This window comes from Coenobita brevimanus, chromosome 4 (assembly GCF_032717465.1).
Source record: "Coenobita brevimanus isolate Jiangsu-jjx chromosome 4, ASM3271746v2, whole genome shotgun sequence".
Taxonomy (NCBI): Eukaryota; Metazoa; Arthropoda; class Malacostraca; order Decapoda; family Coenobitidae; genus Coenobita; species Coenobita brevimanus.
This window is the reverse complement of record NC_136957.1, coordinates 31,960,415-32,032,503: the sequence shown is the minus strand read 5'-3', so window position 1 is coordinate 32,032,503 and position 72,089 is coordinate 31,960,415. Positions and strand designations below refer to the sequence as shown.

The following is a 72,089-nucleotide window of genomic DNA, read 5'->3' as shown; positions in this document are numbered from 1 at the left end:
TTCTTTTAAGATTTTAAATACCTTACAGGTCTTTTTTTTAAATCTTTTTAGATCCACTGAAGATGACATAGATGAATATGTCGAAACGTCTGGACATAATAAATATGCTGTTCGTTGCAACGCTGGTATTGCTTCTCCAGTATAAGTTGCGGTGCCCTCAGAACAAGCCTGTCTCAAGAGAGAGAGAGAGAGAGAGAGAGAGAGAGAATAAACATAATTTACAGTATTTAACATTCACAGGGAAGAAGGAAGGGTGAGTAGTGAAAGGTGAGGGAGAGGGGGAGATTGTGAATGGAGAGAAAGGGGAAAGTGGAGAGGCAGAGGGAGAAAGGACGAGAGAGAGTGGAAGTAAGGGATGGAGAGGTGGACAAATGGGGGTATGGAGAGAGGGAGGGGAACTGGCCGATGGAGAGAGGAGGGTGTGTGGGGAATTGAGGGAGGGAGATGATGAAGAGAGGAAGGGTGTGTGTGTGAGCAAGGGATGGAAGAAAAATTAGGAAAGATTTAAGACAAGGGCGGTAGAATGGAGATAAATCATGGGGTTCTATACTCGCGGCACGCGAGTATGAAGGTGTCATTATCGTACCCTTGCAACCTACCATTCACGAGTGCATCCGATTTCGTATCATATTATACACGAATCATATTATACACGATTATTATTATACACGAACATATTATACACGAATCACATGCGTATCATATTACACACGAAATCGGACGTACTGTTGACTGGTAAGTTACCAGGACACGATAATGACACCTTCAGACGTGCGCCGCTACTATAGTAACTGAAGGATAATGAATTAGGTAGGAAAACCAGTGATTTGAAAAACATCACACTTAAGTGTGGTTCATTTAATTTCAATAACAATTTATTCTCTATAATATATGCCTTACAGTCTGTGGCGGGAGGGACACAATCTGGCTGCACTATTGGGTGATACTAGCACTCTGTGGCCAGGTTGTGTTGGGAAGAATTCTGCCACCACATTCCCCGTGTGTCGTAAAAGGCAACTAAAAGGGATCGGGTGAGGGGGCTAGGGACCCATTCCTCCTCGTCATCATCATCATCATCCGGACATCCTTTCCTACCCTACAGCAGGGTGAGGAGTAGCAATGTCCAGACGGCCCAAATTTGCCCAATCCATTGGGCCACGCTTCCATTCACTCATCATTCAAGCCCCCGGAATCCTGGCTCTATTGGATGCGCCAAAACATTTACCACGTTCTGTAGCTACACATAAACATATCCGATTGAGTCAATCCTGACGATGCGACGTTAAAAAGGGGTGCCAAATCCCTGATCATGCACTTCTCCTCACAACATTCATCCAGCCAGCTCGATCTCTTATCAGTTCCTTACCCTCCCCGAATTCCAACCCTCTCTTCTTCACACACTTATCCAACATTTCTCTCCACCTTCTCCTTGGCCTACCTCGCGTCCTTCCTCCTTCAAATTCGCTCAGATATACCTTTTTTCACCAATCTATTGTTATCCATTCTCTCCACATGAACACACCATCTCATTACACTCTCTTCGATTCTGGTGTCCACCGACTTCCTCACTCCACATCTTTCACAAATCACATTATTTCGTACCCTACCCACCCTCTGTACTTCACGTACATTCCTCAGCAGTCCCACTTCCACTGCTCTTACTCTTGACTTTTCATTTTCATGCCACGCCATAGTCTCACATCCATATGTTAAAGTTGGTACTGACACTCCATGTAAGCCTCGTGCAGCTGCAACACTCAAGCCTCTGTTTCTTATCAAGGCCTTCATTGCACCAGCATCTTTTCTTCCTTGCGTCACTCTACGTTCAACTTCTTTTGCATATTTTCCTCTCTTTTCTATCACTGTACCCAGGTATTTGAACTCTCACACCAATTCCAGTCTCTCTCCATTCACTGTAACATCACACTGGGAGTGACCTTCTCTCTCAATAACCATCACTTTACACTTCTACATTATTTTACTCTTAAGGCACGACGCTCACAGACCTCAACAAAACTCTGCACTAGCCTACTACCAAGTTCTTGTCCAGTACTTGCAGGCAGTACTACATCATCAGCATACAACAAATTTGAGATATTCCATCCATCACCATTCATTACCAACGCCATCCCTCTCTCCACTACTCGAGCATTTACTTCTCTCATCACTCCATCCATATATATATATATATATATATATATATATTGATCAACCATGGGAACATCACACATCCTTGTCGCACGCCCACACCGATCATGAATCATTCACTTAAATGCCCATTAACCCTTACACATTCTTCACTACCATCATAAAAACTCTTGACTGCACCTAGCAGCTTACCATCTACACTGTACATGCGCAAAACTTTCCACAATCCTTCTCTGTCCACTTTGTCATATGATTTTTCCAGATCATGAATGCCATAAACACATTATGGTCCTCCTCACATGCCTTCTCTGCTATCTGTCTTACTGCAAATACTTGATCCACACATCCTTTCCCACTCCTAAAACCACCCTGTTCATCACCCACTATGACTTCTGATATCTCTCCTACTTTCTCTATTATAATTCTTTCATATACCTTCCCTACCACACTCAGTAAAGCTTATGCCGCGATAATTCTTGCACTCACATAGCTCACCTTTATTTTTGTACAGGGGTACAATCACAGCCTTTTTCCACTCTGCAGGAACAGTTTCATTCCTCCATGCCTTCTTACCTATCTCCAGCAAGCACTTCATCCCACTATCTCCACTCCGTTTAAGCATCTCTGCATACACCTCATCAACCCCAGCTGCTTTCCCATTTTTCAGCCGCTTCACAGCACTCTTCACCTGTGCGAGTGTCACGTCTCCTGGTACTGCATTCCTTCTCTGCACACCCCCAAAACCAATCATGTTTACAGCCGCTCTGCACTCTCTATTCCCATTCATCAGACATTCAAAATATTCTTTACATCTGGTCCTTACTTCATGCCCATGGGTTAATAATCTACCACCTACATCCTTCACACCATCACATTTCTTTCTGCTTTCACTTCTACATTTCTGCACCTGTTTCCAGAATAACTTCCTTTTTTCAGAGTAGTTCGCATTCATTTCTATTCCTAGATCATCATTTACCTCCTTCTTTTTCCTCTTCACCAGTCTCTTTACGTGCTTCATGCTTTCAGTATATTCAGTTCTTATTTCAACTGAACCCCTGTCCTGTAACCATTTTAGCCACTTCCTCCTCTTTTCCTCCACCACTTTCTTAACCTCTTCATCCCACTATGCCGTACCTTTCTTCTTTGTTGTTACTCTTGCCACACCACACAACGCTTTAGCATTCCTAACTAAGCAATCCCTACATGCATTCCACAGGATGTCCAGGACCATTCCATTCCAAATCAGTGCTTTTAACTTCTCCTCTACTTTGGTCCTGTAATCATCTGCCATTTCTTTGATCCTCAGCTTTTCAACTTTCAGTCTTTCTCCCTGACTGCTCCTTTCTCTCCTAATCCACTTCACTCTTCTCAGTTTGATCTTGCATACCACAATCATATGATCTGACAGACCTCCACATCGTCCTCTCATGGCACTCGTATCAGCATCCATTCCCATCACTGACCTCTCTATGAGCACCTAATCAATCAGGCTTCTTTCAACATGAACCCTGTTCTATCTATACCATGTATATTTATGTGCACATTTGTGTTTGAAATACGAGTTACACATATCCTTTAGCCACTTCCCATTATCATTTTCTCCTGGGACTCCATAACAACCCATTAAGTCATCCTCATGACCAGTGCCTACTCTTCCATTCATATCATCCATTACGCTCACTTTATAGCTTCTGGGGATTTCTCCCACTATTTCATCCAGCTCAACCCAAAACCTGTCTTTCTCTCTCTCACTCCTGTCCTCACCCGGTGCGGATGCTACAATCACCACCACTTTCACCTGCTCAGACTTGAACTTGACATTCATACACCTTGAGCTGACACATTTGTAGTCTCTCATTCCGCACTGGCACACCTCATTCACTCCTTCCTTGCATCATCCTTGCTCATTCATTCCTGATCTTACACATTTCACACCAATTCACACCCTCTCTGTATTTTTATTTCCTATTGTGAGACAGGGCACAGAATGGGAAGGAGGATTGAGGTATCCCCGTATCCTGAAGATTGGGTCTGTGAATGTGCATGGATGTAGTACGATTGAGATTAAAAGGAATCAGACTGGGAGAATGTTTCTGAGAAGAAATTGGATGTTTTAGTTTTGAGTGGAACAATGATGGAACGAAAATGTGAATCTCAGTTTGTACGTGACTAGAAGGATGTCAGGTATTGATAGAGAAAGAGCGAGAGAAGGAGAGGCCTTCTTAGTGAGCCCAGAAGTGCAGCAGTGTGTGACTGAATGGAAGGAGGTGTCATCGTGACTGATTTTGGTGAAAGCAAAATTTGGACGTGAGTTGTTGGTATCTGTGAGTGCATGTGGGGCTGGTAGTGAAAGGGATGAAGAAAACAAGGAGTCTCTCTGGAATGATGTTAACGAGTGTCTGGAGAGTTTTAGAGCACATGTGAATATAGCAATGATGGGAGATCTGACTGCTACAGTAAAGTGGAAAATGTAGCAGTTGAAGGGGTCACTGCTATGCATGTTGTGCCTGGAAGAAATGATAGTGGGGAAAGAATGATGAGGATGTGTGTTGAGCGAGATATGGTGATTGGATGGACACCTTGTTTGAGAAGAGAGATATCTATAAGTATACATAGGTGAGTCAGAAAGGTGGAAGGGTTGTTGATAGAGCATTGATGGACTAGGTGGTTGTGTCCACGAATGTAAGAGGAAGATTGTTGGATGTGAGAGTTTTGAGAGGGGAGAGTAAGGTATGTCTGACTGCTACCTGGTGGAGGGAAATTTGAGAGTAGGTATGAGGTGGGTGAGAGCCAGGAGAGTTCGGTGTGGCAGGGAGGTTTTGAAAGTGAGCGAGTTGGATAAAAGAAAATCATAGAGTATCAGGAGAAGTTGAAAGATAAGTGGAACACAGTAAAAGATCAGGAAAATGGCAATGTGGAGGAGGAATGGCACTTGTTTAAGAGTGCTGTGGTGGGGTATGCAGAAGAGGTGTATTGTGTGAGATGAGTGGATGGTGTTGTAAGAAAGGGGAGTGAATGGTGGTGCGAGGAAGTTAAGTTTGGCTGTAGATGAGAAGAGACGTGCATATGAAATGTGGCTGCAGAAGAAGGATGAGGTGTCATATGAGAGAAATAAGGAAAAGAGGAATAGGGTGCAAAGGGCTGTGCATGATGCTAAAGTGGCAACAGATGAGAGGTGGGGTAGGTAGTTGACTGAGAATTTTAAAAAGAATAAGAAAATGTTTTCGAAGGAAGTGAGGACGGTGCAAAGGGGGTAATCTGGGAAGGAAGAACGAGTAAAAACCAGAGGATGGAATTATGTTAACTGGGATGGATGCAGTAAAGAAGAGAAGGGCAGAGTATATTGAAAGATTGTTAAATGTAGAGGAGGAAAAGGAGGCTGAAACTGTGGCAGATGGAAGAGTGCAAGGAATAAATGTGTTGGGAGAGCTGAATGATTCTTTGATCATGGTGGAGGAAGTGCATTAGGCAGTAAAGGAGATGAAAGCAGGGAAAGCTGCAGGTATGGATGGGTGTGCTGTGGAATGTTTGAAAGGTAGTGAAGCAGCTATTGTGGAGTGGTTAGTAAGATTGCTGAATGTGAGTATTGTGAGCGATATGGTGCTGACTGACTGGACAAGTGCATGTATGGTTCCATTCTAAGTATGTATGTACTAGTTTTAGGGGTATAAGTCTTTTGAGTGCTGTATGTAAAGTTTATGATAAAGTGTTGATTAAGGGAGTTAGAGAGGGTACAGAGGGAGTGATTGGCGATGAGCAGTATGGTTTTAGGAGAGGGAGGGGATGCATGGATCAGGTGTTCGCTGAGAGACAGGTGTGTTAAAAGTATTTGGCAAAAGGTAAGGATGTGTTTTGGGCGTTCAAGGATTTACAGAAAGTGTATGACAGAACTGATAGGGAGGCTTTGTGGATTGTTTTGAGATTGTATGGATTCAGTGGTAGATTGCCAATAGGAGTGAAGTGTTTTTATGTAAATAGTAAAGCATGTGTAAGAGTGCGAAATATTGTGAGTGACAGTTTTCCCATGAAAGTGGGGCTGCAGCAGGGATTTGTGATGTTGCCTTGGTTGTTTAATATCTGTATGGATGGTATTGTAAAGGGGGTGAATGCGAGTGCTAGGTGGAGGTTTGAGTCTGGTGAATGCTGATGTTACAGAGTGGAATCTGAATCAGCTGCTGTTTGAGGATGCTACTACACTGGTGCCTGATTCAGAGGAGAGATTGAGACAGTTGATAGAGGAGCTCTGAAGGGTGTATGAAAGAAGGAAATAGAGAGTAAATGAGAATAAAAGTAAAGTGATGAAGTGTTCGAGGTTGGTAGATGGTAGGAAGATGAATGTAGTTTTGAATGGTGAGTTGCTCGAGAAGGTAGTGTTTTAAATACTCAGGGTCACATGTTGCTGTGGATGGAAGAATAGATGTAGAGATAAAGTTTAGAATAAATGACGTAGAAAAGCTGCTGGGAGGAATGAAAGAAGTGCTTAGATATCGTTCGCTTAGAATGGATGTAAAGAGAAGGCTGTATGAAGGTTTAATGGTACTGACTGCATTATATGGGGCTGAAATGTGGAATGTGAGTTTAGCACAGAGGAAGAGTTTGAATATAATGGAGAGGAGGTGTCTGAAAAGTGTGTGTGGAGTGACGAGTATGGATCGAGTGAGAAATGATGAAGTGCAAAGGAGAACTGGAGTTATGCGAGAGATGGCTGATCGAGTTGAGCAGAAAGTATTGCGATGATTTGTGAACATATGGAGAGAATAGATGAAGAGCAACTGGTGAAAAAGACAGCTGGATCTGATGCAAGAGGTGTAAGGTTGAGAGGAAGACCACGGATAGGACGGATGGACAGTGCGAAGAGAGCATTAAATGCAAGAGGAGTGTCTGTGGAGCAGGAAAAGTGGGTGCACATGATAGGGATGACTGGAGAGAAAGTGTGAATGAATAAACGGTGACGCAGCCGAGAGGAGATATTCTCCTGTATTCTGTCTGGTCAGCTGATCAGGTCAGGTGCGGGGAAAGGGATGGGTCCATTATGACCTGGCTGGGGGGTAACAAGCTGTGCTGTCGGGCCCAGCTGCAGATGTCGCTGATTGCACTGCGCAGTTCACCCTCGTGCGGTGTAGTGCAGTGAGGATCTGTCCCTTCTCCCCTTCGGGCTAAGATACGAGTATATATATGTGTGAATGAGTAAATTGGGAGTGTGTCGTTCTATCTTGTCTATCACCCTTCTTTGTGGGGGAAACAGCCTAGGTATATAGAGAAAGATAGATATATGCATTGTTAGAAGGACACAAGTCAAGAGTGTGAGCAGTGGAAATGAGTTATTTGAGAAGAGTATGTGGTGTTACATGGAGAGACAGACTGACGATCAAGGAAGTGAAAGAGCACTGTGCTGTGGATGTGAATGTTATAGAAAGCGTTAGGAGCAGTACATTGAGATGTTTTGCCCATATGGAGAGGACGGAGAGCGAGGGACTAACGAGGAAGGTGTATTTGAGTGAAGTGGAGGGGAGGGAGAGGGAGGGAGAGGCCGAGGATGAGATGGAGGGATGGAGTGGAAAGGTATATGTGACAGGGGTGTGTGAACTGGAAGCGGGGCAATGAAGTGACATTAGACAGGGTTACATGAAGGTGATTTGTTTGTGGCCACTCCTTACAGGATTGAGGCGTCTGGCAACAGATAAATAAACAGATCCACTAAAAATTTAACTTTGTACTTTTTGCGTGTTCTTGCAAGTCACGTGAATTTAATCAACCTGGGAGAATCCTCCTAGAAATAACAGGGTTAATGAAGGCTGCTCTTATCCCCTGCAGTTCTAAATGTCTTCAATAATCTTGATCAGGTACCGTAATCTAGAGATAGCAAGTATAAAATGTAACTGTCGTAATTCGATTGGAGAAGCTAATATATCAGAGAGAAATAATCTTTCCTTACCTTGCTACCACAATGCCAACAAGTACCAAAATCACAAATAACTTCATGGTTCGAAAAGTCGAGACTACAGGTGCAGAGCAGAGCTAGGGAGGCAGCTGCAACACTCTACAAGTCTTGGGTTGCATTGAGTTCCAACTCGTTTGGGTCTGTGCTTAAATACATTACCACCGGAAAAGTTGTCCTACCGGATTTTAGAAATGGCAGTCTCACGGCACAGTATATATATATATATATATATATATATATATATATATATATATATCTCTATATATATATAAATATATATATATCTCTATCTATCTATCTATCTATCTATCTATATATATATATATATATATATATATATATATATATATATATATATATATATATACTGTATATCGTTTCGGTTCGTTTAGTTTTTGAAGGCTCCAACATGCATGTATGCGTCGGCCTTGGTCACCTAATGGCGGCTCTCCATGCCGGAAAATCCATGGCAGCCTCCCTGCTCAGTCCCTTAACCCTGAGGTCACACTTAAATAACTCATTTCCACTGCTGTCACTCTTGACTTGTGTCTTTCCAACAACGTCCAAGCTTCACTTCCATACATTAAAGTTGGTATCACAATACTGTCAAATATTGTATTAGTAAAAATTTAAGGATTCGTTGAACATACTTCGGTTAGACAAATAACATGAGGCTCATTTTCTGTGGTATAGTTTTTTATCTCAAATAGTTTGTATACCATTCCATCTACATTCGAGTACACCAGCCTTGTCATAGTGTTCACATATTTAACACTACTTTTTTTATGTGAGGAAGAAGGAATCAAAGGCTGAGCCTGCTCAACACACTCAGGTTTCTGTAACTCAAACTCAGCTGCATAACATCGTGCAGTGTTACCTGGAACACTGGAGTTGTCCCGACCATGAAAAGTTACGCAGATCCAACAGACACATCTCGCACAGATTTATTTCATATACATATACAAACATAGGATATGGATGTAAAATTGAGGAGATTTATTAATCTTATTTTACCTAAATAATCATGAAACTGTTACTTAAATTCTGAAACGTCTGCAGGCTTCTTGGCCACACTCTTGTTATTAATCACTAAGATATTGATCGATATTAATGTCTGCAGCTCCATGACCAAGTGATAAACTGACAGGTCCACGTCACATGATATGGTTGGCTCGTTGTTACCTGGGAGTACTGGGTCACTCCAGCTACAAGAATACTGAATATCTATTGCTTGGTAGTCTATAAACCCTGCCTATGAGAAAGAATGAGTCTCATTGCTTACTGTACTTGTGTTACTCTAACTTGACCTAAAATTGTCATCTCATCTTGAACGTTGAGTTTTACCAAGAGATTTACACTAGACTATTGTGATAATCATGAAAAAGTGCTGTGGAAAGGATATGGAGCTGCATTATTATCTTTTCCTGTCACAGAGTTTCGTTAAATATGTCGCAAAAAACGAGAACTTGGACCATGTTAAGGGGAAAAAGTTATAGTTAAAGCGATCCACTTGTCTGATTACTGTTTGCCATCAGCTGAGCTGAACGGACATGGGAAGATCTTCGTCAGGTTAGAATAAACATCCAGTAGTAATACATGTTGGCGACAGTGTTATAAACAAAGTTGAAACTCAAATTCACACCAACGGGAAAGTGATATAGATTTTTATGTACACATTCCCGACAAATGTTAACAAGACTGTTTCCTACACATCGTTTGACGTCATTCTATGTCCTCTCCTGTTCATTATTTAATCAATCTTCATTTCTCTACAGCCCACTCGTTGTCAATCTCCCTCTGCTCCTTCCCAAATCATATTGAATTCTTTACACTTTCACATCTTTCCCCTCATTCTCTCCTCGGTTTCCCATCAATTTCATTCCTATACATGCATTTATTAATCTACCGCATCCAACTCCATTTTCCGAGATTCATTATAACATTAACTCCACACACACACACACACACACACACACACATATATATATATATATATATATATATATATATATATATATATATATATATATATATATATATATATATACAGGTACAGTGGTAAAGTGTGTGTACTCGTACACTGAAGGACGAGGGTGCGCGCCTCGCCAGGGTAATAAACTTTGGGAGCGTTTTCCTAGCCTGGAACTGTATTGACGGACACCAGGGGTGCTGTGGATGAACCAGTGTCGCATACAATAAAGTATGCTTGCACCCAGTCGGCTTGCGCGGGCCGATTGCACTTGGTTCACAGACTACACAAAAATCCAAAGCCACTCCAACACTACAGTACACTTACAAGCACTTCTAACCCTACATAGAACCTCTACCAGACAGCCTAAGCCACTTGGTAGCAATACATTGGCTGTATTGTCCCCACTTCGGTCGGGATAGGCCGGTCCTGCAGTGGACACTCAAACGGCTGATGAGATAAGAGATGATATATATAAATATATAATCATCTCATCAGCCGTTTGAGTGATATATATATAGATATATATATATATATATATATATATATATATATATATATATATATATATATATATATATATATATCATCAGCCGTTTGAGTGTCCACTGCAGTACCGGCCTATCCCGACCGAAGTGGGGACGATACAGCCAATGTATCTCTACTAAGTGGCTTAGGCTGTCTAGTAGAGATTGCATGTAGGGTGAGAAGTGCTTATAAGTGTTATTGTGGTGTTGGAGTGGCTTTGAATGTGTGTGTAGTCTGTGAACCAAGTGTAATCGGCCCGCGCAAGCCGACTGGGTGCAAGTATACTTTATAGTATGCGTCACTGGTTCAACCACAGCACCTCTTATGTCCGCCAAGCAGTACGTGGCCAGCAAACGATCCCAAAGTTTATTACTCTGGCGGGGAGCGAACCCCCGTTCTTCAGTGTACAGAAACGCACACTTTATCACAGGGGCTCCCTATATATATATATATATATATATATATATATATATATATATATATATATATATATATATATATATATATATATATATAAAATCATTTCATCCCGTTCTCAGTCTTACCCACCTCAGTCTCCGACCAGGTTCTTGTAGTCTTAAAATCTCTGTTCCAGGCCCTTGTTAACAGAAACTCCTGAAAAGTTTTCGTAGAGTTCTGCCCTTCGAGTAACCCATGCCTGGTAGCTAATAGATGCCTGCACATGTGTGTAGGTGTGTGTGTGTGTGTGTGTGTGTGTGTGTGTGTGTGTGTGTGTGTTTAACTCCTTCTAGACCATTTCATCGATTTCAATGAATCCTCCAAGGTGAGTTTGTCTGGTTACTGGGAAAGTTTTTCACTAGGTACAGTTTATTAGGGGGAAAACCCGTTAGCATAATTCAAGTTTTCCAGAAATAGTGAAGGGAGGGCAGATAAGTCAAGTTGGCAAACCATATGTAGACAGACATAACCTAATCTTTGTTGCACTCAGTGAGAAAGAATTGTAATGGGAAGGCACATTTTCCACATTTTCGCACAACACTGAGGTGGATTGAATATACGATCACGAGAGTCCGTTCATTTATCGTTTGGATATGATTAGTATAGTTTATAACTGTTTTGACGCCAGCGAAAACACAATTTTATTTCATGAAGTGCCTCACACCATATCTGTTGTGGCACCAAGTTATTAATGAGGTGTCAGACATGTAGTTCTATCATACAAAGCAGTTCTTGAAACTGGTATTGTTTGACATGTTTAGCTATAACTAAGTTTAAAATCACTCCAGTCCTGCATTTCGAGTTTTCTCCAACCTGCATTGGTAAAAATAGTTCTGCTTAGGAAATGCTAGTGATAAATTACAAGAAATGTGACTTCTGATTAGGCCGACACATGCAAGCGTGTTGGAGCCTTTAAAAACGAAACGAAACGTGACTTCTGATTCTGGCTAGTTTATACCAGTTCTTACTAAATTTGGGGTTTTATCTGTAATAAATACTAAGAATAACTTTTCTTACTGATAAATATAGATAGGTAGATAGATGAATATACTGTACAGGTAGGCAAATATATATATGAAGATAGGTAGAAAGAAGATTGGCTCAGAGAAATGTATGCACACTGTAGTGGTAAAATATGCATACCGTAATAAGCGCTGCTTCAGTCTGATAAACATGAAAGACGTGCACATATGTGTAAAATGCGACAGGTGGAAACTGGTACTGATGTGTTACCGGATTCTGAGAACGTGTGCAAATGAAAGTGGCAGTGGCAGTGCAGAAGTTACGTTTGAACAACCCTTCGTACGTGACGTGACATTTCACTCATCCATAAGTTTTAGGCAGACTGCACCACCAATTATCGTTGTTGGTGGTAGAGGTAAATCTCCAATGTGACAAAAGGAAATTTAAGGGCTATTTAAAACTTATGAAAGCATATATTGTTCATTAAAGTGTCCTTGCATTTTCCTGAGACAGCCTCTTGTATTCATATATACAGTATATATTAGGGTTAACACTTTTTTACAGCCTCATCTTCCTTTACCTCAAGTCGATAAACTTTTGCTTGAAACCAAAGAAAAACCTCTTATTCCTCTCAGTTTTAAGAAATTGTCACCCCAAAAATTAAAAAAAAACAATCAATTTTTGCAAGTGTATACTTACATGTACAATAAGAAAAAAAAACAAGAGCTTATACAAATGCAGTAATACTTAAAATCACTGCTTATTACCTAGAATAAATCTAAGTTGCAGTGTGTCTTTGTTTCTGCAGGGCAGCATAAAGTTCCTACATCACTTTGATTACACGTTCTGCACACTGATTACTTCTTGGTATCTTGAGTGAGGATGGCTCCTGCTTCCAGTGATTCTGCAATGATTTTAGTGGTTTTTTGTAAGGTTTCAATATTTTTGACAAATTCTTGAAGTCATTTTCATTGTACATCTAATTAGCAAACCAGTACTCTGCCCATTCGTACGAAATGAATCTGCATATCTTCTCCAAAGTCATCTTTGTTGTAGGTATAAGAATGAATGCAAGGATAGCAAGAACTACTCTTGAATTCCAGCTCGGATTACTGATACTTGGAATTTTGTGAAAGTTAATAAAAGGAAAATGCCCTTTTTCTTCAAAGAATCTAAATACTCGTGTTAAATGGTACAGAAACTTAATGTCATCTCTCCATCCTGACATATCGAGGATCTCTTCCATTAACAAACTGTGATATTAGTTTTTCATAATTCTTTTCCGTTAACAAACTGTGATTTTAGTTTTTCATAATTCTTTATTAGTTGAGACACAAATGGCTATTCAATGTCTGGAAAATTGGTGTTAGCGCCAAGTTCTTCGTCCATCACCAAACGGAGAGCCCTGTCCAGAATGTGATGCTGACAGCCGACAAATTGTGGTTTGTTGAAACTCTTATCCGAGAACATTTGTTGTAAACAGACAACAACTTCATTCTTTTTCCAAGTGTTAATGCTAGTTGTATCAGCAATGATCATTTTTGTTGCATGCCATATGTTATATTCATCAACAACTTTTGCAATTCCTTCGGCAGTAGTTTCGGCCTTGCCATTACTCAAACGCAATGCATCGAAATATATTTCGGTTCTTTCATTTTTAAGTAGTTCTACCTGGTACTCATTTTCATCAATCCGCATTCCATCGAAATGTAAAGACCATGTTTCCAGATGGAACTTATCAATCATTTCCTCCTACAGTGTAGCAGCCTCTTTGTTTATTGACTGGTAAATTGCTGCTTGACTTGGAACTGGAATATCAATACCATCATGTGACAATTGTTTGCATATCTTAGCAGCTCTATTTGTCGATATTACAGCAGATGTCACCAAGTTAGTTGAAACTTTACTTCTGTTGTGTTGTCTGGTTGGTTCATCCTTATGTTCGCTGTCATCAGATTCAGTGCAACTACCACTAGATGAAAGATCGTAAGATGTTGATGGTAATATAGGTTCATTCGGCACTTTTCGTCTATTTGAAGGGTGAATGGTTTCCTTCCTTGCAACTTGAACTGTTGAGTTGCCCCACTTCTCCTTTGCTTTGCACTTCTAGGTGGTAGAGTTGTTTATCTTCAGTGGATGACCATTGACCATTTACTTTGTGATATCAGAAGTTTATTTAGGGCATCATAGTATCCCCACTTGACACATTCATTGTAAGATTTTAGCACCTTGTCAAGCTTTGCTTGTATTGCTTGATCTGACACCTTTTTTTTTTTTTTTTTTTTTTAAATAACAGAACAGAGGAAGGAAAAACAAATGAATAAAAAAAAAAAATCCATACACCAGATTACTGGTGTCCTCTGTTCATATTATATCTGTAACAGTTAGACTTGAACAGCTGTAGGTTGAAGTTTGGAGGGAAAAAACTCTGGGGAAGAGAGTTCCAGAGAGATGCAGTTCGGAGAATGAAAGAATTCTGATAAGCAGAAGTTCTGCATTATGGCTGAGCGACATTCCAGTCATGAGTGCTGCCAGATGCCAGTGTAGCATGATGGAAGGCATGGAGAGGTGGTACAATGGACGCAACTTCGTCTGAGCATTTGCTCTATAAATATCTGTAAATAATGCAAGGGAGGCAACTTTCCTTCATACTTGTAGGGGAGGTAGTTTATTAGTAATAGCAGGGATATTAATAATTCTAACAGCTTTGTTCTGAATTTTGTCTAGTTGTTTTAATGCAACCTCTCCACATCCATTCTATAAAGGTGAGCAGTATTCAATCTGAGAGCACACATGACTCTTATAACTGCCCGTCAGTGAAGAAGTTATGGACTTTGTACAATAATCCAAGTTTCACTGAGGCGCTTTTAGCAAGTGATCTGACATAAGAGGTGCAGCTGAGGGCATTGTTAAGTGAGACGCCGGGAATTTCAATACTTATGGAAATGGGAATATTTGTAGCACTGAAGGTAATAGACGATTCTGGCAATACCTGTCTATTAGTAAATTGTATATATTTAGTTTTACTAGCATAAATGAGACAAGGTTATTTTGTCCCAATTCACTGATCGTGGATAAGTCTTGATTTAAAGAGATGGCTGTACTGAGTTGGGAGTTAGAGATATCAAACTTTGTAAATGGATGTCTGAGTGTGAATGAACTATGAAGTATTGAGTCATCTGCATATGAATGGATGGGATTGTGGTTGACAGATAAGAGATCATTAAAATGAACGAGGAACAGGGTTGGTGCCAGAACTGATCCCTGCGGCACCCCAGCGACAACTGAGTGGAAATTGGAATATAGATCATCCATTTTTACTCTTATTTTTCTGTTGCTGGGATATGAGGAAATCAATGGAACAAAAGAGTTTAATCCATAGCAAGGGAGTTTGGACAACAGGGAACGGTGCCACACTCTGTCGATATATTTAGAAATATCCAGGGCTACTGCATGAATTTCTCCGTGTAGGTCAACTGATTGGTGGATGGTATGAGTCAAGAGACTGAATATGTCAATGGTAGATCTTTCTTGGCAAAAACCATATTGTCTATCACTAATTAAGTTGTTGGATTCAAGATGTTTAACTATGTGCTCATTAATTACAGTCTCAAACACCTTACCAAGGGAAGATGTGACAGTTATTGGTGTGTAATCAGAGGGGTCAGAGGAACTTCCTTTCTTTGGAATTGGGTAGATATTGGCTTCTTTCCATGAGTTAGGGAGTGAAGAAGTACGTATGCATAGTCTGAATAATTTAGCAGGAACAGAGGCGAGTTCTGGGGAACACTTTTTCAAAACAATTGGCGGAATTCCATCTGGCCCTAGAGCTTTGTTGGTACGTAACTTGTCTAGGATGGATTTCACGTACCTTGTCTGTATATTAAGTGGAACAATTTCGGGAGAGTCAAGTTCTAGTGCTGGGACGTTCTGGCTGGCTTCCTCTAAGGTAGAATTTCTGGCAAATTTACTGGCAAAGATATGTGCTTTCCCACGCGGGCCATTTGTAATGTTGCCATCTGGAGATTTTAGTGGGGGAATGGATGATGACTTGTTAAAGTTATTAATGAAAGAACTGAGAGTTGACCAGAATATTCTATTGTCATTAGGGTTTTTAAGTACTTTTGAAGCTTGGTTTTGAAGGAAGTTTGATTTAGCAAGATTTATTACAGCTTTTGCATGATTTCTAGCAATTTAAAATTGAGAGAGTGATTCAGATGTTTTTGATTTTAAGTAAGAGTTATATCCTAATGACTTTTGGGCTGTTGCTCTGGCACAGCTGCTATCAAACCATTTAGGAGAGTTCGATCTTTTAGTGAACTGTTGACTTGGTATGAATAAATCCATACCAGCTAGTGGGGACTGGGTAGAATTGACATCACTAGAGAAGAAAGACTGCCATGGAATGTCAGCAAGATAATTTCTAAATTCATCCCAGTTTGCCCAGTCAAAGTGCCATCGAGTCACCCTGACAGGTTCAGGGCGGGGAGGTTTGGGGGGGCTAACTAATGAGGCTTTGATGAGATTGTGGTCAGATGATCCAAGTGGAGACAATATCTGTATCCTGTACTGATCTGGATTATTTGTCAGGAACATATCCAAAAGATGGGCATTATCGTCAGGATTATCTGGTATTCTGGTTGGTTGCTTAACCAGTTGCGTGAGATTGAACGATTCTGCAAACAGCTTTCACTCTAGACCAGCATCGTCAGTCCTGGCAGAATGCAATAACCACTAAACATTATGTATGTTAAAATCACCCAAAACGGTAATTTCGATGCTAAGGGCAAGATTAAGGCTACTCAACTGTGTGGAAATGGAATCAAATACACTGGGTTCCGAAGAAGCACTGGGGGAGCGATAGACTACACAGATATATTTGGTAATATTTTGACAGTTTAGTTTATACAATGAGTAATCAAAACTGGGTGAAGTGAAGTTTAAAATGGTGTCAACTGCATATTGGGTTTTGATATAATAACAGGTGCCACCCTTGTTACGGAAGTTTGTAACGAGACAGTAACCGGGAAAACAATATGGGGAAAGTTCACTTTATTCTCCCATAATTTTGTAACTTCTTTGGATATTTCGATTATTCGTTCTTGTCTTAATTTGATTTTTGTTCCAAGAAACTGGTAACTTCTAAAAAAATGCATTCAGTTTGGTATTCTGCATTTTTCTTCTCATGAATATTCTTCTAAAGGCACAATTCCTCTTCTTCTATGTGACTGCTGGAACTGCACCAAATTATTGGTCCAGACATCCTTGTTCTTCTGTACGACAGTATGACTTCTTTTGTGTGACATCATGCTTATCTGAAAAAAAAAAATAATAATAATAATCACAGTAAAACACCAAGCAATTATTTTGCTGACTGTTCACCTGCAAACTGCGAAGATAACTGTTAGATGCTGAAAAACTGCGTCCCGTTTTATAATATTAAGATTATTCTAAAATGTTCTAAACAATGTTAAACCATACTAGAACTTTACAAACTGTTCTAGAAAGTGCTAAACAGTTTAATATCTTTTGTGCAAGTCTGTAAAGTTATAAAATATCTATATAAAGATTCAGATAATGATAAAACTTCAGTGTTGTAAAGTTAAATATATGGTATCAATTTTTTTATTTGGAGATGGCTTTTTTTTTTTTTTTTAAGTGAGCGGAATTAGGACTTTTTTCTTTGTTTTTAAATAAAAGTTCATCAGTTTACGATATAGGCTACTTTTTATTTGAAAAACAAGTCTAAAAGTTATAATCCTAATATACTCGTGTGTATATATATATATATATATATATATATATATATATATATATATAGGTAGATAGATAGATAGATAGATAGATAGATAGATACATTCATACATACATACATAGATATATAAATACATACATACATACATACATAGACTTATATAGATAGATAAATAGATATAGATAAAAATAGATAAAAATTGATAGATATAGACAGATAAGGAGATAGATAGGTAGGTAGGCAGGTAGGTAGACAGATAGGTAGATAGATATAAAATTTTTCACAAATCCTAGCTATATGACTTGACAGACAGCAAGAGGGTGGTGTTTACACTGGTCTGATACGTGGCCATTGGGTGGCCAGTGAGCAATTCCGTACGCGTGATGTCATCATTAGATGGCAAATCAACGACAACAGATGAAAGAGACGGGGTTGAAAGACGCCGAATATGCTTCCAGTTGTTGGTTACAGTTTTTCAATCACACGAACTGCCAAAATGAAAATAAGATATTCGTACAATTCATTGAAATCATGTATCTATGTATACTGGAAGAAACCTTCTGTGTTAACTAAGATATTTAATAGTTGACTGCTACAGAGTTAATGGTAGCGGTGCTACTAGTCATCATATGCCTCGCGACTGCCATTACTGAAAGTAGGGAAAAGCTAAAACATCCAAACTCCAGAGTGTATATTAACAGGGGCCCGAGCCCGAAACACCTGGAGCTCAGTACCACTACAGACAGGTTAGGGTGAAGGTGTTGTTTCTCCCGCTGTGATTTGTACCTGTGATATCTTCCTATCGTCCTCAGCCATGAAGCTGTTTATTACGTTAGCGCTTGTGGGCGTTATGGTAGCATAGTAAGCAAAACTGTATTATTTTATTAGTATTAAAGCAGTGTGTTTCCTGTATAATACAGATTGTTACTGTTATCCTGTGCATCCATTCACTGCCTTTACCTTGTGTGTATATATAATATATATATATATATATATATATATATATATATATATATATATATATATATATATATATATATATATATATATATATAGATAGATAGATAGATAGATAGATAATCAATTCTGTTTTTTCAGTTCTACCTCACTGCATCAACTCGTTCCTCAGTTCCCCTCCGTCCCTCCCTCCCATTCTCGTCCACCCTCTCTCTCTCTCTCTCTCTCTCTCTCTCTCTCTCTCTCTCTCTTCCTGCCTTCCCATCTTCAAACCACTCTTACCTCTTTCATACCCTTCTTCTTCCCCCTGTTCCTCTGTTCCTTTCCCAACTTTACCGCCCCATTTTCATCCTCTTTTCTTCCCCACTCTCCTTCTCTCATGTCTCCCTCTTTCTTCCCTACCTCCTCTCCCTCTCTCTACTCGTATCCCAGCTTCCTCCTCCCCCTCTCCTCCACTTCTCTCTACTTCTCCTCATCTTATTCTCTCTGCTCTCTCCACTCCTTTTCTCACATTGTAACCTCCTGTTTCTCGCCAGCGTCACTGCCCTCAGCTGCCTCCCGTGTAATTACCAAGAGATATGCACATGCTTTCCACTAGGCTGTCAGTATGGCGTGGTGACGGATATATGTGACTGCTGCTTTGTATGTGCGAAGGTAAGTACAGTAGGTCGGTGGATAGATGGGTTAGTAGACAAGTAGCTGGGTATGTAGACTGGAAAATGGGCGAATAGGTACGTAGGTAAGCATTTAAATACGTAGGTAGGCAGGTTGGTGAAGTAAATTCCAAATTATAATTACATTTGATTACGTCAGCTTTTTCCACTCGGACTCTGATCAGTAAAAGTAAGCTGAACCTGAAAGTCAATCAGCACGCTCCAATCAGCCTCTCTTCAGATATCGTTTGTTCTGACAGCATCTCTCACCTGCTAGCAGCACTTACCTGAATTGTCTACGAAGGAAAACCATTCATTTCATCTGAATGTTATAATAAAATATCATTTTCTTGTAACCAGCCAATCCACATTACAATGAGTTTTCTGCAGCTCACATCGATGCACCATAAGTTTTCTTTTTTCCAAAATATATTTGTATGCTAATATGGCCTAGCCTATAAATCTTGCACTCCACCTAGACTCATCCTTTTCCTCTCCTCTCTCATAGTCTATATTGTTTCTACTGTAGCTTTTTCTAACCCCTTCTCTCTGATCACGTATTTTCATTCTGCCTTCAACCAATTCTGTTCAGCTTAGAATAGATTTTTCGAACCGGATGGTTAGGAACAAGCTACAAAAACCTATTCAGTACGATACATTAGTTTTATCTTCGGTAAAATCATCTGGTACTAGTGAAGTAAAGGTTAAAGGCAAGTCATTATATTATTATTGCAAACACTTCAATGATATGCTCAGTAAAATGGTCTTGCTATAAATATTTTTACACTCTTCTCCACAACCTTTCTTATCTCATCCCAACACACCTCGGCTCAACCCAGCCCAATTCATTCTACCTCATCAAAAAAAAAAAAATAAATAAATAAATAAATAAAATAAAATAAAATAAAAACAGCCAAACCATATCTACCTCTAACCTAACCTAACCTAATTAACCAAAGCAGGGCTAACAAAACCAAATCTTTTCTCATATAACTTGCAATCTAAGATTCTAACAAACTGAATACGGTGTACGTAACCTAACCTAACCAAACCTAACCTCATCTGCAATCTTGGTTACCAGCAAACTTAAGATACCTAAGCTAACCCAGCCCAATCTACAGCCATCATTACTGGCTAACTTAAACTAACCGAACATAAACGGACTCAACCTAATCTTTCTCAGCCTAACCCACACCAACTCAACTTAACCAAACTTGGGGCCGTATTTTCGTTGGTTATGTGAGCTCCCTAACACCATTTCATAAGCAATTTATTTTGCATATTACTCTTTACTGTCCTCGTCTGCTTTATATAAATCCTTCTAATATGACCATATGTACATAAATAATGAGCAGGATATTAATCTACCATGCCCCCAAAATAAATTGCTATGAAACAGGCGTTACGGAGTTTCGTTAAACTTCGAAAATAATGGCCTTAATCCCATTCTCCGTCACAGGGCCCGGGTGAGGAGTGTGGGGGAATCTGGAATTTGTACGGCAAGTGTGCCACGGGTCTGTGGTGCCAGCAGGAGGAAGGCGACGAGAAGGGCTACTGCAGCGGCTAGTTGGTGCAGTAATTGCCCGTGATGTTACCTGATCTGCTGACCATTTACCTGCTGATGTCACCTGTCCATTTATTACCTGCCGATGTTTCCTGCCAACGTGATTACCTAATGATTTAGTCACCTGTTGAAAAATGGTTACCTGTTGGCTGAGTCACCAGGCTAGGTCAGTATTGTCCAGATTACTAAACCCATCAGATGGGTGACTTTTTTTTCTTACTAAATCCAGATAATTATATTAACCTTTACATGGCCTTTTCGAACCTGAGGTGTTTTACATATATAATTACAAGAGATCTGTTCTTGACTATGTAAATTCAGTTGATAGCTGCAAAAAGAAAAAAAAAAAAGTTACAGATCTAAAGGGTTAAGAGTAAGTGGCCATTCCAAGGTCTTAATGACACTGCATGACCAAAAAAAAAAAAAAAAAATAGCTGTCTGTTTGGGATTCAGATCAAAACGCCGTCGGAATATTATTATCCCTCCATTGGCGCCTTGAACCACTACACCACCAAGGCTCATATTCTCGTCGGTAATGGAAGCTCTTTAACACTTGTTCCTTAACGATTTATGTCCCAAACTACCCATTAATATCTTTTTTTTTTCTTCTTCTTTTATCCTTTTAATGTCGACATAGATTACTTGAATAATTCAGATGATTCAGTAACGGCGTATAATTAGAAATCAACAGGTAAGGAAGAGGCTTAGTAAGCTTCCTAACTTCACGAGAACACCACCCCAAGAGTTAGAATAAACCACATCAGTTATCATATCACGCATTACAACTCATGTATTTCCACACCATATTCGATCTTACATTTTATTCTGTGACAAATGAGGCTCATGTAGTGTCAACAATAAATTTGTTTCAGTTGGTGCTGTTGTTTCTCATACCATTCTTAGATGTTAAAAAGGTCATGATGATGACTATGTTATTGTTACCAAACTATGTGTGTCACTAGATATGTGAATGTAACGTTTATATGTATGACCCTATGGACAATGTACTCTGTTTTTGCTCGGAAGCACAGTGAGTTTTAAAATGTTTGATTGTTTAACTTCCTTCTGCATTCATATAGTGTAACATATCCAGTCAATTACTAACATACTCGACTCCTGCAACTCACACTTCACTGAAGAAACTCATTTGGCATGAAATGGACTAGAATACTAAAGTTGCTACGACAGTACTCAAAATAAAAATGAGATCCGCATAGATATTAGGTTACTCATCCATACCATATACAGTACTCTCATGTTCACTTTGTAATGTAAGGACAGGATACAGATCTGACGCTGGAGAGTGGCGCCCTCCCGAGATGGCTCCAACACACCCTGGCGGACAACCTGCCCGGATGCACAAACACCTGTCACCTCCCCCAAGCACACTCCACCTCATGGTGGAAGGATGGTGGACTGCAGAGTTAGCTTCCTGTAGTCTACTGGGATCCACTTTTTAATTAAACAGTTATGAAGATCTTCGATACCATTCTGAAAAGCTTGACTGGTTCCACAGATCGCATCACCGGGTTTCAAAGTATCGAAATTGTTAACTGTGTCGTTTTTCGTCGTAAAGAAGTGAGTCAATATTTATGTTCACAACTTTATGCACTGGACAGTGTGATGTAAGTTCCATTCACAAACGTAAGCATTAATATATGAGGTGGTTTTTACCTGACAGAACTGGGTCTCTCGCCCACCTTGTGTGCAGTTTAATAGTTACGTGAATAAGCCTTCGTTATAAGCAAGAAGTAAGTGTTCTTGGTTACTAATAGAATCGTCTCTTTGGTCTGACTACACTTGGCCATCACATAAGCCGAAACAGGTTAAGAATCTTTTTCAGGTTAGAATAAATACATTCTACTAATATTTCTTGACGACAGAGATACTGTATAATGAATACTGAGAGTCAAGTCCACACTTACGAGGCAGTGACGGACGTTGTTGTAAACACTGCACACAAAGATTACCAGCAGTTTTTCATAAGCATCCGACCTCATTACTCTCGGTTCCTTTTTCTCACTCTACCAGCCTCCTCACTTAATATAATACTCGTTCTCGTCCTCCCTCTCCTTACTACTGTATTAACATCACATCTATACACTGTCTTTTCTGTCTTCCACCTTGATGTTGGTCTTTGTCTCCGCATTTTCACATAATTCTTACTTATATACATTTTTTTTTTTCATTACACCTCCCACTCGGTCATCTCCCCCTCACTTACATCATTCTCAGCCCATCTTGATGTGTCTGCCTCCTCATTCACTCTGTATACTAGAAAAATTCCCAAAAAGTTATTCTAGAATTCTACCGTGTTCCTTACTTGGTAATTATTAGACGGGAGCGCAAGTGTGTGTGTGTGTGTGTGTGTGTGTGTGTGTGTGTGTGTGTGTGTGTGTGTGTGTGTGTGTGTGTGTGTGTGTGGGTGTGGGTGATGGTCAGACGTGTGTGCATAATAATAACAACAATAATAATAATAATAATAAGAATTTTCGGTTTATTTATTCATGGTAGAAATTCTCTGAATATACATATATCCGTAATATATCTGCTTCAGGCTGTTGAAAGTCCTGAAAAGTTTTCGTAGAGTTCTGTCATACGAGTAATCCATGCTTGGTAGCAAATAGATGCCTGCATAGGTGTGTGTGTGTGTGTGTGTGTGTGTGTGTGTGTGTGTGTGTGTGTGTGTGTGTGTGTGTGTGTGAGTGTGTGTGTGTGGACGGATAATTGAGGTGGGTGCACTGGGTGGCGTGGGCATGGTAATCGGGGTAGGTAGGGTGGGTGGATTAGTTGGCAGGGTGGGTAAGTGGTTGGACAGGGTGCAGGTGTGAAGGGGTGCGCGTGAATCTGACTGGGGGTAGGAGGAGGTAGGGTGGAGTGGGCAGAATGAGAGGAGTGGATGGATCTGGCTGGTTGGATGACTGAGCAGTATGGCGTGAGTGGGTTGGTGGGAGGGGTGCCTTGAGTGGATGGAAAATGAGGTGTTGTGGGTGGGAATGCAGGCAGGTGGGTGGGTGAGTGAGTATGAAGGTCAAGTGGATGTATGGGAGTGAAGGTGAGTAGTTGGAAAATAGTTCCATGGGGATTAGGTCCATTTGTAAAAGGCTCATGGTTGGAATAGGTTCTTGGGGAATATATCTCTATGGAAATGGATTTACGTAGGAACATGGGGTCAAATGGGGTATATAGGTACTTATGACAAAATTGGTCCATTAGTAATAATGTCTATGCAAAAATAGATTCAAGGGGGAAAATACAATAGATCCAGAGGGAACTTAGTTTCATGGGGGAGGGCACGCCCATCGGCAATTTATGTTCATGAGAAGTTATAGGTCTTTGAGATGAAGCCTATGGAGAAAATATTGTCCATATGCATAATATCTCCATGAGCGAAAAAATGCCAACGAAGAAATAGATCAGTGAGGTGAAATTTGTCCAAAGCTGTAAATAGGTCCATGGAGGAAAATTGTTAGTCCAAGAACAGACCCCTGTGGTGGAAAAATAACTGAGGGTTAACACCTGAAAGGTGTGGTAGGAGACGGGTTAATGTGCGAGTATGCTTCATATGGCCTGGGATCTGAGTCCTGCCCGTGACATATACCTTACCCCAACATTGGATAGGAAACATACTCAGTATATTGGAGAGATGATGATGATTTTACGTAGTGTTGTTATTAATCCTCACCCCATTCTGAATTGGGAAAAATAGATCGGTATACTAATGGCAATAAAAAGCATTATTCTCTAAGCATGTGTAATTTTAAACGTGTGCGTAGAGTGATATGGCATAACTGTATGAATGTATGGGCATTGTGTCGTGTTTATATTCTGAAGCACAGGACGTTTTACATTGTGTTCCTTCTAAACCCATTACAATAACTATGTATTATTGCTTACACAGTCACTCATTAACACACTCAGGTTTCTGTAACTCAAACTCAGCTGCATGACATAGTGCAGTGTTACACCGAACACTGGAGTTGTCCCAACCATGAGAAGTTACGCAGACCCAGCAGACACATCTCACACAGATCCATTTATTTCATATACACATACATACATAGGATATGGATGTAGAGTTGAGGAGATTTATTAATCTTCTTTTATCTAAATAACCATGAAACTGTTACTTAAATTCTGAAACGTCTGCAGGCTTCTTGGCCACACTCTTATTATTAATCACTAAGATATTGATCGATATTAATGTCTGCAGCTCCATCACAAAGTGATAAAGGGATAGGTCCACGTCACATGATATACTTTAGTTGGCTCGTTGTTACCTGGGAGTACTGGGTCACTCCAGCTACAAGAATACTGAATATCTATTGCTTGGTAGTCTATAAACCCTGCCTATGAGGAAGAATGAGTCTCATTGCTTACTGTACTTGTGTTACTCTAACTTGACCTAAAATTGTCATCTCATCTTGAACGTTGAGTTTTACCAAGAGATTTACACTAGACTATTGTGATAATCATGAAAAAGTGCTGTGGAAAGGATATGGAGCTGCATTATTATCTTTTCCTGTCACAGAGTTTCGTTAAATATATCACAAAAAACGAGAACTTGAACCATGTTAAGGGGAAAAAGTTATAGTTAAAGCGATCCACTTGTCTGATTACTGTTTGCCATCAGCTGAGCTGAACGGACATGGGGGATCTTCGTCAGGTTAGAATAAACATCCAGTAGTAACACATGTTGGCGACAGTGTTATAAACAAAGTTGAAACACAAATTCACACCAACGGGAAAGTGATAAAGACCTTATTTAACACATTCCCGACTGAGGTTAACAAGACTGTTTCCTACACATCGTTTGACATCATTCTACGTCCTCTCCCGCTCATTATTTAATCAATCTTCATTTCTCTACAGCCCACTCATTGTCAGTCTCCCTCTGCTCCTTCCCAAATCATATTGAATTCTATACACTTTCACATCTTTCCCCTCATTCTCTCCTCGGTCTCCCATCAATTTCATTCCTATACATACATTTATTAATCTACCGCATCCAACTCCGTTTTCCGAGATTCATTATAACATTACCTCCACATACACACACACACACACACACACACACACACACACACACACACACATATATGTATATATATATATATATATATATATATATATATATATATATATATATATATATTTTATCAGCCGTTTGAGTGTCCACTGTAGGACCGGCCTATCCCGACCGAAGTGGGGACGATACAGTCAATATATCTCTGCAAAGTGGCTTAGGCTGTCTGGTAGAGATTGCATGTGGGGTGAGAAGTGCTTGTAAATGTCATTGTGGTGTTGGAGTGGCTTTAGATATGTGTGCAGTCTGTGAACCAAGTGTAATTGGCCCGCTCAAGCCTACTGGGTGCAAGCATACTTTTATAGTATGCGACACTGGTTCAACCACAGCACCTCTTATGTCCGCCAAGCAGTAAGTGGCCAGAAAACGCTCCCAAAGTTTATTACCCTGGCGGAGCGAACCCTCGTTCCTCAGTGTACGATAACTCACACTTTACCATTGTACCGCAGGGGCTTCATATATATATATATATATATATATATATATATATATATATATATATATATATATATATATATAATCATTTCACGCCATTCTCAGTCTTACCCATCTCAGTCTCTGACCAGGTTCTTTCAGTCTTAACATCTCTGCTCCAAGCTCTTGTTAACAGAAGTCCTGAAAAGTTTTCGTAAAGTTCTGCCATATGAGTAACCCATGCATGGTAGCTAATTGATGCCTGCACATGTGTGTGTGTGTGTGTGTGTGTGTGTGTGTGTGTGTGTGTGTGTGTGTGTGCGTGTTTAACTCCTCGTAGACCATTTCATCGATTTCAATGAAACCTCCAAGGTGAGTTTGTCTGGTTACTGGGAAAGTTTGTCACTAGGTACAGTTTACTAGGGAGAAAACCCGTTAGCAAAATTCAAGTTTTTCAGAAATACTGAAGGGAGGGCAGATAAGGCCTTGATGTCTTAGTACATGTTATACAATGGATACTCATCCGTAATGCGATATTTGAGGAGTATGACCCACAAATGATTCTCCTTCTGTCCATTTTCTGTTTCTAGTCCAGCAGGGCGGTCAGGTGAGGTGGAGGTTCCATTCTGTTGATTATCTTAGTACTGGAGTCAGGAGTATAATGTTATCCTTCTGACAATTAATTCATGATTAACTAACTGAAAACAAGGAAGCTACCTAACATAACGACTGTAACTGAGGTCCTCTGGAAGTCAAGTTCGCACACCATATGTAGACAGACATAACCTGATTTTCGCTGCATTCAGTGAGAAAGAATTGTAATGGGAAGGCACGTATTCGCACAACACTGAGTTACATTGAATATACAGTCACGAGAGTGCATCCATTTATCGTGTGGATACGATTAGTATAGTTTATAACTGTTTTGACGCCAGCGAAAACTAACCATTTTATTTCATGAAGTGCCTGACACCGTATTTTTTTATGGCACCAAGATATCATTGAGGTGTCAGACATGTAGTTCTCTCAAACTATGCGGTTGTTGAAACTGGTATTGATTGACATGTTTAGCTAACACTAAGATTAAAATCACTCCAGTCCTGCATTTGGAGTTTTCTCCAACCTCCAGTGGTAAAAATAGTTCTGCTTAGGATATACTAGTGATGAAATACAAGAAATGTGACTTCTGATTCTGGCTAGTTTATACCAGTTCTTACTAAATTTGGGGTTTTAACTGTACTAAATACGTAGAATAGCTTGTCTGTCTGAATAATATAGATAGGTAGATAGATGAATATACTGTACATGTAGGCAGACATTGATATAGAGATAGGTAGATAGAAGATTGGCTCAAAGAAATGTATGCACACTGTAATGGTAATATATGCATTCCTTAATAAGCGCAGCTTCAGTCATAAACTTCCCTCTGATAAACATGAAAGACGTACACATATGTGTAAAATGCGATAGGTGGAAACTGGTACTTATGTGTTACCGGATTCTGAGAACGTGTGTAAATGAAAGTGGCAGTGGCAGTGGCAGTGAGGAAGTTACGTTTGGACAACCCTTCGTACGTGACGTGACATTTCACGCCTCCATAAGTTTAAGGCAGACTGCACCACCAATTATCGTTGTTATGGTTACGCAGACCCAGCAGACACATCTCACACAGATCCATTTATTTCATATACACATACATACATAGGATATGGATGTAGAGTTGAGGAGATTTATTAATCTTCTTTTATCTAAATAACCATGAAACTGTTACTTAAATTCTGAAACGTCTGCAGGCTTCTTGGCCACACTCTTATTATTAATCACTAAGATATTGATCGATATTAATGTCTGCAGCTCCATCACAAAGTGATAAAGGGATAGGTCCACGTCACATGATATACTTTAGTTGGCTCGTTGTTACCTGGGAGTACTGGGTCACTCCAGCTACAAGAATACTGAATATCTATTGCTTGGTAGTCTATAAACCCTGCCTATGAGGAAGAATGAGTCTCATTGCTTACTGTACTTGTGTTACTCTAACTTGACCTAAAATTGTCATCTCGTCATCTTGAACGTTGAGTTTTACCAAGAGATTTACACTAGACTATTGTGATAATCATGAAAAAGTGCTGTGGAAAGGATATGGAGCTGCATTATTATCTTTTCCTGTCACAGAGTTTCGTTAAATATATCACAAAAAACGAGAACTTGAACCATGTTAAGGGGAAAAAGTTATAGTTAAAGCGATCCACTTGTCTGATTACTGTTTGCCATCAGCTGAGCTGAACGGACATGGGGGATCTTCGTCAGGTTAGAATAAACATCCAGTAGTAACACATGTTGGCGACAGTGTTATAAACAAAGTTGAAACGCAAATTCACACCAACGGGAAAGTGATAAAGACCTTATTTAACACATTCCCGACTGAGGTTAACAAGACTGTTTCCTACACATCGTTTGACATCATTCTACGTCCTCTCCCGCTCATTATTTAATCAATCTTCATTTCTCTACAGCCCACTCATTGTCAGTCTCCCTCTGCTCCTTCCCAAATCATATTGAATTCTATGCACTTTCACATCTTTCCCCTCATTCTCTCCTCGGTCTCCCATCAATTTCATTCCTATACATACATTTATTAATCTACCGCATCCAACTCCGTTTTCCGAGATTCATTATAACATTACCTCCACATACACAAACACACACACACACACACACACATATATATATATATATATATATATATATATATATATATATATATATATATATATATATATATATATATATATATATATATATATATATTTTATCAGCCGTTTGAGTGTCCACTGTAGGACCGGCCTATCCCGACCGAAGTGGGGACGATACAGTCAATATATCTCTGCAAAGTGGCTTAGGCTGTCTGGTAGAGATTGCATGTGGGGTGAGAAGTGCTTGTAAATGTCATTGTGGTGTTGGAGTGGCTTTGGATATGTGTGCAGTCTGTGAACCAAGTGTAATTGGCCCGCTCAAGCCTACTGGGTGCAAGCATACTTTATAGTATGCGACACTGGTTCAACCACAGCACCTCTTATGTCCGCCAAGCAGTAAGTGGCCAGAAAACGCTCCCAAAGTTTATTACCCTGGCGGAGCGAACCCTCGTTCCTCAGTGTACGATAACTCACACTTTACCATTGTACCGCAGGGGCTTCATATATATATATATATATATATATATATATATATATATATATATATATATATATATATATATATAATCATTTCATGCCATTCTCAGTCTTACCCATCTCAGTCTCTGACCAGGTTCTTTCAGTCTTAACATCTCTGCTCCAAGCTCTTGTTAACAGAAGTCCTGAAAAGTTTTCGTAAAGTTCTGCCATATGAGTAACCCATGCTTGGTAGCTAATTGATGCCTGCACATGTGTGTGTGTGTGTGTGTGTGTGTGTGTGTGTGTGTGTGTGTGTGTGTGTGTGTGTGTGTGTGTGTGTTTAACTCCTCGTAGACCATTTCTTTCGATTTCAATGAAACCTCCAAGGTGAGTTTGTCTGGTTACTGGGAAAGTTTGTCACTAGGTACAGTTTACTAGGGAGAAAACCCGTTAGCAAAATTCAAGTTTTTCAGAAATACTGAAGGGAGGGCAGATAAGGCCTTGATGTCTTAGTACATGTTATACAATGGATACTCATCCGTAATGCGATATTTGAGGAGTATGACCCACAAATGATTCTCCTTCTGTCCATTTTCTGTTTCTAGTCCAGCAGGGCGGTCAGGTGAGGTGGAGGTTCCATTCTGTTGATTATCTTAGTACTGGAGTCAGGAGTATAATGTTATCCTTCTGACAATTAATTCACGATTAACTAACTGAAAACAATGAAGCTACCTAACATAACGACTGTAACTGAGGTCCTCTGGAAGTCAAGTTCGCACACCATATGTAGACAGACATAACCTGATTTTCGCTGCATTCAGTGAGAAAGAATTGTAATGGGAAGGCACATTTTCGCACAACACTGAGTTACATTGAATATACAGTCACGAGAGTGCATCCATTTATCGTGTGGATACGATTAGTATAGTTTATAACTGTTTTGACGCCAGCGAAAACTAACCATTTTATTTCATGAAGTGCCTGACACCGTATTTTTTTATGGCACCAAGATATCATTGAGGTGTCAGACATGTAGTTCTCTCAAACTATGCGGTTGTTGAAACTGGTATTGATTGACATGTTTAGCTAACACTAAAATTAAAATCACTCCAGTCCTGCATTTGGAGTTTTCTCCAACCTCCAGTGGTAAAAATAGTTCTGCTTAGGATATACTAGTGATGAAATACAAGAAATGTGACTTCTGATTCTGGCTAGTTTATACCAGTTCTTACTAAATTTGGGGTTTTAACTGTACTAAATACGTAGAATAGCTTGTCTGACTGATTAATATAGATAGGTAGATAGATGAATATACTGTACATGTAGGCAGACATTGATATAGAGATAGGTAGATAGAAGATTGGCTCAAAGAAATGTATGCACACTGTAATGGTAATATATGCATTCCTTAATAAGCGCAGCTTCAGTCATAAACTTCCCTCTGATAAACATGAAAGACGTACACATATGTGTAAAATGCGACAGGTGGAAACTGGTACTTATGTGTTACCGGATTCTGAGAACGTGTGTAAATGAAAGTGGCAGTGGCAGTGGCAGTGAGGAAGTTACGTTTGGACAACCCTTCGTACGTGACGTGACATTTCACGCCTCCATAAGTTTAAGGCAGACTGCACCACCAATTATCGTTGTTATGGCGGTAGAGGTAAATCTTCAAAAGGAAATTTAAGGGCCACTTAAAACTTATGAAACCATATGTTGCTCATTAAATTGTGCTTACATTTTCCTGAGACAGCCTCTTGTATTCATATATACAGATAGATAGATAGATTAGGGTTAAAACTTTGACAGATAGATAGATAGATAGATAGATTAGCGTTAAAACTTTTTTACAACCTCATGTTCCTGTACCTAAGGTCGATGAACTTTTGCTTGAAACTAAACAAAAAGCTCTTATTCCTCTCAGTTTTAAAAATGGTCACCCCGAAATTTAAAAAAAAAAAAATCGATTTTTGCAAGTGTATACTAACATGTACAATAAGAAAAATAAAGAGCTTATACAAATGCATTAACACTTAAAATCACTGCTTATTACCTAGAATAAATCTAAGTTGCAGTTTGGCTTTGTTTCTGCAGGCAGCATAAAGTTCCTACATCACTTTGATTGCACGTTCTGCACACTGATTACTTCTTGGTATCTTGAGTAATGATGGCTCCTGCTTCCAGTGATTCTGCAATGAGTTTAGTGCTTTTTTGTAAGGTTTCAATATTTATGACAAGTTCTTGAAGTCATTTTCATTGTACTGACGTGGCCATAAAAAATAACCTATACTCCTGTACCACGTGCCTCAGACTGGCTCCTTTATGCGTGGCAAGTCACACTGGGGTAAGAAGGGCTGAGAGGGAAGTGCCAGAGGGAGAAGGGCAGGTGGATGGGGGGGACAAGTGATGGTGCAGAGAGGGAGGGGAGGGAGGGGAGGTAGGGAAGGGATAATAAAATAAGAAGTTGTGGCCACATAATTTGTCTATTTTCTATTATTCAGAGCAACTTATGTAGGAGTTACTATTGGGTAGAAAAAGCTGCATTACACATTGTATAGCAGCGTCATATAACAAGCTTTAGACAGGTGGTGATATCAAGCACTGGCTTGTGAGAGAAATATACTGTACTGACGTGACATCAAATATTAGTGCACAGCCATCAAGACTGAGTTAGGCCCAGATTGTCAACACGTGGATAAGGCGACCAGAGTCACGCTTTTAGGCGGGAGTCTCGCTTTATTTATTTATTTTTTTTATCTCCCGCTTTTTAATTGTGAATAAAATATCCTGTTTTTTGTGAATATTATTTAAAATATCCCGCTTTTAAAAAAATTATTATTACATTAGATGTAATATGACCTACTTTTATGAAATTATGATGAATTAGTAAAATTATGCCTACAAATGAAATACCGAATTATTAATATAAAATCTGTAACACCATCTGGTAACTATGGTCGGCCCATTCACCGTATCGTACAGTATATTGGTCATTGGAGTTTTTTTTGAGACATTAGTGTTTAATTAGCAGCCTCAGGGTGAGGTGTTGCCTAGCAGCCGTCGCTGTCACTCGCATTTAAGTCAGTGTATCTCTCTCTCTCTCTCTCTCTCTCTCTGTATATATATATATATATATATATATATATATATATATATATATATATATATATATATACACACACACACACACACACACACACACACACACGACAATATCCCGCTTTTAGCTCCAATAAATCTTGTCACCTTATACGTGGAAGCCTCCTCCAGCACACCAAAGACGAGTGAGAGCTGTTCAGACGAAACCAGCAAACCATCAACAACACAGTTTCCCGGGAACGGTGCCGCGAAGCCTGCATGAGGTTTTTAAGGCATGAGGCCACTGGACTACTTACTAAGGCTTTCCTGGACCAGGAATCCTGGTTGCTTTGGCTTGACCAGTGTCGGTAAATATTGACACAGATTTATTTTTGGAGTTTAGGTAGGATTTTGTTTCATATTCCCTCTAACAGGTAGTGAGAGATACCGTTACTATATCACCCATGAGCACAGACATCAAATTTATTTACCTTTTATGCACATTTATTTTAAATAGCCTTTTCATACAGAGATGTCATTAAATGATTATTGCATTCACATGGTGGTTACTGTATAGAGGGAGTGTATTCTGCAAGGGTGATCATATTTAGTGTGGACACAGCCATGTCAAAGGTTATATATAATATTTAGTTCCAAAAATTAATTGCATGTAAGGGTAGAGGACGTTTCTTACACAAACATTACGGAAGTCAAAGCCATCCAGATTCCATTCTGCGTCTGAAGTCAAAATACACGAATAAACACAAATATCTGGCTCCGCACTAATGTTTGATGTCATCCATCACGTCGGTATACGTCTTTCACGAGCCAGTGCTTGATATCACCACCTGTCTAACGCTTGTTATCTGACGCCGCTATACAAATTGTAATGCAGCATTATCTACCCAATAGTAACTCCTTTATATGTTGTCCCGAGTGAAAGAAAATCGACAAATTATGTGGCCACAACTTCGCATTTCATTCTCCCTTCCCTACCTACCCTCCCTCCCCTCCCTCACTCCATCCCTGCACCATCACACGTCCACCCACCCACATGCCCTTCTCTCCCTTGCCCCTCCCTCTCAGCCCCTCTTACCCCAGTGTGACGTGCCACGCATAAAGAAGTCAGTCTGAGGACGAGGTACAGGAGGATAGATGATTATTTTTGGCCACGACTGTACGTCTAATTAGGAAACCAGTACTCTGCCCTTTCTTACGAAATGAATCTGCATATCTTCTCCAAAGTCTTCTTTGTTGTAGGTATAAGAATGAATGAAAGGATAGTGAGAAGTGCTCTTGAATTCCAGCTCACATTACTGATATTTGGAATTTTGTGAAAGTTATTCAAAGGAAAATGCCCTTATTCTTCAAAGAATCTAAATACTCGTGTTAAATAGTACAGAAACTTCATGTCATCTCTCCATCCTGACATATCAAGGATCTCTTCCATTAACAAACTGTGATTTTAGCTTTTCATAATTCTTTTCCATTAACAACTGTGATTTTAGTTTTTCGTAATTCTTTATTAGTTGAGACACAAATCGCTATTCGATGTCTGGAGAATTGGTATTAGCACCAAGTTCTTCGTCCATCACCAAAGGGAGAGTCCTGTCCAGAATGTGATCCTGACAGCCGACAAATTGTGGTTTGTTGAAACTCTTATCCGAGAACATTTGTTGTAATCTGACAACAACACTCTTTTTTCCAGTGTTAACGCTAGTTGTATCAGCACTGATCATTTTTATTGCATGCCATAAGTTATATTCATCAACAACTTGCAATTCCTTCGGCGGCAGTTTCAGCCTTGCCATTACTCAAACTCAATCCATCGAAATGTATTTCGGTTCTTTCAGTTTTAAGTAGTACTACCTGGTACTCATTTTCATCAATCCGCATTCCATTGAAATGTAAAGACCATGTTTCCAGCTGTAACTTTTCAATCATTTCCTCCTACAGTGTAGCAGCCTCTTTGTTTATTGACTTGTAAATTGCTGCTTGATTTGGAGCTGGAATATCAACACCATCAAGTGACAATTGTCTGCATATTTTAGCCGCTTTTTTTGTCGATACTCCAGCAGATGTCATGAAGTAAGTTGCAACTTTACTTTTGTTCTGTTTTCTAATTTGTTCATCCTTATGTTCGCTGTCATCAGATTCAGTGCAACTACCACTAGATGAAAGATCGTAAGATGGTGATGGTAATATAGGTTCATTCGGCACTTTTCGTCTTTTTGAAGGGTGAATGGTTTCCTTCCTTGCAACTTGACCTATTGAGTACCCCACTTCTCCATTGCTTTGCACTTCTAGGTGGTAGAGTTGTTTATCTTCAGTGGATAACCATTGACCATTTACTTTTGTGATATTACAAAGTTTTTGTAGGGCATCATATTTTCCACTCTTGACACATTCATCGTAAGATTTTAGCACCTTGTCAAGCTTTGCTTGTATTGCTTGATCTAACACATTTTTTTTTTTTTTTAATAACAGAACACAGCAAGGAAAAAAATGAATACAAAAAAAAAAAAAACATCCATACACCAGATTACTGGTGTCCTCTGTTCATATAATATCTGTAACAGTTAGATTGAACAGCTGTAGGTTGAAGTTTGGAGGGAAACAACTCTGGGGAAGCGAGTTCCAGAGAGATGCAGTTCGGGGAATGAAAGAATTCTGATAAGCAGAAGTTCTGCATTATGGATGAGTGACATTCCAGTCATGAGCGCTGCCAGATGCCCATGTAGCACGATGGAAGGCATGGAAAGGTGGCACAATGGACGCAACTTCGTCTGAGCATTTGCTATAAAAATATCTGTATAATAATGCAAGGGAGGCAACATTCTTTCATACTTGTAGGGGAAGTAGTTTATTAGTAATAGCAGGGTTATTCATAATTCTGACAGCTTTGTTCTGAATTTTGTCTAGTTTTTTTAATGCAACCTCTCCACATCCATTCCACAAGGGTGAGCAATATTCAAGCTGAGAGTGCACATGACTCTTATAACTGCTCGTCAGTGAAGAAGTTACGGACTCTGTACAATAATCCAAGTTTCACTGAGGCGCTTTTACCAAGTGATCTGACATGAGAGTCCAGCTGAGGGCATTGTTAAGTGATGTAGTGCCGGGAAGTGATAATGAGTTGTATCTAGTTTATTTTATATGACCATACGTTCGGTTAAGTGAGAGAGAGTGGCCGAGGCATGGCTGTTACCATACGGACGTGTCCAGAACATAGATTAATTACCTAGTTGCTAAGTCACTTTTTTTTCCTACTGTAATTCACTAGTATTAAGTCTCTTTATAATATAAAATCTCGAGTCGATGGGAACATGTGCCTTTGTTCACATAATCCAGCATAATGTACGCGTGCGCAAAGTGATGTAAAGCACGATAATTTTCATTATTTTTCGATGTAAGAGTATAAAGAGAGAGAGGTTGCTGAGTAATTATTGTAACTAGAGAATGTTATTTTTTTTGAGTAATCGATTGTAACGGGAAAGACATCACACTGAGTCTATCTCGAGTCTGTAATAATTAAAATCTTAAATTACGTATGCCGTCATCGCCCTCCCCTCTTGCACCACGCAATTTTGGCGTCTCACTCGCTCACCGGCCGTGATGGATGACAGGTGGACGGTACTGTCGTCAGCTTCTCCCCCCCCCACCTCCAAGGAATTCTGTAAGTAATTTGAAATTAATAATATGTCTAGTATGTTAAAGCGCGAATAGTGATATCACACGAGTGATACTAGTGACGAAATTAAGAAACGAACTCGGGTAGAATCGTGTCGTTCCTCAGGAGGTGTAACGGTGACGCCATTAGCTTTTGGAGAAGCGAGTCCTGTGTTCCCGCTCACCTCCCCTACATTTTTGAGCTGGATAGTGAGGTATTTCCCATATATTTGTACTGTATAGTATTATTATTTAGTAACTGGATTACGAAATGCTACAGAGTTCTGTCTGAGCCTCAGATAAATGTGTGATTTTTGTAGGCCAAGTATCAGGTGCCCAGGGACTGTGAAGTATTTATTATTATGTTGAAATGACTTTGCAATTCAGTACTTATTAGGGCTATGTTGTGAGTAAATGTTCACACAGTTACTTTGTGAGGCACAATGATATTGATGCAGTGATGATTTTCATGGAGTTAGTTATTTATGCTTTCTGTGTATGTTACTATATTTTTCTTCCATGTTATCCCTACAATAAGTACGAGTATTATTTTGATCAGACCAGTGTGTCTGTAGTGCCATGTGTTATTCTGTTACTACTTGAGATGCCAAGTGTTGTAACTCATTTTTCTTTATTAAGAGACCTTCCTGATCATGTGAAGGGATTACTTGCATTGGGAACAATAGTTATTCATTATACATATTAACTTCTAGCGTGTCCCAGTGTGGAGGTCTAAGTACCTGAGTGAGTCAAGGTCCCAGTGTGGAAGTCTAGGTCGGCAGTGGCAGAGGACTGGACCAGTGAAATTTGTGCACAGAGGGACGATTATGAAGAAACACATTGGACCGGGACAGAGGAGCTAAGTTTTGTGGATTTGATATTAGGACCATATAGAGATATATTTTTAGAACAATGTGCCAACTGATTCAGGCTTAATTTATAAAGTAAGTTGCTGGGGAAGATTTCTACGTATTGGTCTTGTTAATACACATTCCCTCCCACTCGAACTTTATTGTTTGTATAACCCTTGAGAACTCGTGGTATAGAGCTTACCTAGTAGTTTGTTAATGTGAAACTTAGAGCATCCTGGGTAACTGCGAAGGTTGGGCTTGGGTTGGCCTAGTTGGAGATTGGCCCCGTCATTTTGGCATGCTACCACTCTTAACTTGGCCACTTGAAATGTAATAAACGCAACCGAAGAGGCAGCTAATGGGAGTCTCCATCAATCTGAGTTCCAGACCGTTCCAGCACACAGTGGTCATCAATAGCGACTTGTTTTCTGCCCCTTTTGACCATGTAACAGTCGGGATCACAGAGGTGACAGTACAGTGAGACGCCGAGAATTTCAGTACGTATAGAATGGGAATATTTCTAGTACTGAAAGTTATATACGATTCTGTCAATACCTGTCTATTAGTAAATTGTATATATTTAGTTTTACTAGCAATATATGAGACAAGGTTATTTTGTCCCAATTCACCGATCGTGGATAAGTGTTGATTTAGAGATGGCTGTACTGAGTTGAGAGTTAGAGATATCAGACTTTGTAAATGGATATCTTAGTGTGAGTGAATTATAAAGTGTTGAGTCATCTGCATATGAATGGATGGGATTGTTGGTGACAGATAAGAGAGCATTAATATGAAGGAGGAACAGGGTTGGTGCCAGAACTGATCCCTGAGGCACCCCGGCGATAACTGAGTGGAAATTGAAATATACATCATCCACTTTTATTTTTCTGTTGCTGAGATATGAGGAAATCAAAGGAACAAAAGAGTTTAGTTCATAGCAAGGGGGTTTGGACAACAGGGAACTGTGCCACATTCTGTCGAAATCTTTAGAAATATTCAGGGCTACTGCATGAGTTTCTCCGTCTAGGTCACCTGATTGATGGATGGTATAAGTCAAGAGACTATGTCAATGGTAGATCTTTCTTAGCGAAAACCATGTTGTCTGTCACTAAGTTGTTGGATTCAAGATGTTCAACTACGTGCTTATTAATTACAGTTTCAAACACCTTACCAAGAGAAGACGTGACAGCTAATGGTGTGTAATCAGAGGGGTCAGAGGAACTTCCTTTCTTTGGAACTGGGTGGATATTGGCTTCTTTCCATGAGTTTGGGAATGATGAAGTACGTACTGTATGCATAGTCTGAATAATTTAGCAAGAACAGAGGCAGGTTCTGGGGAACACTTTTTCAAAACAATTGGCGGAATTCCATCTGGGCCTGGAGCTTTGTTGGTACGTAAATTGTCTAGGATGGATTTCATGTACCTTGTCCGTATTTTAAGTGGAACAATTTCGGGAGAGTCAAGTTCTAGTGCTGGGAAGTTCTGGCTGGCTTCCTCTAAGGTAGAAAATCTGACAACTGAACTAGCAAAGATATCTGCTTTCCCACGCGGGCCATTTGTAATGTTGCCAACTGGAGACTTTAGTGGGGGAATGGATGATGACTTATTAAAATTACTATTGAAAGAATTGAGAGTTGACCAGAATATTCTATTGTCATTAGGGTTGTTAAGTACTTTTGAAGCTAGGTTTTGAAGAAAGTTTGATTTAGCAAGATTTATTACAGTTTTTACATGGTTTCTAGCAATTTAAAATTGAGAGAGTGATTCAGATGTTTTTTATTTTAAGTAAGAGTTATATCCTAATGACTTTTGGGCTGTTGCTCTGGCACAGCTGCTATCAAACCATTTTGGAGAGTTTGATCTTTTAATGAACTGTTGCCTTAGTACGAATAAATCCATACCAGCTAGTGGGGACTGGGTAGAATTGACATCACTAGAGAAGAAAGACTGACATGGAATGTCAGCAAGATAATTTCTAAATTCATCCCAGTTTGCCCTATTAAAATGCCATCGAGTCACCCTGACAGGTTCAGGGCGGGGAGTTTTGGGGGGGCTAACTGATGAGGCTTTGATGAGATTGTGGTCAGAGGATCCAAGTGGAGAAAATACCTCTATCCTGTACTGATTTGGATTATTTATCAGGAACAGATCCAAAAGACGGGCATTATCGTCAGGATTATTTGGTATTCTGGTTGGTTGCTTTACCAGTTGCGTGAGATTAAACGATTCTGCAAACATCTTTCACTCTAGACCAGCATCGTCAAAGTCCTGGCAGAATGCAATAACCATTCGACATTTTGTATGTTTAAATCACCCAAAATGGTAATTTCGGTGCTAAGGGCAAGATTAAGGTTACTCAACTGTGGGGAAATGGAATCAAATACACTGGGTTCCGAAGAAGCACTGGGGGAGCGGTAGACTACACAGATATATTTTGTAATATTTTTACAGTTTAGTTTATACAATGAGTAATCAAAACTGGGTGAAGTGAAGTTTAAAATGGTGTCAGCTGCATATTGGGTTTTGATATAATAACAGGTGCCACCCTTGTTACGGAAGTTTGTAACGAGACGGTAACCGGGAAAACAATATGGGGAAAGTTCAGTTTTTTCTCCCATAATTTTGTAACTTCTTTGGATATTTCGATTATTCGTTCTTGTCTTAATTTGATTTTTGTTCCAAGAAACTGGTAACATCCAACAAATTGCATTCAGTTTGGTATTCTGCATTTTTCTTCTCATGAATATTCTTCTAAAGGCACAATTCCTCTTCCTCTATGTGACTGCTGGAACTGCACCAAATTATTGGTCCAGACATCCTTGTTCTTTACGATTGTATGACTTTTTGTGTGTGACATGCTTATCTGAAAAAAAATATATATATTATATATATATATATAATAACAGTAAGACACCAAGGAATTACTTTGCTGACTGTTCACCTGCAAACTGCGAAGATAACTGTTAGATGCTGAAAAACTGCGTCCCGTTTTATAATATTTACATTATTCTAAAACGTTCTAAACAATGTTAAACCAAACCAGAACTTTACAAACTGTTCTAGAAAGTGCTAAACAGTTTTATAATCTGTGCAAGTCTGTAAAGTTATAAAAAATCTATACAAAAATTAAGAATATGATAAAACTTGAGTGTGGTAAAGTTAAATATATGGTAATCCATTTTTTGCTTTGGAGGTGACCTTTTTCTTTTAAGTGAGAGGAATTAAGGCTTTTCCTTTGTTTTAAACAGAAGTTCATCAGTTTATGATACAGGCTACCTTTTATTTGAAAAATAAGTCTAAAAGTTATAACCCTAATATACTCGTGTGTGTATATAGATTGACTGATAGACGTATATAGATAGATAAATAGACATAGATAGATATAGATAGGAAAGGAGATAGGTAGGTAAGCAGGTAGGTAGACAGGTAGATAGATATAAAATTTTTCACAAATACTTGCTATATGACTTGACAGATAGCAAGAGGGTGGTGTTTACACTGGTCTGATACGTGGCCATTGGGTAGCCAGTGGGCAATTCAATACGCGTGATGTCACCATTAGATGGCAAATCAACGACAGCAGATGAAAGAGACGGGGTTGAAAGACGCCGAATATGCTTCCAGTTGTTGGTTACAGTTTTTCTATCACACGAACTGCCAAAATGAAAATAAGATATTCGTACAATTCATTGAAATCATAGATCTGTATAGTGGAAGAAACCTTCCATGTTAAATATCTTAAACTAAGATATTTAATTTTTGACTACAGATTTAATGGTTGCGGTGCTACTAGTCATCATATGCTTCGCGACTGCCATTACTGAAAGTAGGGAAAAGCTAAAACATCCAAACTCCAGAGTGTATATTAACATGGGCCCGAGCCCGAAACACCTGGAGCTCAGTACCACTCAAGACAGGTTAGGGTGAAGGTGTTGTTTCTCTCGCTGTATTTGTACCTGTGATATCTTCTCACCGTCCCCAGCCATGAAGCTGTTTATTACCTTAGCGCTTGTGGGCATTATGTAGCATGGTAAGCAAAACATTCTTTTATTTAGTATGAAAGCAGCGTGTTTCCTGTATAATATAGTTTGTTACTGTTATCCTGTGCTTCCATTCGCAGCCTTTACCTTGTGTGTAATTCACCGGGTCGGTCAGGATCACTTGATGGTCGTGATGGTCAGCTTTTACCCTCCCGGAAGGGAGCTGAGAGCTCATATAGTCCGATCTAAGGGCACGGCTCTGACCTTCACACACGCGCACACCCGTCCCCTTGCCAAGGGGGATAGTTACCACCCACTTCGTCAGTGAAACTTTTCGCAACCTGAGCGAGGCGCGAACTCCCGTCCACCAGTTGGCAAGCGGGAACGTTACCACTGCACCAGCGAGCGGTGTGTTTGTGTGTGTGTGTGTGTGTGTATATATATATATATATATATATATATATATATATTCTGTATTATCAGTTCTACCTCACTGCATCAACTCGTTCCTCAGTTCCCCTCCGTCCTTCCCTCCCCTTCTCGTCCACCCTCTGTCTGTCTCTCTCTCTCTCTCTCTCTCTCTCTCTCTCTCTCTCTCACGTCCTGCCTTTCCATCTTCAAACCACTCTTACCTCTTTCATACCCTTCTTCTTCCCTCTGTTCCTTTCCTAACATTACCGCCCCATTTTCATCCTCTCTTCTTCCCCACTCTCCTTCTCTCAGGTCTCCCTCCTTCTTCCCTACCTCCTCTCTCTCTCTCTACTCGTATCCCAGCTTCCTCCCCCCCCCCCTCTCTTCCACTTCTCTTCATTTCTCCTCATCTTATTCTGCTTTCTCCACTCCTTTTCTCACATTGTAACCTCCTGTTTCTCGCCAGCGTCACTGCCCTCAGCTGCCTCCCGTGTAATTACCAAGAGAGATGCACATGCTTTCCACTGGGCTGTCAGTATGGCGTGGTGACGGATATATGTGACTGCTGCTTTGTATGTGCGAAGGTAAGTACAGTAGGTCGGTGGGTAGACGGGTTAGTAGATAAGTAGCTGGGTATGTAGACTGGAAAATGGGCGAATAGGTACGTAGGTAAGCATTTAAATACGTTGGTAGGCAGGTTGGTGAAGTAAATTCCAAATTATAATTACATTTGATTACGTCAGCTTTTTCCACTCGGACTCTGATCAGTAAAAGTAAGCTGAACCTGAAAGTCAATCAGCACGCTCCAATCAGCCTCTCTTCAGATATCGTTTGTTCTGACAGCATCTCTCACCTGCTAGCAGCACTTACCTGAATTGTCTACGATGGAAAACCATTCATTTCATCTGAATGTTATAATAAAATATCATTTTCTTGTAACCAGCCAATCCACATTACAATGAGTTTTCTGCAGCTCACATCGATGCACCATAAGTTTTCTTTTTTCCAAAATATATTTGTATGCTAATATGGCCTAGCCTATAAATCTTGCACTCCACCTAGACTCATCCTTTTCCTCTCCTCTCTCATAGTCTATATTGTTTCTACTGTAGCTTTTTCTAACCCCTTCTCTCTGATCACGTATTTTCATTCTGTTCAGCTTAGAATAGATTTTTCGAACCGGATGGTTAGGAACAAGCTTCAACAACCTATTCATTACGATACATTATTTTTAACCAGTAAAATTATCTGGTACTACTGAAGTAAAGGTTAAAGGCAAGTTATTATATTATTATTGCAAACACTTCAATGTTATGCTCAGTAAAATGGTCTTGCTATAAATATTTTTACACTCTTCTCCACAACCTTTCTTATCTCATCCCAACACACCTCGGCTCAACCCAGCCCAATTCATCCAACCTCATCAAAAAAAATAAATAAATAAAATAAAATAAAAAACAGCCACACCACATCTAACTCTAACCTAACCTAACCTAATTAACCAAAGCAGGGCTAACAAAACCAAATCTTTTCTCATATAACTTGCAATCTAAGATTCTAACAAACTGAATACGGTGTACGTAACCTAACCTAACCAAACCTAACCTCATCTGCAATCTTGGTTACCAGCAAAGTTAAGATACCTAAGCTAACCCAACCCAATCTACAGTCATCATTACTGGCTAAGTTAAACTAACCTAACATAAACGGACTCAACCTAATCTTTCTCAGCCTAACCCACACCAACCCAACTTAACCACTCTTGGGGCCGTATTTTCATTGGTTATGTGAGCTCCCTAACACCATTTCATAAGCAATTTATTTTGCATATTGCTCATTACTGTCCTCGTCTGCTTTATATAAATCCTTCTAATATGGCCATATGTACATAAATAATGAGCAGGATATTAACCTACCATGTCCCTAAAATAAATTGCAATGGAAGAGGGGTTAGGGAGCTTCCTTAAACTTCGAAATTAATGGCATTAATGGCCTTAATCCCATTCTCCGTCACAGGGCCCGGGTGAGGAGTGTGGGGGCACCTGGAATTTGTACGGCAAGTGTGCCACGGGTCTGTGGTGCCAGCAGAAGGAAGGCGACGAGAAGGGCTACTGCAGCGGCTAGTTGGTGCAGTAATTGCCCGTGATGTTACCTGACCTGCTGACCATTTACCTGCTGATGTCACCTGTCCATTTATTACCTGCCGATGTTTCCTGCCAACGTGATTACCTAATGATTTAGTCACCTGTTGAAAAATGGTTACCTGTTGGCTGAGTCACCAGGCTAGGTTAGTATTGTCCAGATTACTAAACCCATCAGATGGGTGACTTTTTTTTCTTACTAAATCCAGATAATTATATTAACCTTTACATGGCCTTTTCGAACCTGAGGTGTTTTACATATATAATTTCCAGAGATCTGTTCTTGACCATGTAAATTCAGTTGACAGCGGAAAAAAAAAAAAAAAAAAAAGTCAGTTCTAAAGGGTTAGGAGTAAGTGGCCATTCCAGGGACTTAATGACACTGCATGATCAAAAACAAAAACAAAAAAACTTTCGAATTCAAATCAAAGCGCCGTCGGAATATAATCATCCCTCCATTGGCGCCTTAAACCACTACACCACCAAGGCTCATATTCTCGTCGGAAATGGAAGCTCTCTAACTCCTGTTCCTTAACGATTTATGTCCCAAACTACCCATTAATATCTTTATTTTTCTTCTTTTATCCATTTAATTTCGACATAGATTACTTGAATAATTCAGAAAATTCAGTAACGGCGTATAATTAGAAATCAACAGGTAAGGAAGAGGCTTAGTAAGCTTCCTAACTTCACGAGAACATCATCCCAAGAGTTAGAATAAACCACATCAGTCATCATATCACGCATTACAACTCGTGTATTTCCATACCATATTCGATCTTACATTTTATTCTGTGACAAATGAGGCTCATGTAGTGTCAACAATAAATTTGTTTCAGTTGGTGCTGTTGTTTCTCATACCATTCTTAGATGTTAAAAAGGTCATGATGATGACTATGTTATTGTTACCTAACTGTGTGTGTCAAGATATGTGAATGTAACGTTTATATGTATGACCCTATGGACAATGTACTCTGTTTTTGCTCGGAAGCACAGTGAGCTTTAAAATGTTTGATTGTTTAACTTCCTTCTGCATTCATATAGTGTAACATATCCAGTCAATTACTAACATACTCGACTCCTGCAACTCACACTTCACTGAAGAAACTCATTTGGCATGAAATGGACTAGAATACTAAAGTTGCTACGACAGTACTCAAAATAAAAATGGGATCCGCTTAGATATTAGGTTAATTATCCATACCATATACAGTACTCTCAAGTTCAGTTTGTAATGTAAGGACAGGATACAGATCTGACGCTGGAGAATGGCGCCCTCCCGAGATGGCTCCAACACACCCTGTCGGACAACCTGCCCGGATGCACAAACACCTGTCACCTCCCCCCACCACACTCCACCTCATGGTGGAAGGATGGTGGACTGCAGAGTTAGCTTCCTGTAGTCTACTGGGATCCACTTTTTAATTAAACAGTTATGAAGATCTTCGATACCATTCTGAAAAGCTTGACTGGTTCCACAGATCGCATCACAGGGTTTCAAAATACTGTAATTGTTAACTGTGTCGTTTTTTGTCGTAAAGAAGTGAGTCAGTATTTATGTTCACAACTTTACGCATTGGATAATGTGATGTAAGTTCCATTCACACCAAACGGAAGCATTGATATATGAGGTTGTGTTTACCTGACAAAACTGGATCACTCGCTCACCTTGATTGCAGTATAATAATAACTTGAATAAGCCGTCGTTAAAAATTAGAAATAAATGATCTTGGTTACTAATACAATCGCCTCTTTAGTCTGACTACACTTGGCCATCACATAAGCCGAAACAGGTTAAGAATCTTTTTCAGGTTAGAATAAATACATTCTACTAATATTTCTTGACGACAGAGATACTGTATAATGAATACTGAGAGTCAAGTCCACACTTACGAGGCAGTGACGGACGTTGTTGTAAACACTGCACACAAAGATTACCAGCAGTTTTTCATAAACATCCGACCTCATTACTCTCGGTTCCTCTTTCTCACTCTACCATCCTCCTCACTTATTATATACTACTCGTTCTCGGCCTCCCTCTCCTTATTCCTGTATTAACATCACATCTATACACTGTCTTTTCTGTCTTCCACCTTGATGTTGGTCTTCCTTTCCGCATTTACACATAATTCTTACTTATATGCATTATTTTTTTCATTACACCTCCCACTCGCTCATCTCCCCCTCACTAACATCATTCTCAGTCCATCTTGATGTGTCTGCCTCCTCATTCACTCTGTCTACTAGAAAAATTCCCGAAAAGTGTTCCTTGCTTGGTAATTATTAGACGGGCGCGCATGTGTGTGTGTGTGTGTGTGTGTGCTAGATGACTGGAAGGAACAAGGCAATAAGAACCGGACGACTCCCATAATGGGAAGTAGGAACATTTCCATCCCGGGGGAGTATATCAACAAAGACCCGATTCATCTGACACAGCTGGAGTTCACTGTCACTCTGCTCAGCTTCTGTTATATCTTCTCTACGTCTGAAACCATGAAGTTATTTATTGTGGTAGCGCTATTTGTTTTAACTGTAGCTTGACAAATTAAGTTTTATATATTTTGGTAATATAATTTTTAAGGAGCCTGAAAAAAAAAAAATAATGAAAGTCATCGCGAAAATGTTAACTCAGTTACATAAGCTGAATATATTTCAGAAATTTTGTACGCGGTTAAACGGGGGACGAAGGCTTCAGATAATTTTTGGCACCTACAGACATGTGTCTTTAGATTGAGGGGACGTATGGAGCTGGAGCGGTATTATTTGGTCTTTTTATCCCGTTCACTGCCAGGAGTTTCTCAAGATTTGAATAAAAACGTTTTGTAACAGCAAACAAAGTAAACTAGAATTCTGAAATTGCTGAAGCAATAATTAAAGAATCCCACATTCCAAATGAAAATATTTTTATCACTGTAGATTTAATATTAAGGGACTTTTGGTATGACAATCTTTTTTACGGGTTTTGACCTGTGACCTTGACATCAAGGTCAAGGTCATTCGTGCTATGCAAATCATGTTCACTCATGACTCGCTACATTTCCACCGAGTAAGGTCAAAATCGGGCAAATACTTTCCGATTTAGCACTTTCAGGCCATTTTGATTTTCCTCAGTATCTCAAAAGGTATTTTTTGGATCTCATTATCAATACCCAGGTGCACTAGTATATCCTGACGACTGCATGCTGGAACATCTGCAGTGCAATCGATTGAGTAGTTTTTGCTGTATAGAAGAGCAAAAATTTAAAAAAAATATCATAAAGGGCGCTAGTGCGGAGCTAGTGCTAGTAAATAATAATTAAAAAAAAAGTGCCAAAAGAAAACTGCAATCAAGAACCATCACTCCAGAAAATGTCGAGTCTTTATCTCGATTGGTCTTGGAAAGCCAGACTTCTAGATCTCACCCCCCTCCCAAAGCAATAAATAATATCTATATCAATAAGATATCTACGGAATGTATTCTTAAATATTACCACCGTAGTTTATAAGTCAAACGTTTTAATATTTAAACTCTTGATTATACAGACAAATAATTTACCTATCTAACATTCTTTTAGGATAAAATTTCTATAAACCTATTTTCTTTTCTATGAAGGAGCTTTCACCTCGTGTTATAATTCATTAACCTGTTCTCTCCTTATTTTCACTTACAGTTTCGCTTTGCTTCTCATTTACCTTGTTGTCCACTCTCCCATCCCCATTCATCTCATTTTTCTTTTCCTTATTCCCCCTACCTATCTCACTCACTCACTCCCCCCACACTTTCTTCCCTTCCTGCTTCACTTCCCTTCTATCCTCCCCCACTCCTTAACCTCCTTTCCCTCAACCACTTCACCCCCTCTCTCTTCCCCTTCCATTCTTTCCCTCGCCCTGTCACGCTTCCCCTATCTTCTCACTCCACCAGAACCCCTCCATCTTTCACTAACTCTCTTCCTCCTCCATTCCACCCCATCTCTCCCGCTCATACCCCCATCCCTCACTCCCTCCTCAGCTCCCTCCCTCTCTTTCCTTCTCCCACTCGCCCTAACGAGCACGAATCACCCTGCATGCAGGGAATTTTCCTTAATCCCTTTGGGGTAACACCTGCGGGAGATAATTGTGGTAAACTGAATGATTCAGCAGCCTTGTATCCCACCTTTCCCCACTCTTCCACTCCTCAACGCTTCCCGGTTACATCCACTCTCTCCTGCCGATTCCCTCACTCCCTTCCCTCTCCCCACACTACCCCCTCTCTCCCCCCCACTCCCTCTCCCTCCAAATCCCCTTCCTTCCACCATTCCACCCTCGTGTCTCTCATCCCCCCAATTAAGCTCCCTCCTCTGTTCCTGTCTCACGTCCTTATATTCATCTCCGTCTAGACCCTCTTCCTCTCTTTCTCCCTATCTTATTCCAGGTGCAGGAGTAGATGACGTAACAGGCTGTGGATGACGTTTTTGAGAATGCGGAAAATGACAGCCTTGTTATCATTCATACAGGTACAGTTGGGAGCAGATGACTCGAGGCCACCTAGTCCATCAAAATGCTGGTGTTTTATCTGGTAACAGTGGTAGCTGTGAACTTGACCGAGATTCAGTCTGCTGTCCGGGCGAAACAAACCCAGTGATAATTTCAACGTGCAGTTCTAACTGGTCTCCAATCAATACCATGCAAGTAAACGTATTATACTGATAATGATTAACGTGTCATACACGTGGTAGATATATTTATAACCATAATATTACAACACAGGCATCCAAATAGTGCTGCGTTCATTCATGTGAGACACACGGGTATCGGTAGTGATTTATTTTGTTCGACTATCGTCGTGAACCAAACAACCTTTACCAGTTTTCAAGAGATATGCCGTAGGGTTATCGGCTTCTCCGCAACCTAGCATTATTATCACAAAAAAACCGTCATCCCAGTCGTCCCTGAACGTTAACCTCATTTTCGTCGACCTCTGACTCCAAAGCAGGTGGGACACTTAAAAGTTCACACCACAGTAAGCGGAACAAGGGGAGGGGAGTGTGGGAGATATATGGAGGGTGGTGGGTGAGGAAGGGCGGGACGAAGTGGGACGTGTGATGGGAGGGGGGTGAGGGGACAAGTGGTTGGCTGCGGTATTTAACGTATATGAGATTAGAGGTTGTAATAGGTTACTTTTGTCAGAGAAAAACAATGTTTCTTTAATATTCGAGTCATAAAGTCGAAAGATTACTCTCTATAAATGTTTATCGTCATGAACGGGTCAACTAGTTCCATCCCCCATACGTGACGTCACATGGTGTCTACGTCACAAACCAAGATGGAGCTGCACTCTCGGGATACCCGTCTCACATGAATGAACGCAGCACTATTTGGATGCCTGTGTTGTAATATTATGGTTATAAATATATCTACCACGTGTATGACACGTTAATCATTATCAGTATAATACGTTTACTTGCATGGTATTGATTGGGGACAAGTTAGAACTGCACATTGACAAATTATCACTGGGTTTGTTTCGCCCGGACAGCAGACTGAAACTCGGTCAAGTTCACAGCTACCACTGTTACCAGATAAAACACCAACATCTTGCTGGACTAGGTGGGCTCGAGTCATCTGCTCCCAACTGTACCAACGACGTCATGCGAACCCGATCAGAGGAGCTGATGGAGAAGTACAGGAAGATGATCCGACGCTACAAGGAGAAAACTAACCATATTTTAATTTCAGGCATACTACCAAGGATTAATGCAGGGAATGCCTACTTCAGCAGGGCATTTAGTATTAATAACAGAGGCAAGTCACTTTGCTTACAGGAAGGAGTTCAGTTCATCGACACGTGGAACCAATTTTACGAGCAGCGCACACTGTTTACGAACGAAGGACTACACTTGAATGCCGTTGGTTCTGCCCGTCTCGGTCGTATGCTTAATGATGCCGTAAGTTATTTCTGGAGAAAAAAACAAGCATCACGGGAGGCAAACGTAAATGTCATACGATCTGATAAATCAATAAATAATGGAAGCTCCCCACATCAGAAAGGAAAGCACATCAAAGCAATCCTTGCAAATGCTCGTAGTCTACGTAATAAATTTTCTGATTTAGAGGCCCTTGCCTTTACCGAAGATTATGATGTAATTGGAGTAACAGAATCGTGGCTAAATACTGAGCAGAGAGATTTTCTAGCAGAGTTTAATTTACCAGGCTATCACATTTTCAGTTGTGAAAGGAAGAATCGAGCAGGGGGAGGCGTGTTGTTATATGTTAAATCAGGATTTCATCCAGTCGCAATTACCAAGCCATGTATTGAAAACATCGACACTATTTATATTCAGCTTAGAAATGAATATTGTCATAAAATCACTCTTGGGTTAATTTATCGTCCACCTGGTCAGCCACTCAACATTGATAATGAAATCTACAATCAAATTGCCGAACTATCTTGTATGCAAAGCACTGTAATATTTGGTGACTTTAATTTACCAGTTCCAAAATGGGGAGAAGCCCTATCCTCACACACAGGGTCAGACCTATATACAAATTTGCAAGAAAGTTTTTTGTATCAATTTGTAAATTATCCGACACGTGGAGCTAACATCCTAGATCTTGTTTTAGCTACATCAGAAAATGTAGTGAGTAATGTTATTGTAAGAGAAGAATTTAGTACAAGTGATCATCGCATAGTTACATTTAACATTAAATTCAGTGAAGACAGTGTCAAGGCCAGTTGTGAGAAAGTGCCCGACTTTAAGAGAGCAAATTTTAAGAAATTAAAGGCAATTGCAGGTGCAGCTGACTGGCATCCCATTGTCGAAACTTTAGATATCAATGACGTGTGGAGTTACTTTACAGAAACTCTCAACAGTGCCATCAAATTATGTATTCCTATGCACAACAGAAGGCCCGCCAAAAATTCTAAACCCAAATGGTGGAACTCCAACATTAAACATTGTCTAGAAGCAAAAAATCTTGCATATAAGAATTATAATACCACAAAGAGTCAAAGTGATAAAAATGAATAAGATGTCCTTTGACGAAAAGCCACAAAATTAATTAAATGCGGTAAGAATAATCTTGAAACACATATTGCAAGTATCAGTAAATCAAATCCCAAAGAATTTTTCAGTTACAGAAGAAGCAAAAAGGTAATATCTCCATCAATCGGTCCCTTAGTCACAGATAACGGAGAGCACACTGATGATGAAACTATGATGGTGAAAATTCTTAATACTTTCTTCACGTCAGTATTTACAACAGAAAATATATATACAATTCCTACTGTTTCTCCCATTCCTATAGAAGAGGACATCATAATAACTGACATTACAGTCAGCGATCGTGACATACTGCTTGCAACAAACAGATTAAAAGAGAATAAAGCACCAGGACCGGACAAAATATCACCACATGTATTGAAGGAACTACAGAGCGAAATATCAAAGCCTTTGGCTGAACTTTTTAGCTTATCACTTAAGAGCAGTAAGGTGCCACATGAATGGAAGCTTGCTAACGTAACCCCAATATTCAAAAAGGGCAACAGAGCCCAACTAGAAAACTACCGCCCAATTAATTTAACATCGGTGGTTTGCAAATTGCTTGAAGCTATTATCAGAGAAAAGTTTGTAAAACACTTAGAAACAAACAATCTCATAAAAGATTCGCAACATGGTTTTCGTAATAATTGCTCTTGCCTCACGAATCTGCTGGACTTTTTCAATGATGTACTGAAAATGTATGACGAGACTAAATCTGTTGATGTGGTCTACCTCGATTTTCAAAAGGCTTTTGACAAAGTTCCACACAAAAGACTCCTTCAGAAGCTAAAGGCACACGGTTTCAGCGGCAGTGTTCTCGGGTGTGTAGAAGATTGGCTCACCGGACGAAAACAAAGAGTTGTAATAAATGGAAAAGAGTAAGACTGGATTAACGTTACAAGTGGAGTGCCGCAGGGTTCAGTGTTGGGTCCTATTCTTTTCTTAATATATGTGAATGATATTGATGAAGGATTGTGTTGTAAGATTTCAAAATTTGCTGATGATACTAAAATAGGTAACAGAGCAGATACAGCACTGCAAAGACAGGCAATTCGGAGAGATCTTGATCAACTGTTTAACTGGGCCCAAGTCTGGCAAATGGATTTCAATATTAATAAATGCAAAGTGTTAAACATTGGCAGTAAAAATGTAAGAGAAAGTTATAGCATGAATAATGTCCAGCTTGATAGGGTAAACCATGAAAAAGACTTAGGAGTTATAATAACAAATGATTTGAAACCAAGCAAACAATGTACAGAAGCTGTGAAAAAAGCCAACAAATTGATTGGGTTCATAGGCAGAGCATTTGAATATAAATCCGATAATATCATCCTCACTTTGTATAATTCCTTAGTACGCCCGCACTTGGAGTATTGCGTTCAGTTTTGGTCATTTTATTATAAAAAAGAATATGGAAAAACTTGAAAGAGTGCAGTAAAGGATGACAAAGCTGATACCTAGGTTGAGAAATAAACCGTACAAGGAACGTTTAGAAGCTCTGAATCTCTTTACCCTAACAAAACGGAGGATACAAGGAGATTTAATTCAAGTATTCAAGATATTCAAAGGACATGATAACATGGCTGTCGATAAATACTTCACAGTTAATCACTCGAACTACACTAGAGGCGATGGGCACAAAATAATTGGCAAACGATTCCAGTCGCATGAAGCTAAGCATTTCTTCTTCAGTAGAGTTGTAAATATATGGAATAAACTGCCCTCTAAAGTAATAGATTGTAATACAGTAAAAACCTTTAAAGGTCGCCTGGATAAGTATTTGGCATCCAACCCCCAGCTTAATATGTTTACTCCTGAATAAAGCACTTGTGTACGTATATTTTTTTGTTTTATTTTATTTTAGTTTTTTAGAGCCTGGATCAATTTATTAAATGCAAATATAGTATATGCACAGACTAGGATATGCACAGATAGCCCTGAGTTTACGGTCACTACTCATACTTTCGACCTGTGATGGGCTGTGGATCACTGAGGATCCCTCTTAGTTACGTGGCCACCATCGGGATCTTTTTAATGTACCAGGGGTCACTGCTTCAGAAGGTGACTTGTTTACTTGTCCTGCATGGGAAAGTTCCTAGTCTCAGTGGAATGAATGGAGCTGGGGCCTGATTGACTGCTGCCTACCTTAATTGCGCCAGGCAAGGCTGCCACACCACACCTGAATATCCACACTGTGCATTGTGCAATTTCCACACTGTGTCGGCAGACGCCCCATCAACTCAACGTACCCGTACAGTGACATGCATTAGTTATTTATTTATTCGATTACTCATTGTATTTTACTACTTTCTCTTTCAGGCTATTCATACTGGGAGCTTATAGACAATGTATTATAGAATGTAGTTTTCCTTTTCAGTCTTTGCTATGAAATTTCCATGTCAGTTTTTCCATGCTGTGTGGTGGTTTTTCTCACTTTTTCTTGCCAGTTTTGGCTGGAGGGTTTGGAGGCGGGGGGAACCTTCTTGCTTTACTATCCTTATCCTTCAGCATGTAGAGTTAGATCTTGTAGTCATAGTCTCCTCTATACCAAACAGCCTCGAAAGGACCATGAGGTTTGTTGCTGTTTGCTTTCCTTTGTACTCTTTCTCTCTCACCCATCCCTTCCTCTCCCTACCTGACCTCTTTCCCTTTCCCTTCTATCCCCCCCCCCCCGTCTTGTCTTTTCCCACTTTCCTTCCCTCTCTTCCATACTTTCCCCTTTGATCTTCATCTCTCTCTCTCTCTCTCTCTCTCTCTGAAAATCAGTGTGCTGAATCCGTAGCAACTGCCAATCGATGACTAATTTGGTCAAAGATCAGTGTCATCAGTGTCCATTGCTGAGGATTTACCACACTGCTTTTGACAGTCCATGGAGAGAAATATTAGCAAAGAGACGGGACTTTTGATGCCGATTGAACACTGGCCACACATGATCCTGGGACAGCATCATTATGCAGCAGAGGTGTGGCAGTAGGTACACGTGACAGCCTTGACGTATGCACGTGTTTGTTGGTGGCACGTGTGTAAATGAACGGAAGTGTTAATTATCAGCTGAAATGACCATGTAGGTGTGATGATTGAACACCGGAAATTGTAGCTACAACTCTGGTTCACACACACACACACACACACACACACACACACACACACACACACACACACACACACACACACACACACGCACGCACGCACGCACGCACGCACGCGCGTGCGCGCGCGCTTTCCCAAGTTAATATGTGGCCCATTGCAAGTAGATAAGTAACTTGGTAGATTATGTACATTATTTCAAGTGACAAAGGAAACTGTAGGAACTCCTCCTTGGTTAAATATTTGAATAAAACATCATCATCAACCCTACTCTACTAAATAAATTGAGCTGACTATTCCAAAAAGAGGAACTATCTAAACCTAACCCAGTCCCGGTTAATCTAACCTTCACACTTCGTTACTACCTAACCCAACCCTACCCACCCCACCCAGTCCCACTCCACCACCTAACCTCGTCTCTCCCCCACAGGGCCCACCCCAACACCTAACCTCATCTCTACCCCACAGGGCCCGGGTGAGCAGTGTGGGGGTGTTTGGAATATTTTTTGGCAAGAGTGCCACTGGTCTGACATGAAAAGAAAAGAATAACGATGAAAAGAGACGCTTCATCAATGGGAATCAGGGCAACTAATTCCTGGTTACCTGTTGACTGATAACTTGTGGATGTTACCTGCTGTTTACCTTACTGACTGGATGCACATTTTACCAGCTAATGATGTTACTTCATAATGTGGTTACCTACTGGTTGGTGTTACTTGCTGATCTCGATAAATGATGTAACCTGCAAGTACATCAATGATACTTCATTGTCACTTGTTCAGTAATTAACTACTGATTTTTTTTAATGCTAGGAAGAAGGAACCAAAGGCCACGAGCCCAAAAAACTGTTCCTTCCAAGAGAAGTACAATATACAAGAGAGAGCTAAATTCAAGGTCCGATCTTTTCGAGATGCCTGGACACACTGCGTTTCAAAGACTGGAGATCATTGGAAGCAGGAAATACAGACAGAGGGAGACAGTTCCAGAGTTGACCTTTTGCATAAATGAAAGACTGGGAGTAACGGTTACTCTTGCATTAGAGAGTTGGGCAGAAATGGGATGAGAGTTTGCTGCTTGACGGGTGCTACACGCCCGTGAGGTGGAGGAATGCATGAAGACAGTTTAGAGGAGCAGCGACCATTGAAGTAACGATTGAAAAGAGATAAAGATGCAACAGAGCGGCAAAGAGACAGAGGTTGAAGGGGGCCAGTAAGAGGAGGAGAGTTAATGAGACGAAAAGCCTTTGACTCCACCCTATTGAGAAGAGCTATATGTGAAGAACCTCCCCACACATGTGAGTTGTACTCCACACAGGGGCGGATAAAACCCGTGTATAGAGTCAACAATTGTGCAGGGGTAAAAAAGGAATGGAGTCGGCTTAGCACACCTAATCTCTTGGAAGCAGATTTTACAAGAGATGTAATATGATATTTCCAAGATAAGTCCCGAGTGATGAAACCCCAAGCATGTTCAAGGATGATGCAGGATTAAGGCATTATTAAACATTAGTGGGTACACCTGTGGAGGATTTTGTTGGGTTGATAGGTGTAAGAACTGAGTCTCTGATACATTAAAAACAACAAGATTATTTTTACCCCAGTCAGAGATACGAGCCAAGTCAGACATTAGGTGTGCCATAGCCTCATCCCTTGTTTGATGAAGTAACTGCTGAGATGGACGTTGCGGGAACCGAATGGAAAGGTGAAGGGTGGAGTCATCAGCGTACGAGTGGATAGGGTTAGATGTACAGCTTAGAAGGTCATAAATGTTACTTGCTGATAAGATAAAATGATGTTGCCTGCAAATACAGTACCGGTGAAACAATGACTGTAGGCAAGGATAAACTCAAAATCCTCGCTAGGTTTCTTCTTAATTCTTGACAAGTAACAGTTGTGCCTTCCATGACGCCCTGGTTTGAACTGGCAGAGAGCCGGGCGCGCTCTCAGCCATGGCTTTCAAATGATGTGACATAATAAAAAACCAAGCAGTAAATGTAAGTGAAATCAGTCACGTAGCCCTTCTCACAGCTACGCATCGATACCCATAGCTACATATTACTCACATTAAAATTTTATAAGAATAAACAAGGTTGACAATTTATACAATGTCCCATTAATAAGAAATCATTTGTAACAGTTATCACTGTTTATAGAAATCATAGGGAAATTAAGCAGTCTATATATATATATATATATATATATATATATATATATATATATATATATATACAGAGAGAGAGAGAGAGAGAGAGAGAGAGAGAGCGAAGAGATATTTATATATATATATATATATATATATATATATATATATACAGAGAGAGAGAGAGCGAGAGAGAGAGCATATTTATATATATATATATATATATATATATATATATATATATATATATATATAAGGGAAAGCAATAATGATAATAAGAAATATGCAAGTATGATATACATAGGATAATATTGTCCAAAATGAAGTGAAAGTAGCAAAAATATGCATATTTGACTATGTACAGAGTTCTTAATAGCAGTGTCATCACAGCACATCATGACCTCGTTAGTAAAGTTCATCCCGTTGGAAGTTCATACTGAGACATGTGATAGTAATGCACACGAGAGTTACACACAACTGGTTTCATGGGGACCTTCAGGAGTTGTAATAGTAATGTTTCATAATTACAAATAAATGTTCAATCTATCAGTTAGGAGTCTTCACAATTTCAAACAAAGTAACTTCTAGAACATATTTCACCAGTAATACTATGTCATTAATACCTTTTGAATAATTACCTGCCGATGTGGTCACCTATTAATTAAGGCCAATAGTTAGGATCCCAGAACCATTCAATTTAGGCGACCACCAAGTGCTCGTGATATTAGTTTTTTTTTTTTTTTTTTTTTTTTTTTTAACCTGCTGAGTTCAGAGCAAATCTTAGCACTCCCTGTCTGCGGCTTAGCATTAAAAAGAAAAGTCACTGGTGTGGGTTGGAAATGCATAGTTGTTGTGGAGAAAGCTAGAGCAGAGGTGGTCAGAAGGAAGCAGAATATACCTAGTCCCCTCTAAAATAGAAACAAAAAATAAATAAATAAATAAATGCAGGTAGAAGCAGGAAGCCGATGTGCACCTCTGGAGAAAAATGCTGGTTCCCTCCTTAACCAAACAGCTATGAAGATCTTGCAAACTGTTCCGTAAAGTTGACTGGGTTTTGAGCGTATCACGGGATTTCAATTATTATTATTATTATTTTTTTTTTTAAGAAATGAGCCTATATCTATGCTCGCATCTGTGGGCATATGACAGCATGATTCATGGAAAATTCCACACCAAAAGTAAATATTGATATAACCAGAATGATTTCACCTCACGGAATTGGGCCATTTCCATTACTTAAAATCTTAACTATGTGAATATGAAGAGCCACGTTATGAAGATTGGGTCACCTTGGATAAAATTGCTCATTTGTTTTCACCTGACGGACTGGGCCACACACGTCTTGAATACAGCATCTTGGTTGCATGAAATTCGATTACCTTTATGATAGCAATAATATGGAATAAATTTCCTTACGTAACACGCAAAGAGAGCCTTTGAATCTGTTTACATTAGGGCGTCAACAGAGATGAAAAAAAAAAATGAGATCTTTGTTAGGTTATAAGAACAAGCTGATAATATCAAAATTAAGAGAAGTTCACGCCAACGAGAAAGTGATCAGGCATTGTAATCTTTCCAGACAAAGGATACAAAAAATGTTCCGCATCATTTTCGGGCTTACCTTTCGCATGCTCTAATCCTCTTCACTTCAGTACAGGCAACTTGTTTTGTCTCACTCTCCTCCCTCTTACATCATTATGACATGAATACACTTTCATATCTTTTCAACTCGTTTTCTGTAGCCCTCTCCTCAGTCTTCCAGGAACCTCCTTTGTATACACTTTGTTTTATATTTTCCACATACATCTTGGTATTTCTCTCCTTATTTTCACATAGACATCACTTTTTTTAATCCAAGAAAGAAGGAACCAAAGGTCAGGAGCCCGCAAACCGTTTCTTCCAAGAAAAAAAAAAAAAAAAAAAACATTATAAAAGAGAGCCAAATTCAAGATCCGTTCGTTTCGAGATGCCTGGACAACTGCGTTTGAAAGACTCGAGATCATAGGAAGTAGGAAATACAGACAGAGGGAGACATTTCCAGTGTTGACCTCTTGCATAAATGAAGGACTTGGAGTAACGGTTAACTCTTGCATTAGAGAGCTGGACAGTAGGGTTGAAAGTTTGTTGATACACGGGTGCTATGCACCCGTCTTAGAGGTGTAGGGATGCAAGCAGATAGTTCAGAGGAGCAGAGACCATGGAGGTCGCGATAGAAAAGAGATAAAAATGTAACAGTCCGGTGAAGAGACAGAGGTTGACGGGAGCCAGTAAGAGGAGGTGAGTTAATGAGACGAAAAGCCTTTGACTCCAACCTATTGAGAGGAGCTGTATGTGGGGAGCCTCCCCACACATAAGAGTTGTACTCTTCACAGGGGCGAATAAAACGCTTGTATAAAGTTGTATAAAGTCAACAACTTTGCAGGGGTAAAGAAGGTACCGAGTCGGCTTAGTATACCCAATCTCTTGGAAGCAGACTTTACAAGAGATGCAGTATGATGCAATACGATCTCTCCAAGATAAGTCCAAGTGAATGAAATCCCAAGCATATTCAAGGATGATGCAGGATTGAGCTGGATATTATTAAATATTAGTGGGTACTCCTGTGGAACATTGTGTCGGGATGATAAGTGTCAAACTGAGTTTTTGATGCATTTAAAACAAGATTATTTTTACACAACTCAGGGATTCGAGCCAATTCAGACATTAGGTGCGCCATAGCCTCATCCCTTGTTTGTTAAAGTAACTGCTGAGATGGACGTTCCGAGAACCGAATGGAAAAGTGAAGGGTGAAATCATCAGCGTACGAGTGGATAGGGTTATATGTACAGCTTAGAAGGTCATTGATGCATAAAAAGAAGAGAGTTGGTGATAGGCCAGAGCCCTGAGGAACACCACTGTTAATACATATAGAAGAACGATGACCACAGCGGCTAGAGAACGACCAGAAAAGAAGCTATAGATGAGGGCACAGATAGAAGGATAAAAACTGTAAGAGGGCAGTTTGGAAATTAAAGCTTTATGCCTGACTCGATCTAAAGCCTTTGAGATGTCAAGTGCAATGAAAAAGCTTTCGCCAAAGTCCCGAAAGGAGGATGACCAGGAGGCTGAAAGGTAGGTGAGAAGATCGCCAGTGAAGCATCTCTGACGGAACGTATACTGACGATCAGAAAGAAAGTTGTGATACGAAAGATGCTTTAAAATTGTTCTGTTAAGAATTGACTCGAAAACTTTTGAGATACAGGATGTTAAAGCAATTGGACGATAGTTAGAGGGTTGGGAATGGTCACCCTTCTTTGGGACTGGCTGAATGAGACCAAACTTCCAGCAAAGAAGGAAAGAAACAAGCTGAAAGACAAAGGCGAAAAAGTTTACCTAGGTAGGTTGTAAGCATAGATGCACAGTTCCTGAGGACAACAGGAGGGATTCCTTCAGGCCCATATCCCTTGTTAGTACTAAGGCTAGTGATGGCAGAAAATACATTAGCTGAAGAAATTTTAATGTCAGCAATGAGGAAGACTGAGGGGGGAAGTGATGGAGGAAGCGCACCTGAATCGTCTAAGGTGGAATTGGAGGAGACAGTCTGAGCGAAGAGATCTGCTTTATCAGTTGAAGAAATAGCTAAAGAATCATCAGAGTAGAAAAGAGGAGGGAAGGATGATGAGGTAAAGCTGTTTGAATGGTTTTTGGCAAGGTGCCAGAAGAAGCGGGAAGAATTCGAATGAGAGAGTTGAGAGCATTTAGTACAGATGAATTTATTTTTAGCAGAGCGAAGAACAGACTTAGCATGATTTCGGGCAGAAACATCAACAAGATGTGACTTTGGGGTGGGTTGGCTCTGGAACCTTTTATAGGCTCTCCTCTTGTTGCAGACAGCATTAGAACAAGCGTGATTAAATCAAGGCTTTCTTACATTAGTCAAAGGATATGAGAAAGGAATGTATGCTTCCATGCCCGAGAGAATAACCTCCATAATGCGCAAGGCACACTCAGATGCCACCTGGCCATGGAATCAATAACCATTCCAGGGAAAATCAAAGAAGTACTGCCTGATAGCCTCCCAATCTGCAGCTCCAAAGTGCCACAGTCAAAGTTTCTTTGGGGGGTCCAAAGGTCGTACCGGAGCAATAGGACAGGGCAAGGAAATAAGGCTGTGATCGGAGGAGCCCAGCAGAGAAGAAAAGTTAACAGCATGAGCAGAAGGATTAGTTGTAAGGAAGAGGTCAAGTATGTTCGAGCTCACTCCAAGGTGGTCAGGGATATGTGCAGGGGGCTGTACAAGCTGCTCTAGGTCATTAGGAATAGAGAAGGTGTAGGCTTGTTCACCAGGTGGATCAGTGAAAGGAGAGGAGAGCCAAAGGTGGTGGTGAATATTGAAATCTCCTACAATGGGGATCTCAGAGAAAGGAGAAATGGATAGCATATGGTCCATCTTAGAAGTATGATAGTCGAAGAATTTTTCATAGACAGCAGAATTAGGAGATAAGTAAATAGCGCAGATATATTTAGTCAGAGATTGACAGGAAAGCCGAAGCCAGAGAGTAGAAAATTTGGAAGAATCAAGTTCAGGAACACAAGAGTAAGATAAGTTGTTGCATACATATACACGACACCCACCTTTGGCTTTCAAATGAGTATAGAGAAAGTAGAAGGAAACAGAAAAGGGTTTGCTTTCAGTTGCCTCAGACAGCTGAGTCACTGTCAGGAAGAGGAGGTGAGGTTTAAAGGAGAGGTGGTGTTCGACAGAGAGAAAGTTAGAGGAAAGGCCGCAAATGCTGCAGAAATGAAGATGTGAGTCAGGCCATGTTTCCAGGCATCTCTTTCAGTCGTCACCAGCAGAGGGGCGGATGGGGGCATTTATGGTTCTTCCACCCCCTGGGGACTCTGAGGCCTGGTTATTGTGTGCTATTTTTTTTTTTTTTAAAGGAAGTGTAGTGTGTACTGTGCATGTAGATTGGTGCTGACAGTTAGAGAAACTTGTATTTAAGGGCATTCTGGCCTTCTCTATATGTTACTGAAACATTGAAAAAGTTCAGCAAAGGTGGATGGTCAGGAACAAGTCCCAAGGGCGGATGAAACGGGAGCTCCAGTTTTCCCTGTCATCAGCTTTCCATCCACCTTGGGAGTACTGCCTTGCTCGACTGGCGCTACAGTCTACTCCTTACACACACTTATTTGTAATCATATGTGTGTGTGTGTGTGTGTGTGTGTGTGTGTGTGTGTGTGTGTGTGTATGTAAAATTCCTAATCTTCCTGTTGCCAGAGGTTGGTGACCGGATAGGTATTGGTGCGCGGATACGTGGGATGGATGCACGTGGATTGGGCAGGGTGATTGGGGTGAATAGGATGGGTAGATGGGTGGGCAGAGCAGGTAAGTGAGTGGTTGGACAGGGTGCAGAGGTGAATGGGTGCGCTAGAGTCTTACTGGGGGGAAGGGGGAGGTAGGGTGCAGTGGGCAGGATGAGCGAGGTTGACGGATCTTATTGGTTGCATGAGTAAACAGAATGGCGTGAGTGGATGGGTGGGTGGAGTAGCTTGGGGGGATGGAAAATGGGGTGTTGTGGGTGGGAATGCAGGCAGGTGGGTGGGTGAGTGCATGAATGGTAAGTGGATGTGTGGATGTGAAGGTGAGTAGTCGGAAAATAGTTCCATGGGGATTAGATTCATGTTTAAAAGGCTCATGGTAGGAATAGGTCCATGGGGAATATATCTCTATGGAAATAGGTCCACGTAGGAACATGGGGTCAATACGGGTATATCGGCACATATGAGAAAATAGGTCCACAAGAAATATGTCTATGTGAAAATACTCGTAGATCCAAGGGGGGAAATACAATAGATACAGAGGGAACTTAGTTTCATGGAGGAGAGCAGGTCCAGGAGAAAATTATGTCCAAAAGAGGATATAGATCCATGTGAAGAAGTCCATGGAGATAATTTGTCCATATGTATAGTATCTCCATAAGCGAAAATATGTCAATGAAGAAGTAGATTAGTGAGGTGAATTTTGTCCAAAGCGGTATATAGGTTCATGAAGGAAAAGTTGTCGGTCCAAGAACAGGTCCCTGGGAAGAAAAAGTCATTGAGAGTTAACTATTAAGAGATGTAGTACTAGACAGGTTATTGTGCTAGTATGCTTCATCAGGTAAAAATATAATAAGCCTAGGATCTGAGCCCTGCCCTTGACATATACCTTACCCCACCATTGGATAGGAAACATACACAGCATGATGATGATGTCGATAATTGTACGGAGTGTTGTTAGTAATCCTCGCCCCATTCTTAATTGTGAAAATAGATAGGAATACTCATGGCAATGATACAGCATTATTCTCTAAGCATGTGTTTTATTAAATGTGTGCGTAGAGTGATATGGCATAATTGTGTGAATGTATGGGCATTGTGTTGTGTTTATATTTTGAAGCGCAGGACGTTTTGCATTGTTTTCCTTCTAAACCCATTAAAATAACCATGAATTATTGCTTACACAGTAACTCATGAACACACTTAGGCTTTTGTAACTCAAACTCAGCTGCATAACATCGTGCAGTGTTACCTTGAAGACTGGAGTTGTCCCGAACATGAGAAGTTACGCTGACCAACCAGACACATCTCGCACAGATCCAGTTATTTGATATACATAAACTAACACGGGACATGATGTACTGTAGAGCTGAGGCCAAATTTATCAATCTACTTTTTACTTAAATAGTTATGAAAATATTACTTACATTCTGAAACGTTTGCAGGCTTCTTGGCCATTGTCTTGTTATTAATCACTAGGAAACTGATCAATATTTATGTCTGTAGCTACATTACCACGTGATGTAGGTACAGGTCCACGTCACATGATATAAGTGGCTCGTTATTATCTGAGCGTACTGGGTCATTCCCGCTACTAGAATACTAAGTATCTATTGCTTAGTCGTCACTGAGCCTTAGCTGTGAGAGAGAATGAGTCTCACTGCTTACAGTACTGTACTTTTTTTACTCAAACTTGACCTAAAATTGTCATCTCTTCATCTTCAACGTTGAGTTGTACCAAGAGATTATCACTAGACGATTGTGCTAATCATGAAAAAGTGCTGTGGGACGGATACAGAACTGCATTGTTATCGTTTCCTGTCACAGTGTTCCATGAAACATGCTGCAAAAGGACGAGAACTCTGACCAAATTAAGGGGAAAAAGTTATAGTTAAAACGATCCACCTGTATGATTACTGTTTGCCATCCACTGAGCTGAAAAGACATGGGGGAACCATCGTCAGCTGAGAATAAATATCCAGTAATAATACATGTTGGCGACAGTGTTATAAACAAAGTTGGACTAATATTCACACCAATGGGATAGTGACAGAGACATTTTTGCAAACATGCCCGACTGAGATTACCAACATTATTTCCTACACATCGTTTGTCATCGTTCTCGGTTTTCTCCTTCCCATTATTTCATCAATCTTTTCTTCACTACAGCCGACTCATTGTCAATATCCCTTTCCTCTTTCGCAGATCATACTGAATTCTACATAGTTTCGTATCTTTCCACCTCATTTTCAGTCTACCTGTCCTCACCCTCAGATCAAATTCTTTTCTATACATACATTTATTACCTTCTGCCTCCAACTCGATTTTCCACTTTTCATTATCACATTACCTCCATATATATATATATATATATATATATATATATATATATATATATATATATATATATATATATATATATATATATATATATCCTTTATAATTTCACCCCGTTTTCGGTCTTCCCCTCCTCAGTCTTCCACCAGTTTCTTTCAGTCTTAAAATCTCTGCTCCAGGCTCTTGTTACTCAGAAAGTCCTGAAAAGTTTTCGTAGAGTTCTGCCACATGAGTAATTCATGCTTGGTAAGTAATTAATGCCTGCACAGGTGTGTGTGTGTGTGTGTGTGTGTGTGTGTGTGTGTGTGTGTGTGTGTGTGTGTGTGTGTGTGTGTGTGTGTGTGTTTAACTCCTCCTAGACTATTTCATCGATTATGAATCTTCCAAGGTGAGTTTGTCTGGTTACTGGGAAAGCATTTCACTATGTACAGTTTTGCAACTAAGATTGTTAGGGGGGAAAATCCCGTACGCCAAATTCAATTTTTTTCAGAAATAGTGAAGGGAGGGCAGATAAGGCCATGATAGCTTAGAACATGTTATTCAATGGACTCTCATCCTTAATGCGACACTTGAGGAGCGTGACCTATAAATGATTCTCCTTCCTTCCACTTTCTGGTTCTAGTCCAGCAGGGCTGTCAGGTGTGGTGGAGGTTCCATTCTGTTCATTATCTTAATACTGGAGTCACGAGTATAATGTTATCCTTTGACAATTACTTCACGATTAGCTAACTGACAACAAGCAAGCCACCTCACAAAACAACGGTAACTGAGGTCCTCTGAGTGTCAAGTCGGCTCACCATATGTAAACAGACAATCTGGTTCTTGTTGCACTTAATGGGAAAATATCGTAATGGGCAAGACACTTTTCCATTCAGCACTGAGGCGGATTCAATATACGGTCATGATAGTTTGCATATTTAATCTTGTTGATAAGATAATTACAATAATTGCTGTTTTGACACCAGCTAAAGAAATAATTTGGTAACGCAGTGCCTCACACAGTACGTGTTACAGCACCATGTTATCACTGAGGTGTCAGCATGAATACCAATCTCTCTCAAACAAAGCAGTTGTTGAAATTAGTCTTAGTTTTTACTGACACTTTAGCTGAAACGTGGTTTAAAAGCACTTTAGTCCTGCAGTATGAGTTTTCTCTAACTTCCAATAGTAAAAACAATTCTGTCAAGGTAATAATATTTGTTTTACTTTTACCTGGCCAAATAACGACATCTCTTCATCTTCAGTGCTGAGCTGTAACAAGAGATTAACATTCAATTACGATGTTAGTCACGAAGAGGTGCCGTGAAAAGGATATACAGCCTTAGTATTGTTTTTTTCTTCAACTGAGCTACATGAAAAAACTGTAGAAGGACGAAAATGGAGACCAAAGTAGAGTAAAAAGAGTTCAGTTATAAATTACACAAAATGTGACTTCAGTTCCTGACTAGTTTATACCAGTTCTGACCAAATTTCGCGATTTTACTGTAACAGATTCACAGACTGATTGATTGGCTGATTGACTGCTATATGTATATTCATTTAGATATATACAAGCAAACAGATAGAGGGGTGTCTCAGGATAATGCATGCACACTGTAATGGAAATATGTTCATACCTTCACACCCTCTCATTCATTCATAAACTTCCCTTTGAGAAACATGAAAGATGTGAACACATGAGGTAACCCGCTGCATGCCATTGCCGTTTTAAAACGGTCTGACATAATTCTGCAGCCAGTGCCAGTGCCGTTTTAAAACTGTCCAAAATAAAAAACTTCACTGTGACCACATTTTTCAAGATTCGCAGGCAAAAACTGGCAGGCATGTAGGGTAACTGCTCCTCTACCATCCCCCAGGCTGTCAAGGCCATACACTCATTTGCTCCCCCCATCACGCTCGCCCTGCCTCACTCTGCCTGTGTGCCTCACCCAGTGCTGTACATAATGAAGGCATTTTGTAAATATTTTCATGTAAGTGTTAGTTGTAAATATTTTCTTGTAAGTGTAAGGATGATAGAGTGCAGTCCAGTTGTAAACAGCTTCTTGTAAGTGCCAGGACTGTACATAATGAGGTCAGGTTGTACCTATCTTCAAGTAAGTGTAAGATAATGCATTCACAGTGAGTAAGACACGCAAATTGTGATAGATGCTGAAGTAATAAGTAATCAGAAAAGTGTACTGAACATTGCTATATCTTCCTTGCATAAATACCTGAGTATACCCTAAATAGAAAACGGCTTTCTCTCACGTACGTTGTGAGCGTGAGAGGGCGGCTATAGCTGTGTATGAGTATGCTGGCCTAAATAAAACCCATTTCCAAGCCTCGGTGAACATTTTAACAGTGAAATTTGTTGTTTCCACACCAAAATCTATCATTTTAGCCCCCCAAAAAATGGTCGAAAAATGGCCGGCACTGGGGTGACCCATAGGGCTAAAAATAGCCAGCACGAGGCGGGTTAAATGAGGCGGCGGAAACCGATATTGAAGTGCTTCGGGAATTTGAAAACATGTGCAAAAGTAGCAGCAGAGACAAAATGTTTGGACAACCCCTCGTTCTGACATGATATTTCACGTCTTCATTAGTTTGAGACAGAGTCCGCGACCAATTATCATTCTTACGGCAGTAGAGGTAAATATTCCATGTGGCAAAGAAATATTCAATAGCATCTCTAAAACTTATTGAGACGTAAATGGCTCATTACAATGTGCATACATTATTCTTCTCCAAAATTATGTTGACCCATAAGGAGCGCTGGAACCCGAGGATAGGCAAGTTGACCCAGAAATGTAAGATGAAAGTGACCAGCCTCACGCATCCGTGAGTGGCATTACGTGAGCAATAAACCCCAACCATCCCTTGGTTATAAACCTAAACAGGCTCAATCCGAATCGAGAGCCTTAATTACCCACTAAACCTCCAGGTGCTATAATCTAGTTATATGGTTACCATCCAGCGTAGTAAATGGTTTCCTGCTGTACAGAAACCATTTGACTTGTCACTGAATGCAGAGTCACCCACAGGCAGAAGGAAGAGGAAAGAATGAAGGAAAGAAAGACAGAAGAGGAAGGAAGGAAGGAAGAGAGGAAAGGAGAGACACCCAAAGCAGTACTACATAAAGTGAGTGGATGGGGAGTGCCCCCACCTACCACCACCTTATATATATATATATATATATATATATATATATATATATAATACCACAAATACTTGTTTTATGACTTGACAAACATCTAGAAGGCGGTGTTTCAAATTACTAACTCAACCTATAGTAGGTTGTGGCGACCATCATCCACTCACTATAGTCTCACCAATCTAAAACCAAGGTTTGGGTGGGGTCTGGCGCTGGGTGCAGCCATGCCATACTTCCTAAACGAGTGATGAGTAGATTCTGTTATATATGTAATAGGCATCACAGATAGGTACACACATACTAGTACAATATAAACGTAAGTATTCTAGCATATCAAAGGAAGGTAAACTAGTAATGCATATGGCTCTTGTACATCAATAAAGAAACGTGGCATACATATTTTACAGTGTTGCTGAAAAAAATGTGGTTACTTTTACCGACTTTCACGGTAGTTCTGAGCTGGGTAAGTAATGTAACAATTACGTTTATAATATAATTTGAAGGAATCAGTAGAACATACGCTATTTTCTTAATAGAAATAAATAAGTTAAAACACTCACGAGCGGCAACATCCAGGCCCATACTGGGAATTGATCCATTGGAGGGAGATTTAAGCTTCTGTCACGTGCTTCCACTGTTCACTTTCTGTTATATATATAACTTAAACTATATTTATGACTTAAATTAGTTTGTCTTTACACACACACTCATACACAAACACACACACACACACACACACACAGAAGTGGGTGAAGTCATGTCAGGCCAGGTGGCGAGATGTGAGCGGACGAACTCTAACGGTGTCAGGTCAGCCACTAGCCAATCAGAGTATAGGAAACAAGGCAGCGCTGTACACCGGGAAATCCCCGGCTGGACTCCACCCAAACCTTGGTTTTAGATTGGTGAGACTATAGATGTAGTGCTGCCCACTTCTTCCTTCACCTTTTTCACTCATTTTGTGTGTCTGCCCTCTCGCCTTATGTTACTTCCATTTCTCTTGTCACATTTTATTACTCTTCTTTCCTTTTCAGGTGGCTTTACATTGAATGGCAAGCCAAATGGTTTCCTGTAAGCCAGGAAACCGTTTACAGTCCTGGTTGGTAACAATACATACATCTGATACGTGTTCCCTGCGTGTCAAAAATTGGATTGGAGAAGGATTAGCGCCCCTACCAGTAATATTAACTCAAAGTCAAACGGCCACCCTCACGGAAGTATGGTGTCTGGCTATAGACAAATAGATACATAACCCAACCTAATCTAGCTTCCTGTATCGGTATGGCAGCTTTTGTTTGGACTCCTTTTCCTGTGTAAGCAAACAAATATTCTAAGAATATTAAAGGTTGATTTGACATGGCATTATTGCAGACAGGGATAATTTACACAATGAGATAAAGCCATATAACACACCCTTAACTCCCTACGACATGAATGCCCGTTAATAAAACAAAGACGTTCTTCGACCGCATGTCCTGAGTCGCACCATGAAACCGTCACAGGTTAAAGTAACTGGTACCGCGAACAAAGGAGTGAGTGGAATGGGTTGGAGTATTGGTGGATGGTGGGGAGGAAAATAAGTGAAAAGGGTGTTGTAGGATTAAAAGTTTCAATGTAATGAAGATAAATTCCATACAGTCGTCAAGGAGTGAATGTGTGTGTATGGGGAGGGAATAAAGAAATGTGTCTTGAGGGACAAAGAAATGGGTGGGCCAAACTAGAATTGAGGTGGAGGATGGCAAGAGGCAATACAATTTTGCACTGTGAGGACGCGTGATGAAAGACTGATAGTTTGAGTGGAATCAAGGTTAAATTAAATTATATCTCCATCTAGAGAAGACAGTTAGCGTTGCTTTCCCTGGAATGGCGGCTTACGTCGCAGGCAAAAACACCGGATGAAACTGGTATTTAAGTTTGACAGAGAACTGAGGTAAGGGCTGGGAGCGGGACTGAGGCATTGTCTCTATAAGCTATGTCCGAAGAGTAAGCCCTTCGAGCGTAATGATTGGCCATGTCTGTCATGTTCAGTTTCCTGAGACGAATCAGGATCGAGGTGGAATAAGTAGGCACGGCCAAGAATAATCACATCCGCCTGCACGGAGTCCCTTGGATGTAATGTTTTGTTTGGTGTGTGTGTGTGTGTGTGTGTGTGTGTGTGTGTGTGTGTGTGTGTGTGTGTGTGTGTGTGTGTGTAAATTATAACTAATATTATTTTTATCAAACGTTACTTAAAACTTGGTGGAAAGATTCAGGGTAAGGCGAAAACGAAATGATTCACTTTTGAGAACAATTAGTCAATGGCCAAGACTACAAGACAACATCAAAATTTGGATCGTATATCTTTGTGTGAACTAAATAGTTTCGTCTGACACAGAAACGAAATTGGATTTTGTTTTTTAAATTTAATAACAGGTAAAAGGAAAGGTCATATGACAGGGTCAAATTACAGCTTTTATCCTGTTTAGACTAGCCTCTAGGGAGAAACTCAGTGTAATGCGAGAATGAAGACCTTAGATTTTTAGAACAATCAAAAGTCAAAGGCAAAAGGCACATGGTAAGGTCAGCTTAAATATTTTTCATCCTGGAAGGATTGAGACCGAGGCATGAACTACGGGATTCGGTTTTAAGAACACCTAGTTAACAGTGAAGGTCAAAGTTCAACTAGTGAGTTCAGCGTTCGACTAATGAGTTTCTGTTTGTGAACTAATATCACTACTGTTTTAATCATAATTAAACCAAACATGTTGGGAGGATGATGGTCTACCACTGGAATGACCTTTGCTTTTGAGAACAATAGGTCAAAGGGTAAGGTCTACTGGGAAGGTGAACTAAGGTATTTTTCATCCAGTTTAGACCACACTTTGTGGAAGGATGTAAGATAGAACACGGATGAAAGAATTAATTATAATAACAATCAGTCAAAGGTTTCGGTCACAGGGCAAATTCAAGTGTTAGACACTTTAATTCAAACAGCTGTTATCTGATTAGCACTAAACTTACTGGAAAGATTAGGGTCAGCCAAGGATGAGGAGATTCGATTTTGAGATCAATTAATCACATGTCTAGGTTACAGAGAAAGATCAGTTCAGTTTCGATAGTCTTATACTTGATGGAAGGACTCAGGGTCAGGCAAGAAAGAAGTTATTCGATCTTGAGAACAAATGGTGGAAGGTCAGAGTCGGCGCAAAGGGCAGAAAACAGGTGCTAGTGTTGCAAAGAGTGATCCTCCTGTTAAAACATGGAATGGCCTCTACCTGCTTACCTCCCTACCTACCCCCGACCAGCGTACTCATCTTGCCAGAGACGAGGCAGCAGTTACACTCATCCTTCACCATGCCATAAGGATAATCTTGTGGAGTCTTTGGCCATCTGTCTTCCCCCTTACATGGAGGCAGTGGAGGGCAGTGGTGCTGGCGAGGAACGAGAGAGAGAGAGAGAGGGGGGGGGGAGGGGGAATGAGGAGGCAGGGACGGATGGAAGGGACGAGGACATATGACCAAATGGAGGAGGGAAGGTAAAGAAGAGAAAAAAAAAATGAGAATGAAATGAGGTGTGACAGGGAGATGAAAAGAGAAGACGGTGAGGGCGATGTGAGCAGAAAGATAAGGTATTGCAGGAGGGATTTTATATACACCTGCTGAGTTTCGAACCCTTACGGGTCTTCCACGACAGCCCTCCTTGAGCTACACTGGACGGGTGAGTCACCTCACCCACGCAAGCAGTTTAAGTGAGCGTATGTTTGTTGCTTAGTCATCACGATTCAGACGCTGCCTGAATGCGATGAATTGGCACTGATCGTTTCCTCTGGGAGTTGAGTACTCAATCAGCTGCGCCACCAAATGATTGTGTGTGTGTGTGTGTGTGTGTGTGTGTGTGTGTGTGAACCACCTGGTGGCAGACCTCCGAAATAGGGTTTGGTGAAACCTCTAATTGCTCTGCTCAGTGTAGCAGCATCAATCAAACACAGAAGGACAAACACTTGATCCGTTGACTCCAAACCTTCTCTGTGGGCGTGGCAAAAATGAAAAGCATAATCGGCGGCTCTAAACCCGACGGACAGTGTCTTGAGTTGTGACTGTATAGTTTGTGCTGACGTCACGCTACCCTTCTAAGCTGCAGCACTTGCCACCTGTCATATTAGTGGAGACTTTTTTAAGAAGAGTAGTTGTTTGTAATATTTTTCTGTACAATTCGTCGTTATGGAAGGAAAGGAAATTGTTTTTTGTTTTTTTTTCAGGATCCAAACCATATGCTTAAAAGAGCAAGGCTGAACATTTCCTAGATTTTGGAGATACCTATATTTCCAGGAAAACCCAGGCACAGAAGTTTCATTGCATTTGTTCGGATCATTATGAATCATACAGTTCTTACATTCGCGCTCGAGAAGCGAGAGCCCGACGAGTGTGTGTGTGTGTGTGTGTGTGTCTGTGTGTGTGTGTGTGTGTGTGTGTGTGTGTGTGTTTAATAAGATGAGGGATGGCGACTTTTTTTTTTCACTAAGTGAAAATAGATATATTGATGTTCCCATGCGTACGCCTACGTATACACGTCCGTTTTGGGGTAAACGTGTGCGTGTATGAAAGGTGAAATGCTCATGTGTGTGTGTGTGTGTGTGTGTGTGTGTGTGTGTGTGTGTGTGTGTGTGTGTGTGTGTGTGTGTGTGTGTGCGTGTGTGTGTGTGTGTGTGTGTTTGTCTGTTTTTTTTAAGATGAGGGATGGCGACTTTTCTTACTAAGTGAAAATAGATATATGGATGTTCCCATGCCTATGCGTGCTTATACATGTCCGTTTTGGGGTAAACGTGTACGTGTATGAAAGGTGAAATGCTCATATGTGTGTGTGTGTGTGTGTGTGTGTGTGTGTGTGTGTGTGTGTGTGTGTGTGTGTGTGTGTGTGTGTGTGTGTGTTTTATGAGATGAGGGATGGCGACTTTATTTTTAGTAAGTGAAAATAGATCTATGGATGTTCCCATGCGTATGCGTGCGTATACGCGCCCGTTTTGGGGTAAACGTGTGCATATATGGAAGATGAATTGCTCATCTGTGTGTGTGTGTGTGTGTGTGTGTGTGTGCGTGTGTGTGAGGCTCATTTGAAATGTGAGGGTTGATTCGTAACCAATGGATGGATACGTAACCAAGGGGTCGATTCGAAACCCAGAGGCCAATCAGTAAACAAGGTGCCGATTCGTACCATAGGATCGGATTCATATCCACGGGGCCGACTCGTAACCAGGGGGCCTTCTCGAAACCGTGGGGGCGATTCGTAACCATGAGGGCGATTCGTAACCAAGGGGACGACTCGTAACCACGGCACTTATTTGTAACCAAGGGGCTGATTCTTAACCCGGGTGGCAACTCGTATTAAGAAGTCGATTCAG

At 40.2% G+C, this 72,089-nt stretch overlaps 2 protein-coding genes across 4 annotated transcripts in view; one reads left to right on the top strand and one right to left on the bottom strand.

Moving 5' to 3' along the window:
- The window catches only part of LOC145394684 (single insulin-like growth factor-binding domain protein-2), a 469,535-nt gene extending 461,343 nt beyond the window's left edge, over nt 1–8,192 (bottom strand). For both annotated transcript variants that reach the window (XM_080268484.1, XM_080268468.1), the window contains exon 1: nt 8,084–8,192. In XM_080268484.1, the coding sequence (XP_080124610.1) occupies nt 8,084–8,130 (47 nt within the window). In that variant the 5' untranslated portion in view covers nt 8,131–8,192. The remainder of the gene's footprint in view (nt 1–8,083) is intronic.
- A 10,292-nt stretch (nt 8,193–18,484) lies between these two features.
- On the top strand, nt 18,485–44,560 carry LOC145394742 (single insulin-like growth factor-binding domain protein-2). Of its 2 annotated transcripts, none has more exons than XM_080268525.1 (3): nt 18,485–18,624; nt 19,257–19,374; nt 20,833–21,265. In XM_080268525.1, the coding sequence occupies exons 1-3, from the start codon at nt 18,578–18,580 to the stop codon at nt 20,938–20,940; spliced, it is 273 nt and encodes a 90-aa protein (XP_080124651.1). In that variant the 5' UTR covers nt 18,485–18,577; the 3' UTR covers nt 20,941–21,265. The 2 variants fall into 2 exon arrangements, with proteins under 2 accessions (XP_080124651.1, XP_080124655.1); XM_080268529.1 differs by lacking the exons at nt 19,257–19,374; nt 20,833–21,265 and adding exons at nt 42,049–42,166; nt 43,599–44,560 and having other exon boundaries at nt 18,499–18,624.
- The last annotated feature ends 27,529 nt before the right edge of the window (nt 44,561–72,089 follow it).

Coding starts and splice junctions, on each gene's coding strand:
- LOC145394742 (XM_080268529.1), top strand. CDS start 18,578: ATGAAGCTGTTTATTACGTTAGCGCTTGTGGGCGTTATGGTAGCATA. Junction 18,625..42,048: donor GTGGGCGTTATGGTAGCATA/GTAAGCAAAACT, acceptor GTTTCTCGCCAG/CGTCACTGCCCTCAGCTGCC. Junction 42,167..43,598: donor GCTGCTTTGTATGTGCGAAG/GTAAGTACAGTA, acceptor TCTCCGTCACAG/GGCCCGGGTGAGGAGTGTGG.